We start from the raw sequence: 72,089 nt of genomic DNA on the forward strand, positions 1-72,089 counted from the left end.
AGATCGATGGCCTGGTCAAAAGGCACAACTGCCAAAGGCGGCGCGGCGTCGAATACCCTAGCCGCCACACCGAGATCGATGGCCTGGTCAAAAGACACAACTGCCAAAGGCGGCGCGGCGTCCATCGGTCGAATGACGTCGTCATGCGCTTCCAGTGTGGCCATCGGCCAGCGCAGCCAAGCGACGGTGGCTCACCTTCGGATGGTGGCGTGCGGTGGCAGCTCGACTTCGAGAGGCACAAAGGCATGGCGTGGTCGGGCACATGACGAGCAGCAGCCTGGCAGTGTCGCTTCGGACGACGTGTGCGGTCCAACAGCACACACTTCGGGCGGCGGGGTGGTTCGGCGGTGCCGCTTTCGGGTGGTGCGTATGCATAAGAGGCCGACAGTTGGTGAGCTACACGAGATCAACAAAGAGGAGGTGGTTGCCGCTCGTGTGGCGTAGCAGGAAGGCCGTTTGACTTCTATGTCGACGTGCATCCTCTTTTTTTTTCTTTTTCTTTCAATTTATGGCGGTAGCCATCAAACCACCGTGTACAGGGATAGCCGCCGGCTTCCAGTTGGCGGCATGGTGGTGGTGCGGCGAGCATCGGTGGGGAGGTCGTCGGCTTTCGTGTCATGGTCGACGACGAGGTGGCGGCTGCGGCCCCCATAATTCGTGTTCACACCGACGATGCTATTGCTAGTGTTCGTTGCGATTCAAGAGATTGTATGATATTGATCATACATAGTTGTCGTGTTTGTTGCTATTCAAGAGATTGTACCATGTTGCTCGTACATACACTAATGTTCATGCACTACAGTTTCAGATCTATTTTGATGCAAAATAGTAGTGGCTAGGATAAGTACCGAATTGATCGTATCTTTCAATTCTTACGAACAATTCGTACCGCGTAAGGCATATAGGCTAAGCCATGACCTGCCTAATTGACGACGATGTCGATGTAATGTAGATCGGTCACACGCAGATTAGTTCTGCCAGCTTAGTCTTCGCCAGAGCTTCATACTGATAACGTATTGAGAAACTGCTGCTATCGGATGTAGTCCAGTGATCTCTTAAGAGAATAATTGCAAACGAGACATAATATAGAGCAAAAGCTGCTTATTATTTATTAATTTGTGTTTATAATGAGAGATTATATCTTGTATATATAGTATAAAAACTCTTAAAAGATAAAACGAATCTTTCGAAAAATCAAAATAGTCTTATATTCGATTGTAAAACTCTATATTTTAAATAACACATAGAATCCGGCAGACCAGAGGGGGTAGGGGGAGGCCGCGATGTATGGGAACGAACGGCGGGCGTGCTTTCATGAGTGTGAGCAAATCAAGGGGACGTGCAACAGCTAGGTCCGAAACGGCAGGCGGCGCCGAGACCCCGATCAGCTCTGGCAGGCGGCTCGATCAGTGCGGAAGCTTTGGCCGTCGATCGGCTGGCCCTACGATCCGATGGCCGAGAACACTCTCGCGCAAGGGGACAACAGCAACACATGCTGCGCTGTCCTCATTCGCAGCGCTAACAGAAAGGGACTTCGTCGGTTGTGATGACGGAGAGCAGACGATAAAGCGGAGAGGTCTACGTACGTCTCAGTCTCAGAGGCAACCCAAGAAAAAAAGTGGAATTTTTACCTTTCTGTCTTTTTGAAAACGTTTTTTTTTACAATAGTTCAAAAATTGTTATCTTGATTTGGCGTAGTATACTTGATACATAGGATATGCGGTATAAGCCCCACCTAATATACAATCATACAACACCATGTCTTTTAACCCCGTGGTTCAATAGCATGGTACCACTATATTTAGCGAGGTTGTCCACTAATAATACCATCCGCTCTGCCTTAGATTTCTGATGTGACGTAAGTTGTGTAGCCAGACAACAGTGAAAGAAACTGAATCACCATATCCAAACGGATATCAAAAGTCATGGTGCCAAGCTTATGCACAATACAAATAACTATGTGACAAGTTGTCTAATGTCTTATTCTTGCAAGGACCTAATTCTTGGAATTATATTTGGGGCAGCAGCACATACTCATCGATCAAAACACGCATGCAATTGATGGGACATCAGGAGGTCCAGCTAGCTTATAAATGGGTTTGAAAATCTTCTTGCCACTCTAAACAAAAAGTCTTCTTTTAGTTACTCTAGAAGATAGATTGAATACAAGAGGTCTTTTTCGCGGAAAGGACATGAAACTTTCATCGTATGAATGTGTCACTTGTGCTTCTCTAAACCAGGATGAAGAAACAAATGAACATCTCTTCTTGTTATGTGATTTTGCAAAATCTTGCTGGTCAACTTTCGACCTGATAATACCATAGCACCTACACCCTTTGCAAATTCTTATCTTCTTCAAGTAAAGATTGACGGTACCTTTCTTTATGAAATAATTATCTTGGCCAGTTTGAGTACCTAATTTTTAATCAAATAATGTCATTAGTTGAAGACTTCACCGCGAAATTCAAGTTTAAATTTGTCATAGTTATCCATAGGGCAAAACAGAAATACTTTCCAGAGATTGAAACATGGCTACAATCACACTAGTTTTTTTACCTTTTCTTTTGCCTTTTACTTTGTAATTTTCTTTGTAAGATGCTCGCTCCTCTTTTTAAATTATAAATATAATCCGTCAAAAAAAAACAAAAGTCATGGTGCCACCCAAAGGATTCATTTATGAATAATATTTTCTGAAGAATCCACTTGCAAAATTTCGGGAAGGGCCGGGGAGGCGGCGCCGGTAATCACGTACGGCCGTGTACTGCAGCCGGGCCGGCGCGCACCATCCTGCCGGCGTCACGCACCTCGAATAAGAACCACTTGCCACGGCACGGCGACACGTCTCGGCTTCTTCTCCCGGCGCCACTACGCCGCCACAGCGCTTTGATCTAGCTACGCCACTGCCCACGAAGTGACCACTACTCACATCGTGTGTACATGCCTTCCTCAGCTTCACAACGCAAGGGCAGAGTCTGCCACGCATTTCTACGTACTCCTACCTTACATGGAAAACGAAAATAAATTTGGAGTCATCAAACAGTAAGGTCAGAATATCTTGCGTCCATGCGAAGTAACAGCTAGAGACGCCGGTCAACATCCTGCGTGCCAACTGCCACGAGAGGTGCGTCCAGAATACCCTTGCTAGCTTTTGGGGGACTTGAGCTGTGTCTCGCCGAGCGAGCAAGGCACATTTGCATGCCCTGAGTGGCTTTGCTCCCTGCCTAGGAAGTTCCCTCATCCCCTACCTAGACTGCATTCCAACCCGTCCGATCCAAATCGAACATGAACGTAGCCAACTTTGCATCAATCCCTTAACCCTACGCCTCGAGCTCTTTTGAGCCTTTAGTCGACAGTTCGATCCAGTCGGGTCTCGAGCACGATTTCAAGCATCTGCACTGCACTGTATCGTCGTGATCACCAGTATGCTTGCTCCGATGGAACCGAGTCGAGTTTCGCGAATGTTCGCTGCCCGGGCGTTTCAGGAAACTGCCCGGCTTTCTTCGATCTTTGCTTCGGCGGATGGCTTGGCCAGTACGTGACGTGAGCAGCGTCTCGCTTCCTTTCGAGCGCCAAATGCAGCAATGATACTGTCTGCTAAAATTGAGACGGTCGATAGCGGGGCAATTAAATACTATTTGTCATCATTATCAGTAATGGGTTCTCAAAAGCTATCCTTCACAAAAAAAAAACTTTAAGAAATTGCTGCTGAGACTCACTATAAACTTTATAGTTTGCCACCTGCGTTACTAGAAGCCAACATGTGTTTCGTCAGCCTTGGCATGGTGAGAGATGCGAAATGACACTTTTGCCCATTGGCATGATGTTCTTCTCTAAGCTCAACTACAGAGCCAATGGCTGCCCTATTACGTCACTTAGATCAAACTTGAGCTCATCCAAGAAGAACCCGAGCTTCTTCTTCACGCTCTCATCAGCAACGAGCATCATCGTGGGCTACATCTTGAACACCATGAGCATCTAGCCCTTGGAGACCCCAAAGCTTCGGTGCAACGCCACCTTCCGTAGCCACGTATCCCTGTTGAGGCTGCACATGACGCGAATGCCATAGAGGAAGCCCGTGTCCATGACGCATAGGTTGAGCGCCTTGAGGTCCTTGAAGATCTCCCTGATGCGGTCGGGTGCGATCCTGAGGACACCCATGTGGATAAGGAGAAGCTTGGCGATGGCCTCCACAGAGAGGCCGTGGTGGCGGAAGGACTCCACGGTGGGGCGCATATGGTTGTTGAGGTTGGCCATGAGCACACGGGGCACATGGGAGACAGCGACCCAGAGGTTGCCGTCGGAGCTAAGGATGCCGTGGAGGAACTAGATGCAGGGGACGAGGTGGTTGTCGAGGTTGCAAGCCAGGATGTGTCAGGACCCCGATCCCGGGTTCCCCTGTGCCTCCTGTATCAGTCCCTGGATCAAGTAGCTGATACGCACAGAATTCAACAGAATGATATCAAATACATACTTCGAAGACAAATAAGTAAAATAAATACCTGAAAAGAGAAAAGATGGTCTGATGGACAAGAATCCACAGCAGACCAGCCAGGCAGAAGAGCCTACAGCGCAGCGGAGCGAAACGACGATGCAACCCAATGCCACAGGCAACTCGGGTGCGGACGCGACCTTAGACTTCTTCTCTTCGAATTCATCTGGGTTGAGGTTGATTTCCAACTCAACAATCTGAAAGCAACAAGACTGAGTACGGAAGGTACTCAACAAGTCCTATACTACTTCAAAGGGGTTGATAGATGCATAATGAATATTTCAAGGATAAGGCTTTACGGCATAGTTTTAAGCGTAAAGCAGGTTTTATGCAAATATCTAGTTATATTCTCCACTGTTAACCTTTTTGAAATAAATGTAACAAAGCTTTTGAAAACAAAGGCAGGCATCTTCTGTTGGTACTGAGTATCACCTCAAGTCCCCAACGTATTAGAAGGTGACCTGGTAACAAGTTGCATCTGGGGGTTTTCAGTCCTGGGAGGGGCTATACCTCACTCCGCAGTCCCTTTTATCACATCTGGTGTACCTCTAGTACCACACAGCTTCTGGCGGATCGAGCCAGGAACCACATCACACGGACATCTAGTCCACACACTCACACATCAAGATGCACGCACCCGGAGTCTATTCAAGTGAGGTCAATGCTTTGCATGTCCATGACCGTGGACACGGCTATTCGAATAGGTTTACACTCTGCAGAGGTTGTACAGCTTTACCCATACGATATGCTCAGCCTCCAACCGTTGCAAGCGGAGGAGCGAATCATACCGAGACTCTCCAAACACCTTTCTTGCCGGGCTTTTCCACGAGACACGCCAAGTTCCAGAGCTGCATGTTCCGAAGGCCAGCCTCCATTTTTAAGCCTAAGCCGGTCCCTGAACCTCCAAACAGCGGGACAGATAGACCCCTGGCTGCTCGTTGCTCTCAGCCTCCTGGTATGATGCCCAACTCAGTCTAGTGAAGGAAAATCAAGTCCTGCCCATACAGGACGCATGGTTGCACGGGGTGACTAAGCATGACGGCGCAAGACTCGGTCCTTAAGCGGCCGGGCTAGGCATCTTCATGGGCAATGAATACCATCATGTAACTCAAGCCCCCATGAGCATCCTCCCCGGAGGATCACTCTACCTGCCCGCGCCAAAACAGTTTTCACCCATTTTTACACATCACCTTCCATGTCCCACATGACATCAAGGATTTCTCGATCATCACGGAATTCACAACCATCAAGGAATCATGGTATATGAGTTATTGTTGATAATAGCAAATTGGTCTCTAAGAGAAGTGTTTTAAAAGCAATATCTCCGAGGAGACGTATTTTAAAAGCGACATCTCAGAGGAGATGTATTCAATCCTAAGCATGCTAGATATCAAGACGTCGTCCATCGTTAATATATTTAACAACAGGTATTCCTAGGGTGATATGTATTCTGGATGATGACATGTATGGCATGGCAGTGTTGATAGGGTTAACTACTACAAGTATTTTGAAGGAAATGCAATATATAGCACATGCGATAATAAGTCCGATTTTAGTTGATCATGTATATTATTCGAAAACATAGGTTCAATATGATCAAGGAAATAGGACTTGCCTCCTTGAAGGGTCAATTCAAGATTGGTCTTGTCTTTTGAGTTTCCTGGGGTTCTTCTTCATCGCTGGATCTTGCCTTCAGTTCCTTCCTCGCGTCCTTGCTTTGAACCTTGACTTCGAGCCTACGCAGATTAATGATAAAAAGCGCACAACGACTAAGCAATTGAACACCAGAATAAAACCAAATGAAATACCAAAGCAGAAGAAGAACGACGAAGAAAATGAGGAAAGCTAAACCCAATGAAAAGACAAACGACAACTCTAATCAATACGAAACTAATACACAGAGAATAACATAATAATCTAGCGAAGCTAGACTAAGCTATTAACCTAGTTGTTTTATCAACTTAAGAGAAAACCTGAACAAATCACGATTAACTAGGTAAACTCTTATTAGATTAACTGTCGAAGGACGACAGCTAGAGGTTCTATAAGTAGGTGGGTGCACGTATATCGACATAACGTATGTGTAATACTTACGTTTATATGTATATGAGCATGTATACATATATACGTAAGTATAACTCTAGACGATTATATATGCTTAAGTGTGGAGATTAAATATTCTAATCTATAGCACTAAAACATGGTTGTTTAGCAACTAACCTTAATTATCTAGTGTTGTTTAATTGCCACACTAATTAAGTTATACTCTAATGCTATCATAAAAGCATACAAGCAATTAATTAATTAGATTAATCTATCCTTTGAATCTAATTAATTAATTATCAGAAGGTTATTCAATTAATTAATTACCAATGTTAAATTATTCTATCACATTCTAATGACTAATATCTATTTATCTATCATTTACACGAGTTAATTTATTACCTTAATTGAGCTAAGATTAATTATATGCCAGCACATGAAATATCACATGAAATAACAATACATTGCAACATTGATTAAAAGATTAATCTAAAACCTAACCTTTAACTCATATGATGATTAACCTACACTTAAGCGAGATTAATATAAGCAACTTAAGTATGATTATATCTCAAACACATTTATGGAATTATCTAAACTCAACTTTATTTGTTAAAGGAGAAAATCTAAATCTAGATCAATGTCGCAATACAAATAATTACCAAACGAGAAAACTAAACGAACTCCAAAATTTACAAGATTTGGCATGGATGAAGATTATGATTTTAGAGGAACATTGGCGAAAGAATCGCCGAAATCGGAGTTGAATTGGAGGAGATATGGCTATCAGAAGATTTACCGAAAAGATAAATCTGGAAATTAAAAAGGACTACTGTTTCGCGAACTCGGTCTACGGGATTGGTGAACCGTGGTCGGCTCTGAGGGTGGTTCACGGTGCACCAGAGGCTAATGGACTCAGTTCATGTCCGTGGACTCGGCGGACCGGAGTTGGGCGCAGCTGTGTGGTCCACCATGGACCACGGCCGGTGGACCGGTCCGTGGGCCCACACGGCAGAGGGGCTGCTGAAGGGATAAGGCCAGCCGGGCCATTTTGCCTGTGCGGCTCAGAGAGAGGCGGAGGAGACCGGAGTGAGGGGCGGCGGCGGCGCTGGAGGGAGAAGGGAAGCGGCCGGGGAGAGAGTAGAAGCCGGCCGGGGAGGAGAGGGAGGCGGTGGCGGAACTCGCCGGTGACGGCACACGGCGGAGCTACGCGGCGGGATTCTCGGGATGGAAGAAGGCCGGGAGGCGGTGGCCAGAGGAAGAGAAGACCGGCGGCGGAGAGAGAGAGAAAGAGGGAGGGAGCCGGCCGGGAGTTGGAGGGAGAAGGCGCGCACTAGAAGGCGGCGCAGTGCGGGATGGTGGCCGGCCGAGAGAGAAGGAGTGGCGCCAGGAGAGGAGAGGGCTCGCCGGCCGGGGCGAGAAGCTCACCGGCAGCGACGGTCTCAAGCCGAGCGGGGCTCAGGCTGGTGGCGCAGGACGGTGTAGACCGGCATGGCGACCAGCGGCGCGGCGCGCGCGGGACGCAGAGGGCGGCGACGGTCGGGACGGCGCGTCGGCGCGGCGCACACTGGCGCGGAAGGGGGCACGCTGACCAGCTGCGGCGCGGCGCGCGGACGGTGGCCGAGCGGCGTGGCGTGAGTCGGCAGCCGGCGCGCACGGGCGAACAACGACGACGGTGCGGGAGACGCGCGGGCGGCTGCCCTGAACAGAGAGAGGGGGAAGGCGAACCGAGCAGGGAGCTCACCTGAACGGCGCACGGCGAGACGCGGTTGAGTGACGGCGGCGGTGCGGCATGACGAGGCGCACGGGCACGACGGGGCAGCACTGCTACACACGGGCGGCAGTGCGGATGATCACAACGGCGCAGGGTGGCTCGGCGTGACGGCAGAGAGGAACAGCGAAGGCTGGCGTGGAACGTCGAGCACGCGGGAACGGCAACACGGCGCGGAGAGGAAAGAACGGCACCGGAGGAGCTCGTGGCCGGCTGTGCTCGTGCTGTGATGCATATGCATTTGTGTGGAGAGGAGCTGAGGCTTGCAGGTGAAGGCAGAGGTTGGAGGGGAGGTGATGGCCGGTATGGGAGCACGGCATGGGTGTTGGCCGATTGGTCGGTGATCACAGAGAGAGGACAGAGGGATGGGCTGAGAGAGAAGGAGAGATGAGAGAAAGAGAGATATTTGTGTATGAATATTGATTCAAATAAATATATTGATTTGCAAAAGATGTACTTGAATTTGTAAATGAAATGTGTGATAATTCAAATAGATGTATTTGAATTGTATTTGTATTTGCAAAGATTCAAACGAATGCATTCGAATATAAAATCGGGGATGATTCAAAAGAATGACTTGGAATGGAAATGGGATTTGGATATATAGGATTAAACCCAAATAGGAGTATTCGAATCTGAGTTTGGGCATTAATTCAATAAGGGTATTTGAATTAGGAGAAATATTTGAACTGGAAACCTCGGTATTTGAGAGAGGCTTGAATTCAAGGGAATTGAATTCAATTTGTATTTGAGCTGATAAGAACAAATATTGAGATTCGAATTCAAGAGACATTCAGTTCGAGTCGAACAAAATTAAATGGGGATAACTCAATTGAATAATTGAATTATAGATTTGAGTTGGATTGGAAGATCGATCTTTACGAATTGATCTGGATTAGGAAATTATCGAGAAGAACTAGAATAGATTCGAACTGAGAAGCATACAACACTCGAATCGCCACACAAAGAACCATAAGAACAATAAACCAAAATGCATATGCTCAATTTATGCAACGATTAATTTAGAAATTAACTTAGTGATCTTTGGAATACTTAGCCAAAATAATATATTTGAATATATACATACAAGTATATACATCAAATATATATATCCTTGATTTTATACTAGTTTAATAATTAGAAAAAGTTTTAATTTGGAGCGAATTTTGCTATATTTTTATGTGCTAAAATTCAGGATGTTACAGGATGTGAGGCTCCGCTGTGAGCATGCGGGGCTGGAACCCAAGCGAGAGGAAGAATTTGAGCTTGGGGAGGATGATGCGGTCGGGATCGAAGTTGAGGATTAACTGGTCCTGGTGGACTCGCGCGGAGAATGCCCCGGACGGTGTCGGCTCTATACGTGTCCCGGATGCGGACTTTGCTAGCGGTGGCCAGGGAGGTTGCAGGAGACCAAGTAGGAGACAGTGGTTTTTTTGCAATTTCAACTCTGTGCTTTGTTTACTGTTTAGACCAAAATGTGGACATCACACACTAAACTAAGTATAAAATTCAAGTAAAAATAGAGACATTTAAAAAACCGAAAAAAGTGAATGAATTTAGAAGAAAAGTACTTTATCGGATTCGAACTGATGACTTCCGTCTTACTAGGGCAAGGCTCGGGGTTCGGCAGGACCGCCACAACAGCGGTCGAGGAGTAGCCGTGGGGGAGGATAACGACACCGAGGCTATACTGGATGGGGTTTGTGCTGGCAGCGAGAGGATTAGGGAGAGGGGAATGGTGAGCCACCACCGACATACGGAGGCGAACATGTGGGCTGGTGGATTACAACTATTGATGACTGTTGTGTTGAGTCGGCCTTATTTGAGCATAGGGGTGGAAGGGTCATTTTGCATCCCTCGCCACATCGGCTGTGGGACCAGTGAGACATGTGTTGGCTCCTTGGTGTGCGAGTGACAAACTATGAAGTGTGTAGTGGGTCCCAATGATAATATCTCAAAGTTTTTAGGAAGGATGGCTTTTGAGAATACACCACTGGTATCGATGGCAAATAGTTAATTGCCCCATCGATAGCCGACCACACGCACGACGCATGCACCTAGGCGTCAATCGAGTACGTTGCCATGCTCGATCCACTCCTCGGTCTCGTATCATCTCGTCTGGATAAGCGTGTGACACCATACGTGCGTACCTGAGAGGGAGCAAAGTTTGCCAAGAACGATAAAATCACTCTTTTTTTTCAAAAGGACGATAAGAGCATTGCCAACTTTTTTTTATATAAAAGTAGAGAATTGACCAAGTTCATAAAGACAACTAAGCCCAAAAACCTCACAACTGTATTATTTAAAAGAACCAGCATACAACCCCAAGACGACAATACGATCTCGGAACAAAACGACGCTCATACCAACAACACAACCATACAACACCCAAGACCAACCCAACTCAACTCGCGCACTAACTAACCCAACCACTGTCACTCTCACAACTTAGCCGGTGGAGCTCTACTCTCACGCTGCCACAACTCAGCCAGCGGAGCCCTGCTCTCATGTTGCCACAAACATAACTCTGTTGGCGGAGCCCTGCTCCCATGTCGCACCTCTTTGACACAGGAGTTGGCAATGTGTCACTTCGAAGGAGCGCGCATTGGAACAAAAAACTGTAGTGAAGTGCCAAACCAGTTGAAAGGCCACCGCGAAACGAGGGTCTAAGAGCAAAACCTACAGAAGAAATTTGTGGGTCAAACCGAACTCGACCGAATCACCACAAAGCCGACGACCACCACAGCACGATAACTAGATCTCTAGAGCGACGCCTCCAAGGAGGATGTGACATCAAGTAGCCATTCTCGTCCGTCCAGTTGCCCAAACAAGGTTTTCACCCATAGACTCCAGGGGAGGGGAGTGGGGAGTTACCATGAAAACACCTTCATGGAGGAGAACGTCGCCCGAGGGAATCGTTGTCATCGATGACAGCCAAAGACTAGGCCGCATGCAAGGACTGAGACCAAAGTAGCAGCATCACCGCCTTCACGCAGCCACACTGTCCCATGAGCAGCCCGACATCACGAAACTCCCCATAGGCCTAACCTGCATAAGAGGGGGAGGCTGGGCAAGGGGAGGAGCAATGCAAGCGCCAGGAGCTGGGACCGGCATGGCGCCGCCACCACCGGATGCAACGCCACCTTCATGCAGCGGCGTCGACCCACAACCATCCTAGCGTCACGAAGCACCCCACGGGCCTAGCCTGCAGAAGAGGAGGAGGCCGAGCAAGGGGAGGAGCAACACAAACCCCAAGAGCTGGGGAGGAGGGGTGGCCACCGCCGGAGGCACAACGTGGCCCCCGCAAAAGGCAACAAGATGGCAGGAGCGAGAGCCACGCAGGTCCGAGAAGACAGGGATGGAGATCCACCCCTTCTTTGAAAAGGTGGGTAGTAGAACGAGCTCGTGCACCCGCGCTCCATGAGCGATGGCAGCGCGAGCACCGCCACAAACAGAGCCACGGGCGACACCAACGATGCCAATCACCAGCCAGGTGTTGGGCCAGTGCATGCGCAACAGCACAAAAATGCCAGGATCCTGAGCAGCAAGTCGAAGCAACAATAACTCGGCAGTCATGAACACCAGGAGGCTCACGGAGGAGAGCAGAAGGTTGGAGGCGGAGAACAAGCCCCCCAGTGGTGTCCCGTGCCATAGCCGCTGCCACAAAGAAGGAGGAGCACACCCAAGCAAGGGACCAATCAGCAGTGTAGCCGATCTGGAAGTCCCCGAGCAGAACCCAACAGTGACACGACGGAGCCGGCCAACCCCGCACGGAGCCCGCTGGTGGTGACCCGTGCCGTAACCGCCGAACGACATGTCTAGCAGCCACTAGTAGCCATAGCCACCCGAAGATGGATGCGTCTGGCGTTACAACCAAGCGGGTGCAGGAGGCAAGCTTGACGTGGCTGACGAGGGGGAGGGAAACGTCGTGGCTAGGGAGGCCGAGGCCAGGGATGGGACCTCGCCGCTGCACCAGCCACGGCCACAGGACACAGCCACATGTGTCTAGATCCGGGCCAACTAGCCCCGGATCTACGGCCCCCTGGTGCCGACGGTCACCAAATGACAGTACAAGGGGCGAGAAGGGCCGGCAGGAGCAGTTTGTTATTCGGAGTGGACAAGGAAGGGGAGAAGAGGAGCAAAGAAGGCACAAGGCACCGCTAGACATAGCGGCCGGCCATAGCCACCTCCATCGGCCAGCGGCTGTGGCAACAACCACGCAGGGCTGCAAGGGAGGGGCCTTGGCGGCTGCGATGAGTCGCCCCTAAGTCACCTCTCAAAGACGATGCAGGGGAACAAAAAGTTTTAGTCTGCTGGTCAATCTATCCAACCGAGTAATCTTACTGGGACATTTTATCTATCTCTATCCGTATAAGCTTATCAACAGTTTCAAATTCTTGAAGGCCATCTTTCTCCGTTGAATTTTGGTATTCAAAATTATTCATGGATTTATATTTGGGGACGTGCTTTCTTCTCAACTAGTATAGTTTATAAATTTCATATAGGTCATAGACCTACTCATCCTATTTTCAGATAGAATTGAAAAACATGTTGTCAAATGAAGCATAAAGTTTTCTTCTGGTGCTCTTGAAAGATAGGCTTAATACAAGGAAGCTTTTTCATCATAAAAACATGACTCTTTCCTCCTACACTTGTGACCTTTGTATTTGGCAGCTTGAACAAAGTAGAAGCCATCTTTTCCTCTCCTGCAACTTTGCTAGGATCTCCTGGGTTTTGCTTAATCTCTGTTTTAATCGCAATGTAAGTCTGATTCAAAATTTTAGGGTCTGCAAGAAAAAGCTTGATGTTCCTTTTATAATGGAAATTATTACTCTTATATGCTGGAGCATCTAGGGGATAAGGAATGACGAGGTTTTCAATTATTCGCGTGCAACCATTCAAGCAGTCTGGTGCTTCTTCGAGAAAGAATTCCCTTGCATTATTAATCGAGCCAAAGTTTCAAGAGTAGATGCAATGTATCAATTACTTGTCTCTTTAGAATTACTTTTTTCATCTCTTTTTTGTTTTTGTTTTTGTTTTTTTATTTGTCTTTGTACTCTCTTTTTTTTTTTATAAAATTCTTATATAACCAATAGATGCGATCCTACTTGAATATCTAACTATAGGGTATATGCACATAAAAAATACATCGTATACTGACAGGGTACACTGTACACATGCCTACAACTTCGGGTATTATGAACCTAAATTTGCGGGATCTGATACTCCTGGAGTTCTCGGAGACATATATTAGGAAGGTCTCGATCGAGTTATCCGACTCGAGTACAACTAGTATTTAGGTTAGATTCATCTGCTTTTGCTTTTGTTGAAAAGATGAATAATTCCCTATTGACTACGGCTAGGACTAAGACGGTGCATCATCTCCCATATAAGACGGGGTCCCTGACCCTTAGAACTACTTCTGAACCACGGAACAATCTGCACCTACGTAACTTGATGTAAGCGACACCAATACTCTAGCAACTAGAGGTATACGATGACTTCAACACTAGATTAGTCTAGATCTAACCCTCTCTATTATAATAGGTCTAGCCATATTGCTTATACCTTAGACAATTAATATACATCAATATTCACACAGGATGTTGGGTATTACTCCAATCAGGGATCTGAATCTGTATACATCGCGTGTTTTTTTCAGGTACCCTATTTAATTACAGATATATTGTCGAGCACTAATCTTCGACACTACTGTTTATTAAAAAAATGTGGCATGGACCATGCACCGAACCAGTTGATCTGGTTCGGGAGCAAGGATCCAACCCAAGTGCAATTGCCCGCACGGAGTCTTATCCGTATGAATCGTATATGGAGGCTGAGCAGAGCAATAATTGTTAAAAAAAATATTTGATTAGTTATATCTGTCTGGACAGACTGAACTGAGTTTCTATTTGGTTGATTGAATCTAAAATTACATGAACAGATAACAGAGTTAAGATTATAATTGTTTACTTATATAATAATAATTTTTTAATTTTAATAAGTAAATTCATTTGCATAAACGTATATAAGAGCCTATATAAGAGCCTGTATTAGTTGGCTAGGCTGCGAAAACAAGCATCCCTCTCAGACAAAACTATGACTGTATCCATAGAATCAGAAACAGTGTATACGACCATCAAACACATTTTTAACTGAAACTATACGCATGAGCCGCCCGCCGGGCGAGGATCCTATGATGCGGGCAAACAATCAGCCCCTAACTGCTCGCTTTATTCGATGTAGCCGGGCCAGCCAGCCTACCCGCGTGCATAGGACCGGTCGCCAAATCGATTTGGCGGCCGGGAAATGCTTGCCCACATTTGTTCGTGGTCGTCTGCGTGCGAGCTTGCACGCCCAACTATACAAGCTACACAGGCAGGCTTAGTTTATTTGTAAGGACACTAGTAGCCATCGATCCCCTGTTTAGTAGTACTGCTAGCGCTAGCTATTGCAGTTTAATTTTGTAGTTTAGTAGTACTGCTAGCGCTAGCTATTGCAGTTTAATTTTGTAGGTCCAAGTCCCAAGAGCAACCACTGGTGGTGTTGTGTTAGTTTGCTTAATCGCTTCCGCTTTGAGAGTCCGAGGCTGCACGTGTGCACGGTCAAGTGGGGTTTATCTTAGTATCTTACTGCCCCAGGCGTGGTAGAACGCAGATTCTTCCTTATCCTGCTAGCAGCAGCTTGTTCGTCATCTACCTAATCTTATATGATCCGTGCATTAGATATTTGGCTCTTGATTCTTGGGTGATACGGTTGCTTATTGGAAAGCCATCTCGTTGTTATCTCAACAAACAAATTAAAGCGACATTGTTCTGTTATAAAAGTAATCTTCAACTGCACACTGAACCAATCGTGTTCTTTTTGCAACTTGTATATATAGACTCATTTGACAGAGCTATATCTATTTTTAATTTAGAATAAAAACAAAATATCTCAATCAAAGCTCTTCAAACTGTGCATAGCTTCAACTTAAAAATTTCTAAAGATAAGAATAACGGCTTTAAAAATTTTTAAAGACAGCTATATCAAACAACCATAGTTTTCAGGATATAGCCAACTTGCGTGCCTGCAGGCATAATGCGCCAATGTTTTTGTGTAGTTTATCAGTTACTATACGCGACGCACGCATAGTTCAGGCTCCTGGATTTCGCCCAATTGCGGCCTCCATTGTGGGCGCAATCATTTGGAGCCTGTCGTTGCGGGAGTTTTTAACTTTTTTCCCCTGTAGCCTTTGGCTGTTCTCCACTTCTGAGAGGCACCCACGGCGCTGTCACTAGTGGAGTAGCTGAAACTAAATTACGGAGCAAGTAACAGTGACATATACGCTGACATGGCAGCAATTAAGAATGTGTTAGGCAGTAACTAGTGGCTGTTCCCCGGAGACATGGTTATGCGGCGGCTAGGCCTGGTCGTTGCTGTGCAGGAAGCAGACAGACAGAACGTCAACTGTGATTGCTAGTCGTAAAACCCAGCCGCAAAGCCTGTCTAGAAAAGGAACGAAAATTCCACTGCCACTTGCAGATTTATGATTATAAAAAATTAATCAATACTAGATTGATATCAGATCAGGTGAAAAAGATAAATGGACGAGTTACACCTCTTTGCGGAGTTGTCTTTCCGGTCTAGAAAAGAACTTCATTGCCAAGATATGTAATACTACTCCAGCGCCTGCAAGTCAGCTACTGTTGTTCAACGGATAGGTCTATTTGGGCACAATAATTGGTCTCATAGCGTGCGTTTCAAACTCCTGTTGAAACGGACGTGCTCTAGCTATGGCCATGAGTGCAGAGATTAATGGTGAGTTTTTGCTCCATCTCTGAGCTCCTTTTCCAGTGCAACATTGCTGTATCATTTTACCCCTGCGCTAGACACACCCTAAGCAACGACGCAGACGCGAAAATTCTGCAAACGAATCGTGCCGGGATGCAGATAGGCTCAAACCTCCTATCCCATGTTCCCATGTGATGGCAAAGGATTTTTGTGATCCTCCTCTAGCTGAGGCATTTCCATCGTGGTGTTGTTGCAGGCGATAGTATCGGCATTCGACTTTTGACGGATCATCTTGCAAGGCCCACCATGTTATCGACCGTCCCATGGTAGTACTCGAACACGGCCATCCCAACTAATTAACACGCCGTCGATCTTATTCTATGTCGAAGGAATTAGCCTTGGCTGCCTTAATCCTCGTCAGCACCCTTATCTCCTCTCCCCTAACGATCTTTTCCGTCAGATCTTGTTTGGTGCCCAAGCCCAGCAGTCAATCCGTTCGTGTCTGACAAGGCCGATTCCACCTACTACACCGATGAGCAAGCACATGCAAGCCGACGTGGCATGGCATGCGTATGCACTGGGTGAGTACACTGCTACTAGAGAAAGATAAATATCAGTTATTAATCATGCACAACATAATTCTAAACATATGTAATATCTATGTCTACATATGTTAAAGTTTTCGCTCGGGTTGTCAGAGCTATAGCTTCGTGGCTAAGTATGTAAGCCGATAAGAACCACGGCCTACGTTGTTTATGTGGCCCTAATACTAAGCACGTGGAGAAGAGAAGTGGTAATGCGAATGCACGCGACAAAGCGTCATTATGGATTGTAATCCAAGCAAAGCTCACGAGATCGATGCACCCCCTCTGTCTTTAGACCAAAAAGGAAAAGGTTTTGATCAGGGAATCATAATGCAGCTGGATGGCATGGCATTTCGGCAGCTCGATCGATCCACAATTAGGATGCGTGATCGACGAGGCAGGGTAGCTGCAGATGGAATGTTGAGACCTTTTGGATCTCGCAGTCTACTGTATGGTATGGTTTTGCCGCCAAGACAAGTCTAGTGATCAATCCTGGTCTGGTGCAGCCACGCCCCTCTGCACGGTCGGTGGGGCTGCTGGATTACGACAGCTTTGATTACTGTTGGTCCAAAGATTCGAGGAGGTGGTTCGATGCCACGTAACGCGGTGAATCAGCAGCTCATCATAAAGCGGTCGCGTGCCGTACGTGCATGCTGCGGATGGGGGCTCATGTCATGTGCGAGGCAGGCGAGACGGAACACGTCGCGAGGGTACCGGAAGCCATGGAACTTCTGGGACGCGCTTGCGGCAGCCTGCCTGGGCTACGTGTCCGCGCGCGCGGGGTCGCGGCGGCACCGGCACCGGCACGCGGCCATGTGCGCGCGGTGGTCGTCGGCCGTGCATGCGCGGGCAAGCGGCACGTGAAGCGGCCGGGCGCGGCGTACGTACGCACTGCGATCCGCTGGCTAAAGACGTGGCTGTCGGTGACCGCGCTTTGAATGTACGAGCCAGCGGCACCGCACAGTTGGATGGATGGCAGCGGCAGCGGCGCGTTCCTGTTCGCTGCCGCTGTGGGGACGGCCGTGCCCGGCCTGCTTCCCGGCTGGCGACACGGAGACCGGCCGGCGTGGAGAAACGACGACTAGTAGCACGCACTGCTGTTACTGGCAGGAGCAACTAACTGCGCTCGATGACACGTGTACCGGGCCGCACGGTCGCATCGCACGCGGTGGCCTCTGCCAACACGTACGGGCACCGCAGCGACAGTGGCCATTGATGTCGCGCGCGGTGGCTTCGACCGTGCCCGGTGTGATTCTCGCCCTGGAACGTGACAGGAGCAAATATTAACCATCTCGTGCCGGCACTCGGTGCCACTAGAATCCGCGTTCACAACGGCGTCCGGGTTGTCTTTCCTTCGAAACAGAGGATGAAACCGTAGCATCCAGACATCTATGGTACAAGTGCGCTGACCAAAAGTTTGGTGACCATTTTTGGTGGGCGCTTGCCGGAGTTGTTCGTCGGCGCTGTGACCGACACCAGAGGTCACGGGGGAGGCGGCGGTGGTGTGCAGAAAGGCCGGCAAGATGGGGGCCCAACCAAAACGTCTTCACTGCTTCGCTAGCCAGGTTCTTTACTTGGTTTTTCGGCCCGGCTATTGATATGGGCCTGGCAGTCTTCTTATGTCATCTGGACACGACGTCTACATTGCTACCTTGTATATATGAGACAATGCAACAGCAAATTGACTTTGAGATATGTTTGTAACTGGCATTAGGACCTACTGCTGTTTTTAGGATTGATGGTCATGATCAATTTCCTGTTACCTTTTTGACCGTAATCTGCAATCAATTCTAGCATACCCAATCTTGACCACTTACCAGTCGTTCTAATATTTGTACTATCCACTATACAACCTTATGTTGCCCAGTCAACATTAACAATTACGTATGTGTTAAATATACGTGAAATTAATAATATTATAATAGAAGCTCTTCACTAACACCTTCTCCTCCACCTCTGTCTGAAGCCTCCTCCACCGCCACTAAAGTCTCCTCCACCTTGAGCCTGGGCAGCTGTCGCCAAGCGGCGGCTGTTGCGTTCCTCCTCCTTCTCCTTCCTCCTCCCTTCTTCCTCTTGCCTTTCTCTAGGTTTTTGCCATGCAATTTGAAGGTGGTGGACCAGAACAGTGTTGTGGCGGCAGAGGCTTGCGAGCTGGTAGTGGCGGCGGATCTGCTCGGTTCCTCTGTGTTACGAGCGTCGGTGGTCTGTTTTGTGCGACGTCGGCTGAAATCCGCATGTAGGTGCGAGTATGTGCCCTTTTGCTCGTCATCGGTGCACTACTGCTAGAGATTCAGCTGGATTTGCTCGGTTCGTCTGTGTTATGGGCTGACAGCGTACATGGGTTGTTGGATCTACGCTCTTCCACTCGGGTTCCACGCGTGGGTGGCCTTGTTGCGTTCCACTGTTGGGCGTGTGCCGCCGGCTGGCACGCCGCTGTCCTGGCACCCAGCGTGTCGCACCCCTTCATCAGGTGCGGTTGCATTCGGCAAGGTCATGGCGCTCACGGCATGGCATGCCGGTCTGGTATGCATGCCCAATGGTGCTGGGTGCGGTCCTGCTGCGCGACACATCCTGGTCCTCACGCCCGGTGGCACGTTGGCATGTTTTGGCGTGTCCCCGTGCCCGGATGTGGGGAACCGTCTAAATAGTATTCTAATTAATTATTGAGTCAATCATTTATATCATCACAATCACAATGATTAATTAGAATACCATCCTGGTAGTCTTGGCATACGTTTTATGTCCAAGATCGAAACACACGTCTTTCCAATATATGTTATCATAACAAAACTTAATAAAGAGCGAGTAATGAAATTATATTATAAGTCTTTAGTATCATTTACAATAATTTACAACACACGTACACTAAGAGGATAAAAGAACAGTCTCACTTTCTAGCCATCTAGAGATACTACACAACATAAAATAAAATCCATTAACAACAAAATATAAGTAGAGCCAACTATCCTAAGGCACCACCCCAAAACCTCATCAGTCAAGTAGTTTACACTACCTCTACCGGTCACCTGTATCGACGGGCGTGAATTAACCAAACATTAGCTCCAAACATTAGCTCATTCTTACCTGTAGCACCTGTAAAAACAGCGTGAGTACGAAGGTACTCGCAAGACTTAATCTATAATGTTACATATAATAATCCGACTCCAAATATTATGTATTTGCATGAGTTAGTAAGAAATCGGCCACAAAGTTAAGTAGATTCATATGCAAACGCAATTTTGACATAAAAGTATGAGCATCTACACTTAACCACATATAATCTTCTATCTTGAGATCCATAACCCAAACATATCTGTAACATAACTATCTTATCTCATCAATAGCCATCACCAACCATTTCCTAACATATCATACCATTATCCCAGATCGATACTCTACAACTGCTACAAATGGATAGAAGCAATCTCATGACCGAGAGCGCGGCAATTCGAATTGTTCTTACACCCTGCAGGGGTGTACATCTTTACCCGAGTGATGAGGTTACCTGACTCGAGGACCATTCAGCTTACGCGACCACACATGCCCACACAAGAGGTACTCTTGTCATCCTTTCCTAAGTAAGCTCCAAACTTTTGAACAAACGCCTCTAGGTGTGAGGGTTATCTAGAGTTACTCCTAGAGAAAACTAGATACTCTGCAAGCCTATTATGCCCACGACATCCGAGACGTGCAAACCAAAGGGTCACAGCTACACGTGGTATTTGGCTCATCCTTCCCAAAATCAGATATGTGGTTAGTACAAAAAGTGTTAGAGCCACGATATAAGCAGTCTATGGCATCCGGGTCCTCTCCCGACATACCTTTAGCACCACTCACATCTCGTCTCATCCTCACAACTCATACTTCCCAATAGCATCATTATCCTTATAAACAATAAATAAGCACGCAATGGTTGAACCACTGCTCGACTTGTACCGAGAACCTATGCATTGCTAAGAACATCGAAGAAAAAATTTATATTAGACAACAATATTGTTAACCCAGGTTACAGGGATACAGATCATCAACAATTCAAGGTAATGGTAACGCATCAATATAGGTTCTACCCATATAACCCGATATTGGAACTCTAACATAAGCAGTAACTTATCAATTTAGATTCCACATTATCTAAATTATGAGGTGAAATATGCTTAGATGATTGTCTTGCTTCTCCGACGCCTACTTGATACTTCCTATGCAACACGCAGAAAACTCCAGTGATTCGATGTCACCTTCGATCACTTGGATAGTCAGCATGCCACTCTCTAAATAAACCAAAAATGCATCGCATAAACAAATAAACAACAGAAAAGCGTGCATATGATGTAAGGTTGAATAACAATAAAACATCGTGTTTCAAAAATATTTGTAAAAGATCGACAAACGACTCTGGTTGGAAAAGATATGAACCTCGGGTAAAGCGTCCTAAGTTCATAAGGCTTCGAGCAGCTGGCAGTCAGACCGGCGGTATGGCGGTAGTCAGACTGTTGGCATGTAGAGAGTTTTATGTTCTGGCGGTCAGATTGAACCCCTAGGAGGTCAGACCGCGTGGTCTGACTGTCAGACCGGTCTTAGCGGCGGTCTGACTCCTCACTACAGAGTTTGACTGAGGTTTTAATCTTTAACTGGCGGTCAGACTGGCCTCAGCGGTGGTTAGACCGCGAGTCCATGCTGGTAGCACCTTTCGAGGCTGCCAGTGATGCCTTTGACCATGAAGGGTACCAAAGGGCTCTATGAGATAGTGGATTGCTTGTAGGGTGGTTTGGACAACATTCATTGAGCCACACTTGGAAAGCTCTATGAATGAGATCTAGGCTAGGGTGAACCTCGAGTCTAAACGGAATGGGGACCGATTAGGGCTCAGGAACGACGAGAAAATGGTAGGAGATGTCTCACCTTAGCGTAGGAAAACTTTGTATTCGAGGGGATCACTTTGGAGAAGCTCTAATTTGAAGACATGTCTCCGGGGTGGTGTACGGGCTCAGGTTGGATGAATCTATGTAGAAACGTCTCTAATGAAGAGGAAGAAGGGGGTGAGCTTAGGGAAGTCCTCGAGGAGCTTAGAGAAATTCTTCCCGTCGATCTTCGATCATCAAACACGTCGAGGTGGATTCTCCTTCTCTCTCTAGGTTGAGTGAAGAGTGTGAGTGAGAGTGAGAAGTGAGAGAGAGATCAAAGAGTTGGCCAATTCCTTAAGTGGGCGCTCTGCGTCCTGGCGGTACGACCGCGAGAGCTCCTGGTCAAACCGCGGGAACGATATCTTTCCCCTTTTTTTTTATTCTTCTTCTTCTCAAAAGTTTTGGGGTTTTTCTAAAGATCTCTAAACCATTTTTACTCACAAATGTACTCGCATTTAGGCGGGAAAAATGTGTAAAGGTTCCAAACGTAAAATCTTTGAAATCCGATTAAATGTTTAAAATAATAATTATACACATAAAACACAATACCATGATGATTATGCATACTTAATTATGTAATTAATGTCTTGGGATGTGACACTGGGAGGCCTTTGGATCCGTGTCAACGGCATTTTCTGTGTCGTCTGCTGGCTCCTATGCGGTGGTGGCCAATTCCGGTCCTGTGGCGAACGGTCCTGCGCGGTCGGCTGATTCGGTGGCCCAGTTTCCGTGTGCTCCCGCGTGTGACGCCCTCTGTGTCTGCTGGTAATGGCGGCTTGTGCACTTGGAAAATGTGCGACCGATGTGTGCTCCACCCTTGGTGTCTCGGTGGCCCCTCTTATTGCCTGATTTCCTCTTCTCAATTCCGGCCTGCGGTGTGCCTTGTGACGCGGGGTAGTGCGCTTGTCTGCCCCCATGTTGTGCTTGGTGCGTTGCCACAGCTTGGCTTCCTCTCACTGCTTCTTCGGTTGTTCTCAACCCCTCTGTGCCATGGAGGCTCATCCCCTTGCCGAATTCTCTTCTTTCTCCGGTCCAGCCCCTAGGGAGCGTCGTAGCGAGAGGGGGCTTTAGGGCATCTAGTGCTCATGGTGTGTTGTCATGCTGGTGGTGGGGCTCGCGCATGTGCCATGATACTATGGTGCCTCTGTTGCTGCTCATGCCCTCTCTCGGCATTTCTCCCGTGTTGGTCCTGGCCACTGTCGTTCTGTGATGCTCCTCCCCTTGCTTGGCCTCCTTCTCTTCTGCAAGTTGGGCTCGTGGCAAGTTTCATTACGCTGGGTTGGCCGTGGGATAGTGTGGCTGCATGTAGGTTGCATTGCTGCTACTTTGGTCTTGGCCTAGCGGAGGCTGCCTGTTCCACCTTTTGTGCAGGTTTCCGGGGGGAGGAGTTGTGAGTGAAAGCTCTGCCCGTCTTGATGGTGCAAATGTCATTGACGCCCTTGGGCGCCATTCCCTCCCTAGAGGCGACATTTCGCATCTCCTCTGCCCTAGATGCTTCTCCGGGTGAAAACCCTGTTCGGGTGTCCAGACGGGCGACGGTGCCTTTGATGTCTGTTCTTCCTAAAGGCATCACTTCAAGAAGCCCCTGTTCCCTTCGTTTGTCCCGCTGGCTTCTTCTGTAGGTCTACCCCTTCATCCTCGGTCCTTGATGGTTCTCATTCTAGATTGATGCTTCTCGACAGTGATTTGGTTCAATGCGCGCTTCTCCGAAGCATCGCGCTACCGGCTTGTGTGTCAGAGAGGTGCAGCGTGGGAGCAGGGCTTCACTGGCCGAGTTGTGAGAGAGGTGCGGCGTGGGAGTATGGGCTCCGCTGACCTGTGTTGTGAGGGTCTCAGTTGTTTGGCTGGTTAGTGCGCGAATTGAGTTGGGTTGGATTTGTTTGTTATCTGGCTGTGTCTTTTGGTGTGAACGCCTGTTTCGAGTGGATCATTTTATCGTCTCGGGGTTGTTTGCCGATTTTCTTTTATTTCGCGCACTTGTGAGATTTTCGGATCTGATTTTTCTTATAAACTGGACCAATTCTCTTCTTTTTATAAAAAAATTGATAATGCTCTTGCCATACTTTCATAAAAAAAAAATAATGGAAGCCAAATTTTTAAAAAAATAATAATTGGAAAACAAAAGGTTAAGAGTGTATTAGTATTGGATATAAAAGATATATATTGATTTTAGTTATTAGGTATAGGTTAAAGAAAATAATTGTGATTAATCATTTTTAATGTTTATAGTGTCAATTAATTACAGATTTTCCAAATTGATTGGATCAAATAATTGAGACGGAAGGATACGAAAGACTAACTTTGATTATGTTTTGTTTGATTATATAAGATATATAATGATAACTCATCTATTTGAGTTAGATATAAAAGTATAGATGAATCTCATAACGGATACGGATGCAAAGGAGGCCGCGGTTCATGAATTTCCCACCAACTGTCGCCTTCAACCTGTCTCTGATTGGTCTTCATGGCAGGCTTCTATCTTCGCCTTCAATCAGTCGTGTTTTGTAACGTCTGCGAGGGACCAAACAAATGGCCAACGCCTCCATTATTCGGTGCCGTGATTTGACGCCGCTCGCCACGTGTTCGGCCGGGCTGCGCTGCACGAGTCGCCGTCCGTGGCTACTCACTAGATAGAGAGATACATGCACCACAGGAGCTGGATCACCTGCAGCTGCAACTGCAATCGGCCTTTATTTATATGAACCATTTTTTAAAACTTAAGAAATTAAAGTAGCGCCAATATCTCAGGAACCGGAAATGTTTATGTAAATCTATGAATCATTTTTCTTCAGTGGCGGATAGTTTTTAGAGTGCCGGGTTTGAAAAGGAATAGTGCTACCTACTGTCATTCTCTACGAGTTGGAGTTGCTTTTCAAACTTTGAGGTCAGAAAAAGACCAGAAAAGGGCTTATCCTACCATATCCTCCACGGATCAAATGACCAAAGATAAGATCGCAGCACACTTCTCTTTCAATTTTCTCGTCGCGTCCCTCTTATCTTCCAACCCATTTCTCACGTTAATTCGCAGCACCTTTTTCACGGGCATTTGCAGGGGCCTATGTGCTCTCAAGTCCAATTTGCAATTCGCATCTCAGCATTGGTCTAATTTAGGTAGTGTGTGGTTGTGAGATAAAATAGACCGAACGCATCTATTTTATTTTTATCTGTTTGGATAGAGAGCAATAAGATGGAATAGTTAAAAATTAGAGAATATTTTTTAAAGATTTATAACAAAACTGTTCTTAAAAAATAGGACACAGTCGTTTCATTTCGAACATGACACTGACGATGAGTCCTACATACTAAAATAAACTCTTTTTATCACATCTAAAATAAACATCTATATATAAATAAAATCATCACATCCTTAAATATATTAATAAAATCATCTCATCCCACTTCGCTCTTCAGTCCAGCGCTACCTTGCACACCATATCCTAGTCCTCTCACTTTGTCTCAGACGATGCCTTTGTTAGGTAAATGGCTTCATCATTACCGAAGCGATTGCTTACCCTAGAGCAGAACAAACAGAATTGTCCGGGAAAGCGACGCATGTCGATCGCGAGCTGCAACCACCGCTTGCTCGATATCGCGAGACTTTACGCGGCCACCACCTGTCCGGCGTTTGGTTTGGGCGAGCGATCATCAGAGATAATTCGCTCAAAGATCATGTGGTTTCGATCCAGTATTCCATGACACTGGCCTGTTTGGTAAGCAGTAATTTGTTTCGTGGAATGACCGTGTTATTAGGGGTGAAAACATTTCGGATACAGATTGGATAGCTGTGAAAGTTGATAAGTGGAAGCGTTTATTCATACGAGCGAACATGGACTGCAGACAAAGTGATTATGATTATTTTTTCTTAAGATAACAGAATAATATCCCGATCTCTGCATCATGAAAAAATTGATTATAAGATGTGGTTGCAGATTTTATTCACGCGCATCCTGACCTCTTGTTGAAGTGACTTGATGTTAATCTCTGTTGACTTCTAATCTCTGTAATTAGGTAGTATAAGTTAGTTATATCAATACATCATTAAACGTCCTAAGGTTTCAGTGACATGAATCATGAGTGGTAACTGTAGGATATCTTTTGCCTCAGGGTAGGAACACCTTGAGATGATGCCGCCCATAGCAAAAGGAAACCATATCACGTACTGGTGAAAACAAAAACAAAGGGGATATGCAAATATTTTTGCACTAGCGATTGATTGCATATCCTTCTCAGTATCCACTGCTAAGCAAACTGAACAAGCTTTTTTTTATTTGAGGGAAACCAAACTGAACAAGTGAATGAATATGGCGAGCTCATCTTTCACCATCCCCAGCCCATAAAACAAAGGGTACCCTCTCTGCAGTGCCTTTGTGTCAACATAAAGAGCCCAAGTGGTCGATGCCAAAGAGGGAATGGCAACCGTTCTTTATTTGCACGACCAAATTAGGCCAGTAAAGTTTCATTTTCTGATGATACATGACGGACATCATCGTTTTGCCAAAAACACACACATACACCACTAGCAAAATCTCCTTTTTTTTCTTCAGATGAGCAAAAGCTCTTCTATGAACAAATCTTCCAATCATCCTTCTGATCATGTGACCCTGATGGTCCCCGAAAAAGGCGACGAGCCGGTCTGATCGGTCTGCCGGGCGGTTGCGATCTTCAGCTCCAAGTCCGGCGGCGCCTGGAGGCTCACCTGAGGTTTTGACATCGTCAGGGAAGGGTGTTTCGGTGCAAAGTTTGGCGACGTGCTGCTGCTCATTGCAGCTGAGCACCGTGGCGTCAGGGATAGACTTGGAGGCAAGACATGTTCAGGCTTTGGCCTGCTGATGCCGAGAGATAGAGCAGGGAATTCCACTTCAGACATTGAGCTAGTCTCGTCTCTCAGTTTCAAGCGTCCGGCCACACTCGTTGCCTTCTCCCCGTTTTCAACCTGAAAAAGGAAAAAGTTCAGACGTGGCAGGTTACTACTTGCAGTTACAGTACATGCATGAATTCATGGTGATGCCTCATGAATAGGTTGCAGAGAGAGGTTCCATGAGATGAACATGAACATACCACGTCGAAGAGGCTGGACCTTCTCTTCTTCTGTGTGAGGCTACTCTGCCTGAGGAAGTACTTCTGAGCATGGCTGGCGACCTGCGTCGGAGTTCGCGTCGTGACGAAGTGCCGGGAGATGCCTCGCCAGTCGCCTTTCCCGAGCTTCTCGAGGCCTGCTAGGAACCTCCGGTGTTCATCCTCGGTCCATGGAACCCCTGACGACAATTCATTCATGAGTTAACCATGACAACTCAAATGAACAAAGCACTTAATTCGATCGAACCAAAAATGTTTGATAGTATATATCATATAAGCAGCAAAATCTTATTAAGACCCTGAAAGTAAATGACTGAGACAGGCAGACAGCTAGGGCAAAGAAGGGTCTTGTTTGAGACAACAATCTGAATCTTTAGAAATTCAGTCAGTCATGCCTATCCATGCTGCACCAAGTTGGAAAACAAAAATAGAATTACATGCATGCCTTACAGAAATCACCGCGTCCTGAACTCACCCTTCCTCCTCTCTTGAGCCCTGCCCATGAGCCCATCCGAGAGGTAGCCGTTGGTCATCTTCTCGGCGGTCTCATCCACTGAAACAAGCGACGACGACGACGACACGGACGGTGAGGAGCTGGAGGCACCAGCAAGAGCAGCCGCGTAATACGCCGGTGCCGAGGACGACAAGCACTCCATGCTGAAGCACTTCTTCATAGGAGGAGAACCTACGTGCAGCTGCACCCCGAACAGCCTCACACCGCCTCCGCAGCCGCCGCTGTTCTCCAGGCTTCGGTGCCCGCTGCAAGTCCTAGAGTTGTGGCCATTGTTCCCACAGCTAGAGCACTTCCTAGCCATGGCTGCGGCACAGGAGAACAAGAAGGTGGAGGAGAGAAGAAACAAGGAATTCTAATTCTATGGACTTGAGATAAGACTACAAGAGGTTGTGAGGATGTTGCATCCGGGGGACTCTTCTTAATATTGAAGAAAGATGTAGCAGGGGACTTGTGAATTGTTAAGGAGTGCACACCTGTACCATTGAGGGGGACACATTGGCATCGTCTCCTTTTTATGGTATTAACAATTTAATCCCGATTCTGGGCATGCTGGCCTACTTAACTATACTTAGAATCCACAGGAATCTGCAAGGTCTTGGGTGCTGCTCCAATAATATTGGTGTCACTGTCATCCTGCACATATGTTATTGTGTGGTTCATATCAGGAATCTGGTACAGTCTTTTGCATGTTCGCCACTGATTTTTATTCCGACAGGGTCAACTACTTGCAAAAGGCTATGTTTTCTGATTAACCATTATGACATAAAGATTAGCCAGAGTAGCACAAGATATACTCTTTATTATGATGTAGCAAACGTGTACACCACAAACGGTAGACAATGATTTTTTGCTAGAGATTTTTCTCCATATCATCCAACTTTATATATTGAGATTGGACTGGATGCAGTAATTATCAGTGTCATTTAATTTGCTGGTGACTTCTTTTACTTATCATAGTTTAGAGCATGTGCTTGGGAGGTATCTCATTTTGGGATGATGTAGGTGTTCTACTTGAAGGTAAATTACAATATCTGAGCTGTTGCTGATGCTAACATCTATCTAGAAAAGTAAATTCAGTCCAGGATTTGTTTTTTTTTCTATGCTTTTACTATTCTAAGCCTATTTTGCTCCTGATAACATTATGCTCTCTTGTTTCCTCCCAGAAGCTTAGTGTAAGTTGTTTCCTCTAATATGAAGTGCCACCACATTAAAGTATCCCTAAAAGAAAATTCTACATTAAAGTAGAATTGGCAAGTCTAATTTGAAATGCCATGAAAATTAGTTATTATAAGCTAGTTCACTACCGAATACTCCATCTCACCTAATCCAACAACCCCCCCCCCCCCCCCCCCAAAAAAAGAACAAGAAAACAAGATTCAATTCGAACATAACAAAAACAAGAAAGGTACTACTTAGTTTGCTCAGTTTTGACTAGAATATTCTAGTTCAGGAGAAGAAGATTTATGATGAGATCAAATGTGATAGGATGCGATGGACAAAAATGAAAATGAACTAGTGCCATTGAATAATGACTGGTTCTATGATTCGCTATCAAATAGGTCCGATTTCCTTTCATGCCATTGAATAATGAGTTTTCTTCTTTTTATTTCATCGCCTATTTCAGTACAATATATATTTAATTTGTTTTTTAACTTTAAACTGAGTGTTGAAAGATAATTTCTTATAGCTTTTGTTTGTTGCATACTAGCAACAGAAATTTGGTTAGTAATTTGCAGTGGCATGAGGAAAAATACTCACATACTGAAATATGAGTAAAATGGTCTTTTTACGGCATCTAACAAAGGTCCACAGCCTGCTTAACGGAGATGATGGCATAAAGAAAAAAAACATGCTACTCGATGGCATGGAAGGAAATCGGATCTATTTGATGGCGAATTATAGAATTAGTCGTTATTCAATAGCAAATATTTATTTTCTCTACACAAAAGAAGAAGATTAAGTAGTCGGTGTTGGCGAAGATATCATATATAGTTTTTTTGGCTTCGGTTGTACCAAGGATCAACAGCATTGGACAAATAACACGGGAAGAATACAGAACTGAAGAGACCTTACTATGCAAGCAAGCATAGTTATCAAGGTTAGGTGGCAAGGTATAAGATGGACAAAAAGGTCTTCACCATAACAACCAGAAAAGGGAGATATGAAGTACTTTGTACCTTCTGGATTTATCATAACAATAGGAAAAAAATATTCATATTAGTTTTTCAACTATATCCGTTGCCCTATAACAGTGTTTGTTTCATGGATGACTTCAAGAAAGAAAAGATCAGACAACCTTTTGTTCTTCATGTCCTTTGTATTAAATCTTCAGATGACTTAAATATGAAATGGATAGAGTATTACTCCATAAGCACATATGTGCTGTGTGTGCACTAAACTCTATTTTTTGGTAGCGTGTAGGATCGTTTACTCGCTAATAAGGTAATCAGAGGGATGAATGATTGTGAAAGTGAAATTCAAATTTTAATTCACCCTAATGAAAAATCCAGCTTAATCTCATATTCTACTCTAGACATACTGCAAACACATTAGTACAAATAATGTAGATCTAAATCCGTATCTCTGATTGACCTCAAATATTAACAACAAAAACTAGACAAAGTTACAGAACTAACCTAACCATCAAGTCAATCAAATATCTAGATCAAAAGTTATGAACTCCTTATAGGCGTTGTCCATGAGTTCCTTCTCCATGTTTTTGGGTGGCTGACAGCTTGGGTATATATGGCATTGGTCTGTTATGTGGCGAGTTGACTATCTTAGGCATAATGTAGCTAGGTAGATGGTTAGGTGTTACGGTGCTCTAGGACTAGTTTAGCTACGAGTTGACTATCTTAGGAATAGTTTAGCTAGGTAAATGGTCAGATGTTACGGTGTTCTAGGACTAGTTTGGCTATAGTTTGCCTGTTGTGTTTGTGGTTTTGAGCTCAGTTTTTTCTAATTAACCAAGCAATATACAGTTTGTTAGTCCGTCCAATTTTTATTTTATTAATATAATAGGCAGCTTTCGTAACGGTTCGTTTAAAAAAATATCATGTCAAGAAAATAGTTCAGTGCCTTGTACGTCCATTGAACGAAGGGGAAAATCATAATCACTAAGGAAAAAATATATAATCATTCAAAACAACCCATCCATCCAAGGAATATCTTTAAGAGATAACAATGTTTCCTTCAGTGATTCTGCCCATGTTAGTGACCATACATGAAAAGTGAAGCTGTGACAAGGTACGAGGAGCATCTAAATCGAAATCGAAATCGGATGGGAGTGGGAGATGTTGTTCTTGGCGGATTGATTGCAAAGGAATCAAACTAGTACAGTTCAGATAGATATCCAGCAACAGACTGCATCTTTTGTTTCTTCGGCTCCAGGTACTACTTGTAGTTCTGAAGAATCTTTTGCTCCCTCCTATCCATTTTTTATGGGGAAGAGACGAATCCGATCCATTAGACTTTCAATAGCAGGAACATCAGTTTGGATAGCATGCATGTGCCATATCCACTTCTTTTGCCCCTCTTGTTATTCCTATCTTCCTTTCCTTCATCGACAGAATTCAGAAATGAAGAAAACCCTACAAAATGCACTAATTTTTTTTCTCCAAGCTGAGTTTGCACTATGTCCTACATTTTTCTATTTTTAGAATGCGATGTTTCAGCTACCATGAACAGCTCAAGTCATCACATTTGCTGTAACCAAAACACCGTTCGTTCTCGGCAATGCCGAGCGCATGCATGCAATTCGGTGGGGGGGGGGGGGGGTGCTGAAATAGGCAACTAGAAGGGGTAAATAGGTGACTTATAGTTTTCTTACAAAATAGATGATCTATTTCTTATTTACCTAACACTTTTAAAACACACACAAACGGAAGCATAAATTTTAGATAGACAAAGCGAGAAAGAAAGTTCTAAAGTAATATGACTCCATAGATGAAATATAAACCATATATTTTTTCAAGACTATTTCATATGTCTTTATATACAAAAACTTGAATCTTGAATAAAAAACAAAGCAAAAAGATAGTCACCGAAAAAAGCAACTCTCCAAATTGATGATTTATAGGCAAGAGATTCTACTCAAGACTATTTCATGTGTCTTTATACACAAAAACTTTAATCTTAAATAAAGAAAAAAGCAAAAAGATAGTCACCGAAAGAAGCAACTCTCCAAATTGATGATCTATAGGCAAGAAATTTAAGACCCTCTCAAATATATGAACATATGAACGTTTATGTCTTGAACAACAAGAAGAATTACTTCATAAAGGTGAAAAAACTGCAACTCAAAAGGAAAATAAAAATCACAACCGAAAAAAAAACTTGCAAACTTATAAGGGAACCAATATAGAGAGACCAGAAGGAGTAGAATTCAAGCATATGCAAAAACATAAACTTCATTACTCAAAGGCGTCAGTCCTATTTTAGATAGATTACAAAGTTGTTTCTCTCAGCAAAAAAAAAATTCTAGCTTATTACAAAGACTAAGCATATCCTCTCATGTCCTCTAAAACCTTTCACTAGGCTCTCAAATAGCTAGTTCAACCTCTCTCTATAGTCCTACCCCTCTATTTATAGGTCTAAAGAGTTGCATTGGCTCTTAAGTTCCCTTATTCCCAAAATACTCATCACCGATAATGCACTCGTGCATACTACCGAGCCATTTTGATCCATTTTTCTCTATCCATCGAACAGTTATGACTTCTTCACGACTTAACTTCGTCTCAACGCAAACTTCGCGATGATGCTATATGACCCTCTAGTCCTCTCGTGGTTTTATGGCCAAACCGTGAAATCCTAGTACATTTTTCAAAACGTGACTAGCCGCCACTTGCTTTGCCTCAAGCAGGTGCTCCGATGTCGACGTGTGTACTTTGTCTTATGATTTTGACCGCCGGCAAATCTCTCTCGCTCCCGATCCCTCAAGCCATATTGTCACTTGCACCAGCATCCCCTTCGCTTGACTTCGTCAACATGTCATATTTATCCTTCTCCATCTATACTTTACTGGACTTCCACGTGTACCGTTCGGATCACCCTAGACTTCGCCCGACCTCCTTTATCGTCCGACACCAAGCCTCCCGTTTGGCCCCGATCATCCTGTCGTCGACCGTCAAGTTGCATCCATCACCTGCACACCATGAAACAAGTAAACATTTTTCTCCCACTCCAAAACCATCTTCAGGTTAGCTCAAAATAAAAATCCTCAAAGAAAGCACATCATGCAGAAAGCATGAACACTGGATGTTCCGGTGTGTTCTGCTTCTGAACACTGGAGCATCCGATGAATTCAACTTCATTTGTACACAAAAATTTTGTTCTCTGCGAGAAAAGGTCCGGTCAGATGCTCTGATGAACTCATGTCCATCACCGAATCATTCGATCAGTTCACACGCATCAGACTCTTATTTGCAACCTCTATGCAAAAATTTGTCAAATAGTCCAGTGTGCACAAGGCATAAGCACTAGACCATCCGGTGCCTTCATCTCCACCTAACTCACTTCTACACCCGCTCTGTAAGAATTAGTCTGGTGATGTCGTTTGTCCTCATCGGACTATCCGATGCACCCGATGCACTACTCACACTTTTTTCTGCGTTGAAATGCTCTGGTGCTCTCTTCACCTTAACACCAGATAATCCGATGAATGTAAAATCTTAAGCACTAAATGATTTGGTGAGGCACTTTTCCCTGAACTCACATCAAATCTATTGTACTTTTCAACAATAGATAGTCATAAGCAAAATTATATATGAACACACGTATGGCACACACGAGAGATTCCTACGTGGAGTCCTCAAAGTCGCCTGTTTGCATGACAAGAAAGGCATCAGCGGACATGCGATTACATCAAAATGTCCTGTCCATTATCTAAAAATCAAACTGCCTCGTCATCCATGACATACCTTGCGATTGCCTCATGGCTCATACTGCACATTGGATGCCGGATTTGTCTGACCCTGAGAAATTGTCGTCTGCTAGACTGCTTGTACCAAACCAGTGTTGCGTTCAGGGTAGCGCGCGCGGACCGTGGAAACGATCGAGCAGGTCGGTGTCGCACGCAGAGAACGACGGCGCTGGATGATGTGGTACAGCGAGCTGCCTGATACAAACATGATGATAACTCAACCTAGACGACGGCCAAGCAAGACAACAGGTGGCAAGCGCTTGTGTGCAGCAACAAGTACACATGTATGGCATGCGATGAAATGGCGATCGTGAAGTCTGCAGTCACCAAACCACACCATGCAAGGGACAACAGGACAAAGCACACAGCTCATCCTTGGAAATTCTCGCTTGGAATGAATCTCAGAGGACGTTTGTTGCGTGCTCCTGATACCAAACCTTACAGGAATCGTCTTAAGAAAACAGAGGTCGGAACAGCCGGCAAAGACCGTATGACAATCACGGAGCCTGACCTGACTTACCTAACATTCCAAAACCGTTCAAAGTTGCCATCAACCTTGGACTCGGCTAGGAAATATGACAGAGTAGATCTGAACAGGAGAACAAAGACAACCGAAATATCTTGTTAGCTGAAGCAGACATGCATGCTGCCGGTTTAGTAGTTGCTTCTGCTGCTGCTGAGCGACTAACCGTCCAAATTCTGACAATCTCTCTTTTTTCTTGGAAACTTCCGTGGACACGGAAAGGGCAAGTAGTGTGCATGCATGGATCCATGCCGTGGAAGGCAAAGCGCGCGGTGCAGCTCCCATGGCAGAAACGCGGCCATCATTGTGTTCACCACCACACCACAGGCACATGGAACGCGTGGTCGCGCTCTGGAACACCAGAACCGATGGCCGCGGAAGCCCAAGTCTGAGACGGAAGCACTGGCCCTGCAGCTTGAATAGACAGACCGACGGGCATATGGAACATGTGCTGCTGCTGGCTGTTGCTCCGCAGCAGCACGCGGTCGAGCTCGAGCTGGATGAATGGATGCGAGGCGCATTTGAGTGTCGTCGGCAGTACGCGAGCGGGTGTTGCACCTGCGCAGCGCGGAACCCGTGGTGATGCTTGCCCAGTGGCTGGACGAAAGCGGTCGGTCGATTAGGAGTTGGAAGCGAGTGGGCCCAGCTGTGCAGGACCTAGTGTTTTTTTACCGTAAATAAAATTTAATGGAGATTACCAATAAACATTATTTATCGGATATATGGATGCATCGGACAAAATTCAAATAAATTTAAATAAAATTCAAATATATTTAAATAAAATTCAAACAAAATATCAATAAATACAATAATTTTTTTTCTATGATGATCTACCGGTAGACCTAGCAAAGCAGGTTTATCACCGGTTTTTGCTGCGTACGGCCCATGCGACGCCTGCGAAAACTACATAGGCCTCTGCCCTTTTCGCTCAAACAAAATGGGCCGAAAAGAGAACGAGGCCCAGAAGAAAAAGCATCTCAAATCACGACCCGAACAGGCCCACATATGAATTCTGTAAGCCAACGGGGCTCCAAGCCCATCACTCGGCTCCGCCCCGCCCCCTTCTCTATATGAGGCGCCCGTCACCACCACCTCTTCCACGCTCGCCCCCGCCGCCCCCGCCGCCGTATGGTGCAAAACCCTAGCTCCTCTCGCCCACCCCCCCCCCCCCCCACACCAAATCCATGGCCGCCAAGGCTCCAATACCAGCAGCGTCTTTTGCCATCTTTTCGTTCGCTCCGCGAGTTCTTTTTTTCTTGCGTCGTGAGTCTGTGTCGCCGTAGTTCATGGGGTTGAGGACGTGGTCGCCTTCGAGAGAACCGGATGGCTTGTCGTCCATGCCAATCTTGGTTCCGTTGCGGGCGTAGAAAGATCTCAGATCCTCTCTGCATTGTCCCAGCTTTCGCACCTTCTCGTGTCGTGAGATGGCAGGCGGGTTCTTGAACAATTCTTGCCTTTCGGTGGTCGTCTGTTTTCTCTTTGACAATCCCAGACGAGCTCTAATTTCATGTTGAAATTGCAAATGGACCTGTTTGGGTTTTCATTATGGCCTTCATAATCCCGGATTGACTACCTTAGCTGTTCTTCCGATTCATGGGAGGCCAAGATCGATGTTTTATGGGAGTTTCGCTGATAGCGCCTTCCCCATCTTTGGAGGTGCTTCATTAGTAACTCACCACACAAAACACATTTCAACCAATTCCTCTATGTTTCCTCTTTTTTTACATATTAGAAAATTTTGTTTGGATTGTGTGTGGTGCTTGTAATCTTTCGTATGTGCAAATAGCATTTTCAGTGGAAAAAAAAACCTTGAGTAGTGCGGAGTAATAACGGATGATGGTGTCGAACAAACAAACTCTGCAGTGCCGCGCTCAAGAACAAGAACGAACACATGAAACAGTAGGATTGTACTAAATCCATTCGAGAACATGGCCGTCGATTTTCAGACGATGGGCTAGTGTTAAACAAAAATAGAAAGAAACTCGTGTACCTCATCGCGATGCTTTAGTCACTAACAGTCCGATCATGCGGCTCATCACAAATATTTGCGGCATTGTCCTGGTAAATTTTCATCAACGCACTAGCATCTCGTTGGTTTTTTTTTTTATAAAAATAAAAAAAGAAGAAAAAACTTCAAACATCACGTCATGTCGCTCCTAGCATCAGATTGGATCGTGCAGAATCAACCAGCCCGCGCAGTGTTCTGTTCATCTCTGACCACAGAAAGAATATACAAGGTTCCAAGTATCTGGTTAGTCCTATGATAGGATTTCTGCAACGCCACGGTGAGACGAAAGCGATGGCGAGCCATCTTAATCTGACCGTCCACGCAAGGGATGCAGATGAGCAATTCCAGTTGCAACTTCACATGGCAATCCTAGCGTATTCTTCAAGAGACCTGGTAGAAGAGAAGATTGCACCCTCTGAATGATCTTCCCGCCTGTGTCATGGGCCTCCCACTCGGCTGCCGTTGAAAGGGATAAACGCATCGCCGCATCGTGGGCTTCGCCGCCGGCGGCGGATCAGACTGGTGGAGCAGCTGGCTACTGTTGGGAGACAGGTCGGTGGACACGTCCTGAGCTAAGGAGAGCTCCGTTGCCGGACAGCCGAGGAATGCCATCTCGGGTACGAACACGATCAGAGACGGCGGCTCCTCGATGGCCTCACAACTTTCAGAGATGGTGAAAGTTCCAGTTTTCTCGAGTCGTTGCGTCCCTTCCTACTGTGGTCTGTGGCGCCCTTGCTGCTCGATCTTTCAGGATTGTGCTGCCAACACATTCTACGTCCCGACGATCCTGAAGCACCACGTACGGCCTCCTCAGTGTCCATTGCGAGAGACGCTGAAGATCTCGCCTTGCTCTGACAGCCTCGGCTCCGTGCATATGTGGGAGGCGCTATACATGTTAAAAATCATGCAACCTGCAGTCGACGAAGGAGAGACTATTGCGCATCTCTGAAGCTCGCTGAAAGGGACCGTCAGTCTCACGTCCGGCAACCCTGAGGACTGTCAGGTCGATGTCCTTGTTCAACTGACGCGCCGGAGCTCAACGTCCGTTCTGCTACGCCTTACCGGCGTTTCAGCCATCTCTTCTGAAGATGCCACCAGCCAGACCCAAATTCATGATACATACAACGATACATGTTCATCAGATGCTCCAGATACACGCAGTGCACAAAGAGACCAGCAAAGTAGAGCACGACCAGTCATAGGCGAAATTTCAGTGATAAAGGTATCTGAGACTTCATCACAGGATTCTGCTTTACCATTTTCTTTTTCTGGAACGATGTCTTGTTGAGATATACATGTGTACTAACTACAAACATATGAACAAACAGCCATCCTCCTCCCCGCCAACACTTTTCCCTTGTCTACACCAGTGACTAGATTACAGTAACCCACAGCAAAAACTGCCTTCAGCTTGTAGAGTCTTCGCATGCCAGGTGTGCCAAAAGGCATCAAAACTTGTGTTGTTGCAACCCAGCCCAAGCAGTCTTCACTTTCATGAGCTGTATTGTCAGGCCATCCAATATCTGTCCATGTTAAACGTTAAGTGAGATCCGAGTCTTGATGGGCTTCAGCTTCACTCCCATGCTCTCGGGTGATAGAAGTTCAGGTGATATACAGAACGGGCTTAGTGTACTCCGGGGGCTACTTTCATGTTGGGAAGGTCTGTATAGCCCATATCCCATAAGGAAGTATTCCATCGGAATCAACATTGCTTGTGGCTGCTCTTCAGTGACTAGTGAACCACAAGCCTGCACCTGAAATTTGTCGACAAAGGACTCCTTAGAACCTGCCTTACTCTGTGTACAAATCAACTTGTAATGCAATTTGCTAAACTATACGTTACCTCAACAAGAGCACAGTATCTCCGGTCTAATTTTGTGGTCATGTGGACAGCATCGGCATGGAATTGTGAGTTTTCTCCAACGAAAATCAGTGTCCGGCACTGAAGCTTCTTCAGTGCTTCAGTTAAGTCATGCCGACTAATGGACAAATAGTTAAATTAGTGCATTGAGATCCCCCATGTCTTTGTCTATTCAGGTTATTTGCAGCAAAGATATACTCCACTTACTCGTTTATTGCTTGAAGGAACCGCCATACGTTACCTCCCTGCCTCTCGTGGAGTAACTGCACAAAAAGATACCATGGCCTTAATCTTCTGTTCAAAATAGATTTAGTTGGTCATCTCATTTAAATAGTACTAGAAAAAACAAGAGATAAATACTAACACTTCTACAGGCTTGCACAATCTCTGATTCAGGATCTTGTCCACTCCCACGAACTTCCTGCACAAAGTATAAAAAAGGAGCCCTCAGTGAAAACTGCATACCTATGTGGGTGAGAAGGGGAAAAATGATGGACCAAAAAATACCATGCTGAAATATCGCTGAAGCAAGCTTTCCTTGACTAACCCACATGTCCCATAATAATAAAGCAAGTTCAACAATACCTGGTACATGAGATTTTAATGTTAACATACATACACTCATAATACTGCACATAGGATGAATAATTGACAAAAGGACAAAAGGCTTTAGAAATAACTGAAACAAAGATGTAGGTTATAACTTATAACCTTATTATACAACCACTCACTCCATGAAGGGGCTTTGCATAGTGGTGAAACCAACATTAGGCCAAGAACCCTCTCCCGATACTTTGTCTGTGATAGTGAATACAAATGCCATTAGCAAGCACTCAATGGGCAAACTGTTGAAAACCTACGCACGGTAATACTTACTGCAAAGAGGGTAAGAACATATGCACCAGCGGTGACACCCAGGCACATAACAGGCCCTAACCTGCAAGAATAAAACCGAAATAACAACATCAGAGACCTCCTCTACGCGCCAAAATAATTAGACAGAGCTCAGGAAATGTCCTGATATGATACCTGAAGAAATCAAGGACATCAGCAACCTGATCTGCGAGGTCATCAACAGATGGCACGGGAACATCAGATGAATTTGGAGCCGCTCCTAACTGTAGTACTTAACATATACCATTAAAAACAACCATGTAAGAACCCGGGCTAACATGAGAAGAATGTTAAGTGGCTCATTGTGTAAATTAATCAATGCAAGAAAAAACCATCATAATTGACCTCGTGTCCTTGAGGAGTGATGTGGTAAACACAGAAATTGTGAAGCAACAGCGACGCAGCCTCTGGGCAGAAGAACAATCCTTGGAAGCAAGACATGTCTGCCAAACAGGAATTTCCCCAATGTGAGTTGCTTTTCTGTGGCAAAGCTTGCTATCTTTACCAAGAAACCTAAGGACAACGAAGGCACTCACAATTTAAAGCTACATCCGGGTAAGTTATGAGCGCAGGCTTGTCTTCATCTCCATATACAGAAACTGATATAGGACCGTATCTCGTTCTCACATGATGCTCCTGAGAATGCCCAAGTCACAGACACATGTTTAGTACCATCAGAACCCTACTGAACAATACTAGAATCAAGTTCATTTTGAATTAGAGCATACATTTCATTCCCCTATTGACCAAACAATTTCAATTTCCTTTCCAGGGACACCAAAATTCATTGCTGAATAAACAGATACCACATTAACATTTTTGTCCGCTTCTGCTGATTACTCCCAAATACCGCACACAAGAGCATAGACAGGGTAGGAGTTGCATTAATAATAAGCAAATTAAGTTTGTGCCTGCTCTTATTTGTTCCTGGTCTTGAGCAACCTTACAACCATAGGCAGGTGGGGATTTTGTACCTCGCAATTTACAATCCTAGCATAACTACGAATCGCAAGCAGCAACACACAAGAAAATGCTCCTATCACACAAGAGCTAATGTTCCCAATTCGTACTTTGGTACGGTAGTTCATACGATGCCCCCACCAATATCACATCACCCCCAATTTACAAGCATTGCAGGGTGCAGTTATTAAAGAACAGACGATAGGAGGAACATAAATTTCCAAGAACAAGCACCCTGCCTAACCACCCGCAAGAGCTAAGCCAAGAAAGAAGAAACAGAAACCCCACGACGACGAATCAAAGCCTCCGCCATGAATGCAAGGCAATCGAGGGAAGTGGAATCCGAGCACGGACCTTGCCGCCGAAGAAGATCCGCTCCACGTCGACCGACACCGACCCGCTCGAGTCCCCCATGGCGGACGCCTGCCGGAACCTTCTTGAGGTTTCTCCTCCGACACCAACCGCCGCCGTCCGAGCCTCTCTCTCTCTCTCTCTCTCTCTCTTCTCCGCTGGCTCCCCTCTAAATTCTTCGCGCATATTGCGTGTGTATATATACGCGGCGGAGGTGGCTTGCCCAGAATAAGCTCCCACCGACGGCGGTCAGCTCACCGCGGGGGGTGGGGGGACCCAACGGCGAAACCCCTTGTTTTTTGGACCCACCTGTCATTGGTCCATACGGGGTACGCGTTTGAATAACCCGTGGGCCTGGCGTTTTGCTTTGTTCGGCGAGGGTGACAGCTCGGACGGGGAGTCGCTTGCTAGGGGCACGCCGCGTTGCCTTGCCCTCGTGAAAGGTATTACTCCCGTGACAACCGAGGGAGAAATGCATTTTTTTCAGCATCTACAAATAAAACTGTTGAAGACAGTCACTTATATGTAAATTGTGAGCACACATTTTAATCCTAATAGTGGAGTCGTACGTTCACGTCTCCGTCACCGCAACACGAGATACTTTATTAATGTTTTAGAAAATAAAAGGTAGAATTCGGATGTAGAAATTTAAAAATAGTCAAGTAGCAGTGATACCGCCCGAAGGGCTCTAAAATGGGCGTTGCCACTAGTTTTACATACGTGACTTTATGAAAATTGGTGCTCAAACCCATTTTCATACTTGGTCAACAATTCATTTCCGAATATTTAGACATGTTTTGTTGAAAAATGTAATAAAATTGTAGTTGATAATTAATTCCACAATATAAATTCACAAAAAGATGCAAAACGTTATAAAGAATTCCGAATGACTAAAAATTTTTAGTGCGTGGTTGGGGACATAATTCCAAACAATTGCAAGAAATGGGCATAATAATGTGAAACTAAATTTATGGAATTTTTTTTGCTTTCTTTACTTTTTATAATACGAAACTATGTGTAGTAGTTTATTACTCCATCCAGTGCAACAGAGTTTGACAGTTAAATTTGCTGCTGCCAACTCACACTGGTGGTATGACCGCCACTAGGCTGAGCTGGACCGGGCCCTACAGTTCAGTGAGAGAGAAAAAGAGTTAAGGACTCGTGGGACCTCTGACGCGTCATGGGCTTCTCCTGATTGGCCGCGCGCGCGTGGGTCCCGGTGTCAGTGTCGAGTAATATGCCCCATGCTTAGCCTCGTGACTCATCACAGAATTAGTATCTGGTCTCCATGATGATTTTATTGTGAGTAAATTTCCTAAATCTATCATTATTTATATCTTTGTAACATAAAACTAAAATTTCTAAGATTTATTTAATAAAATTATAACTATTTATATTATTTATAATATAAAACTATAATTGTTTGTCTGATTCCATCCGTCATCCATACATTTTTAGTATAATGGAAAAACTAGTTACGTGTGGTTGGCGGCTGGAATAAGATTAAAACAAGTGTAGTTTTGCGTTACAAATGACATAAGTAATTATAGTTTTATAAAATAGGTCTAAGAAGTTATAGTTTTACGTTATAAAAATATAAATAGTTGTATGTTTGTAAAATTTACTCTTTTATTATGAATCTTTAAGATTTATTGTACTTAGAAATTGTTTTGTGAGCTTTACTACCTGGTGTCACTTTGATGCGTACAAATTCTGGCTTCTGGACAAGAATTTGTCTGTTGTCAGGCTTAGAGGAAGGCCGCAGAAGGTAGGCTGACCCGATGAAAGAGGCAGATCAACATGGCCACCGCCGATTGAGGGCGACAAAGGACCGTCGAATGGGCTAGTAATAGGGCAAGAGGGCAAGTAGAAGGTCCCGATGGAGCCGGGTTAGTGTGGCGGACACAGATCTGATGGCGGGGACACCGCTGGAGATGATCGGAGGTAGGTAGGGATGGGGCGAACACAGTTGCAGTGAGAAACAAAAGAGAAGGTGAGATGTTGGAGATGGAAGATGATCTCTAGTTCATTGGATCAGCATCCAACGGCCATGATCTGTCGACTAAAACTTCAGATAATTTCATATGCCCGAAATATAGCATATTTCATCATCCATATATTCTTGTTGGTAGACGGTGTATTTTGTTTTAAACGTTTTTCATTGACAGTAGGTAGTAGCGAACATGAATGTTATCTAGCATGTCCAAACGGCAGAAGCCGAATAAAACTAATCATAAGATGATTTTGTGTATTAGATATTACAACGATAGTATTACTCTACATGCATTCAACGTTGACCTTTATTATTATTGGGGAAATAAACAATGAGCGAACTCTTTCCTAAGCTTATTTTAGAGACGTGCAGTGCACTAGTGTCGGTCAGGTCCGGTCCAGCTGACTTGCCAACCAATGCAAAACAACGTCTCGCCTACTATTTTGTTGTTGTTGCCTGATGTTTTCTCACATATGCTGCAAAGCAATGCTAGATTCCTTGCTTCGTTTTGCATGGTTGTCTTTGCGAGCCTTCATTGAATGTAAATCATACGTGGTTCTGTCTGCTAGATCAAACCAATTGGAAGCTTTCTAAATTAGCCACTTCAATTCAAATGTTAGCGTGAAGTCGGGAGAAGAAAAAATTGTAAACTCTAGTTAGTTATGCGATCCACGTGAACCAAAATCCTCCCCTCTCCAGTCGTGGAGCCAGTGGGATTCAATAATGTATGTGAGCTATATCTTATAAGGTTTAGTACTCCAATACACTTATGCACATCTCTACTACTTAAAAATACCTACAGCATCGTTGTTTCGCCCCTTTTGACTCTCCGATTCCAGTTCTGCTCCCACCCGTCCCCGCCATACAATTCTCATTCCCAGCCATAACGTCGCATCACTCCCCTTCTCACCCTCCTCCGCTGCTCCAATCCCTCGCTCAACCGCCTCCTTCGTCCACCTCCGCTCTCCTTCCCTCGCCCGTTCCCCACTTAGATCTGGTGTAACCACGACGTGTGCCGCACCCCCTCCCCTTCCCTCCGTTGCTAGGTAGCCCCGTCGGATCCACACCGCAGTAGCATTGACTGCCACCGGGATCTGCTAAAGGGCAGCACAGGAGCTCACCTACCCCCTCCCCGACTGGAGCCTGCCGATGCGCCTTCTTCTTCCCCACGGTCGCTCGCCTCCGCCCGAGTTCAATCCACTCCGTTGACCCACCTCTCCAGCCACCCTTTGACCGAGCCGACCTCACCATGATGTCCCCCTCGACGAGATGAAGCTCCCCGACCTCTTCCCCCTTCCTCTCTCCCTCCGAATTGCGCTATCGCCGTTCTTCCCGACCCACTGCTACCACGGGCTTGTCGCCAATCTAACTCCGGCTAGTGCATGCCGTCGCCAACCCCCAAAACGGGTTCTCTGTCTCATGTTGGACCTCCTGGTACCATCCTATCGGCTGGACCTTGCTGTCGTTCGCCGTCGGTGAGCGGTCAACGGTCAGTCAGAGCCGATCCCCCTTCAGAGGCCACAATGTGGCTGTTGTTCGTGGCGTGCTAGGGGCACGCCGGCGGGGTGGAGGATCTGCTTAGGTCAGGAGTGGATGTCAACAGCATCCACCTCAACAGGACACACAACGCTGCACATCTAACTAGGTCATATGTTCATGGTACCTAATCCCCAAATCGTCTCTCTCCCCAGCAGCAGGCGTTGAACGGGGATTGGAGATCTGATCAGCGGTGTAGCAGGCGACGGTCCATCGTCATTCGGGATGCCACCGTATTATCATGCTGTTCGGTACCATTTTATAGCTCCGTAAGAATCTTTGCATATTGTGCTCCTGGTGAAATGCTTGTTTATCCTGTATTTCTCCTTACTATTTGAAAACAAGCTTGAAACATTGATCTACAATTACTGTCCTTTGTTAAACACCTTCTCTTTTGACGATTAGTTTCCAACATTCTGGAATTTATTCAAGTCCAATATTTTGGTTGATTTATTCAAGTCCAATATTTTGGCAATCTAAATTGAAACCGGTTGATAGCGATGTTTGCGACGTGCCTCTTGCACAGGGCTTTGTGTCATCAGGTCCTCCCCCTCTCATTTCCCTTGCTGACTATTAATTTGATCCCACTAGACTAGTGGTTTAAAAGTATGGCAAATTTAACTATTAATTTGACCATGGCACCACTGATCACACCAAGACTTGCCTTTTTTTAGTCCCACGGCTTGCTATGGCAAATCAAAAGTTGTTGTTATAATTGCCATTTTCTGATATGAATTTTTGACTTATGTTATGTTCTAGTGAAATTACTTGATTGGGGAGAGGATGGTCATAGATCAGAACATGACATTGTGGCACTAAGAGCAACTTTTTCACAAGAGGTCTCTGTTTGACATAAGGTACTACTTGGTTGAATAAGTTTATTTCTGTCAAATTTACTTGCTGCTATGCTTTGCTGTTTTAACATTAACATGCATCAACTCCATTAGTATTCAGGGATACATGAAGATACGATGGTAAACTAAAATGGATCTTCAATGTTAAAACTCATACATAACTGGTTGTACTTAGTTGTCTAGATTGCATATCGGGTGCTTTGGATGCAAACATTCAGTTTGCTATCTCTGTGTTGTAACATTAGCAGTCTTATTGTAGTCTTATTGCCTTCTCTCTGTTTGCTATATTCTTCCATGTACTTGTTATATGATTAATTGTTGTATCTAGAATCAGATAAGTAGATAACACATGCAATATTTTGTTTGATCCATTATTAATACTATGCCTATGTTGTGATTGTTAGCCTTTGCTTGCATTACTATTTTTTTAAAGAGCCATGAAGTGCAATGCCATGCCCTTCTACAATTTTACATGCAACTGACTGTTTTTGCATGCAGCTAATATGTTCCTGTGAAGCAAGCCTTACTCTGCTTTAATCTCTTCAATTGTTGCAGTTTGATTTTGTTTATTTATAACAATCTTGAATTTTTTAATGACTTTCTTTCTTCCTTTTTCCTTTTCTTTGTCAAAAAGAAAATTTAGCTGTTCCTCCGCAAGTTGATGAAGATATTTCAGATGCAACACACTTCAGTTAGCTTCAGACCTTGGATTTTGTTTATTAGATGCCTCATGGAGTATTCTTTTTATTTGCAGATATTTCAGACTGAAGGTCTGCTTAAGTATCAGTCTAAAAATCTAGAGTAGTCTAAGGTATCCATAAAAAATAATTCTAGATGCTTTTAAATTGTTATACACTTTTGGGTTCTCCTATGGATCACATATGACAACGTAGAGATGATACATTGTGCCGCCACTAGGGATACATAACCTGTCATGCTCTAAGAGTAAAAATAAAATGATTAATACATAGCCCAAATGATAGTGGTGCTCCGTCCCCTTCCAGATTTGCAGTGAACATAAGTTCCAATCTTTACGCAAAAGGAATTCCAATCACCTTGGTAGAGTCAAATTTAGATTCGCCAAATACAACACAACGTTTTCCTTACTATGGATTGAGCTTGCTTCTGCTATTAATTTTGTTTGGGCTTTTACTGCTGCAGTGAAGCAGAGAGGTAGTAGAAGTACCTGTGGGGGATGTGCCGAAATGGACACACAGATTGCAATTCACTTTGGGGTGATCTACACCACCCTAGTTGCTTCCCTTCCAACCTTTTGAATATTTAACTCCTTAATTTCAAGATTAGAAGGTCTTTTGCCATTTCTCCAAAAATTCCCAGCAAGTTGATATGTTACTGAATTACAATTGCTCTACATGTTCTATTGTTGCAAATTCGTATGCTCGGCACATATATGTATCCGAAATAATTATGAACATATAGAACATAAAACTGTTTCATGTAAAATATAATTTCCATTGTAATACACATGCACTTACACTTAACTAGTCTAATAAAAATTATCTAGATCCGGTACTGGTCTTATGCTCTCCTATCCTCTCGTGGATCTCACCCCCACATGCTCGATTACAGACGTCACGCTCCGGCGACGTACTTCTTGATCGAATACCTTGCGTGCGTGCCCAATATCTCCAAGACATAGAAATTTGTCATCCAGTAGTTTCATCTTTCACAGAGGTTTTATTTTACGAGGATCTTTCACAAAGTTTATTGCATGACTTGGCAGAAAATGAACGCAAGCAAGGGCAAGGTTCTTTCACAAATTAATTACTTAACATCTTGGACTCGTACGACACGCCAACCAACAAACAGTCTTCTTCTTCTTCAGTTTTCTGAAGTGCAAGTCTGCAACCGGCTCGTGCGCCTCGTGGCAGAGATGGAGACCCGGGCAAATGCATGTGCAAGCAGCAGTTCGGCGCGAGCTATCTGTGTTTTGTCGGCAACTAACCACAAGAACGAAGAATATCCACTTGGTGTTCAGACATGAATGCATGAGTACGTCGTCGATCGCTTGAACTAACTGCACAAATATAACTAAGTCTGACTGACACACTGCCTTAACTTGTACATGTTTCACATGCTTTCACATATCATAACGTAGTACCGATCGACCGAACATGCTTTTACCCGGCCGCGCTTTAATTTGCGTCGTCAAATATGCCAAAAACTGCTAGATATATAGTCCAATTCATCGTGGTCATGGTCACGATCGAGACACGACCGAGCAATCGGTCGAGCAACAGTCGCGTTGATTGGCTCTTTGTCGATCGATCGATCGACACGCGGAGAAAGTTTCGTCTCGGCCGGCATGCATGAGCAACTTCGCTTTCACGCCCCATCAACAAGTTCTGAAACCCTTTCACGCCCCTATGTTATAAAGCTTTACAAATATAAAACATTTATATGGACAAGTTACATAGATACATATAGCTAGCGTAGTTTGGATACTAAAATCATGTGATGTCGCTTGACATCACAGGTTGGGTGGCTTCGCCACTGCTGCGAATCTTTTACAATCAACACATGCAATGCAGATATAATGAGCTCATGGCTTATTCAGATACGATTAATATCGTCAATAATCTTTAAATCATACAAGTTCTAATTATAAGAGCACATGTATGATAATTAGACCATCAGGTGAACTCGTTTCTCGCTGTTCATATTTTCTTAATAGATTCCTACTAAATTCTTATAATGTTTTATTACTTAGGAATGTAAGAGATGTACCACAACTGTACATGTACGTCACCCTCGAAAGCCAAGTCTACTCGGACTCGAGGCTGAGCTTTTAGTCATGGTCGTGGTTGAAGTCGTGGTCGTCGTTGAGTCGCATGACAACACGTCAGTAAAACGAGCATAACTCTCTCATACGAAGTCCGTTTTAGGCAATCTTGGATATTTCGGAAAGCTTAGGATGAGCTATTTCCAATGGATATGAGCTTGACTAAATATTCCTTATAGTGTAGTCAGAGTCAAATAAATAAGATGATGCGATACTATTTTGGATCTAATTGGGTCTTATAATCGTGTCGAGGTCGGAGTCCAGGTTGTGCACGCCTTTTTCCATGGTTGTAAAACCCTAGGTCGACCTCCTCACGTCCCTCATATATATACACAGTAACTATCGTAGTTTAGGTTTGGATTTTACTTAGATTATTCTGTTTTATACAGTTTTGCCGTTTGTTCGGTTTGTGAAATCCCAACTCGAGCACTTCATTGATAATTAGCAATATTCAGATTGCATCTACCTGTTCTTACTTGTGTTATCGATTCGCTTGCAGGAAAAGACTTTTTGACGAGGTCAACCACGTCTTGGCACGGTTGATAACCACATAATAGTGGTGTGGTGGTTACGAGAGTTCTCGATCTGTTCTGTTCGGAGCTTTTGGATCATCAACATCGAAACTCTACCAATCAACTTATCATATTACCTTTCGAAAGATCGACAAACGCGCATCAAGATAGACGCACACAATTTATCTTGTAGGATCAAGATAGACGATTAGAAGATGGTGAATATGTGTCTTATAAATTTCTTGTGAAATAGATAGTTTACTCCTGGTTCACCCAACATAGCTCAAAAATGCATAAATGGAAACACAAACTTAAGAGAGATAAAGTGAGAAAGAAAGTTATAAGATAACATGACTCCACGGATGGAATATAAACTATAGGTTCTATTCAAGACCACTCCGTGTATCTTTGAGCATAAAGCTTTAAACTTGAACAAAGAATAAAACAAAAAGATAGTCACCGAAAGAATCAACTCTCCAAGTTGATGGTTTACAAGCAAGGGGATTCAAGACCCTCTCAAATACATGAATATATGAACGTTTATACCTTTAACAAGAAGAACAACTTTCTAAATGAAAATCAACAAGAATATTGAAAAACTTGCAACAAAGATAAGGAAACCAAAAGAAGGAGACAAGAAAGAGATGAATACAAGCTTATTTAAGGAAATACTCTTCATTAAGCACAGAAGTCATCCCTAGTTTTAGCGGATTACAAAGTTGTTTTTAAAAGCTCTAGCCTATTACAAAGACTAAGTCTACCCTCTTTTCTCCTCCAAAACCTATCACAAGGTTTTAAAATAGCTAGCTCAACACTCTTCCACAACTCTACCCTCGATTTATAGCCCTTAGGAGCTTTCTTGGCTCTTAAATTTCCTTGTTCCCAAAATACCCTTCATCGATAGTACACTCCTATGTATCACCGGGGAATTTTAGTCTAGATTTCACTCCTTTCATCGAACGGCCATGGTTTCTTCACGACTTAGCTTCACCTTGACGCAACCTTCGCGATAATGTGGCCAAACCGCGAAACCCTAACACACTTCTCAAAGTGTGAATAGCTGCCACTTGCTTTGCCTTAAGCAAGTGCTCCGATGTCAACATGTGTACTCTATCTTATGATCTTGATCGCCGGCAAGTCTCTCTCGCTCCTGACCTCTTGGGTTGCCTTGTTACTTGCACCGATATCCCCATCTCTTGACTTTGTCAACACACCGCCTTCATCCTTCTTCATACATGCTTTGCTTGACCTCCACATGTACCACTAGGATCACCCTTGACTCCACCTGGCCTCCTTGATCATCTGGCACCAAGCTTTCCGCTTGGCCACGATCATCTCGCCATTTACTGCCAAGTCGCATCCATCACCTGCACACCATAAAATAAGCAAGCATGTTTCTCCCACTCTAAACCATCTCCAGGTTAGCTCAAAATAGAAATCCTCAAATTAAAGCACATACTGTAGAAATCATGAACACGATGTTCCAGTGTGTTTTGCCTCTGAACACCGGACCATCTGGTGAGTCCAACTTCTTTTGTGCACTAAAGTCACCGGAACATCCGGTACCTTCATCTCTATCAAAACACACTATTCTAATCCATTTACAAGAAATGGTCCAGTGATTAGTCCAGTGTTCAACCCTACACACACCAGACCTTTCGGTGAATACCACCGCACTAGACTTCACAATTTCATCCTCTCTACAAGAAAAGCTCTGGTATACTCTCTGGTGCTCACACAGCTCATTACCGGACTGTCCGGTGAGTACCACTCACCAAAACCCAGTTTGCATCCTTCTCTGTTGGAAATAGTCCGGTGCACACAAGTAGCCAACACCGGACCATCCTATGCCCATTTCAAATTTTGCTGTCAAATTGAAAACCTCCGGCGTCAGCATCAGCACTCCACCATATCATCCGGTGAAGTCAATTTACTAGGCACCGGATAATCCAATGAGAACAAATCACCTGGACTTAGAGAAAATCATTCCAATTCCATTATCCCTCAACTCAAGTTAGTTATGAACAAGAACAAGCATCAACAAATACATGCTAACCAAGTCCAACTCAACTCAAGCATTGTCAATGACTCATCACACATATCAACCGAAACACTTATCCAATTGGTTTTTCAATCTCCTCCTTGATGAGTCCATTGACAACACACAAGAAGATTAAAGAAAGAGTTCAAACACGATAACCAATAAGCACATCTAAGTGATCCAAAGATCAAAGAAAAGCAAGAACAAGATCACTTAGCATAACATGGAATTGGAAAAGCCCAAAGCCAAAAAGAAGCAATCAAAGCTCACGACATAGGATTTTCTCCCTCTCGAATCATTTTCAGTCCTCCTTGTTGACAATGGATTCATCATGAATGCAAAAAGGGTACACATGAATGCAAAAGCTCCCCTTTCTTATGCAATTTCGCCCATTTTACTCCCCCTTGGGTAAATAAAAAGATGTGCAATATGCGATTTTAAACCTACCAAGCTTCACATACAGATCACAAAGCAATTGGAAGGATTAGAGATGTCAAAGCACTATGAGAAAGAAATAATATAACTCAAAGGCGCACAAAGTCTCAAAGTGATTCCATGTCACAAGCACTGAACTATAGCAAGTTTTGTTCGTGTTGTTCAATTATCAAAAAAGACATCTCCTTAAAAGCATCCACAATTTCATGATCAGTACAAAGATTAGGAACACTAGTTTTATGTTAATTTGAAACTAGGCAATAAGTTCAACCCGACAGGCTATGCAAGTACACATATATCAATCCAAGCCTTAGTTTGATAAGATGAAAAAGAACATTCTTAGTACATTACAAAACACAATTTAACTTAGACATTTGATCATTTAAATATCCTCATGTGAACTTAAGCAACCACGGGTTCACTTCTTTGGCAAACCACATAAAGCCTTAAGCCACCGTATTGGATTCAATTTTTAGCTCATTTATTTGATTAACTTAACGTAGGAGTCAGGATATGCAATATTTCATAAAGTCAAAGCAATTTGTGCCTTTGCGACACAAAAGAGCACATGCTCTCCCAAGGATTAATCATGGGCTAAACATTTACATAGACAAAGGTCAAAGACCTCCAATCTGGTGAACTAAACAAAGTGGTCTAGCACAAGCTTTTCGTAGAACTAGCCCTAATATAAGCACTGATCAAACTAAAGCAAATACTTAAGGGTGATAAGCGATTATTTTCATATTTCAAGTTCATTCTTAGAAAATGCAAGCTAGCTCAACAGATTTTATGGCATTTCTCAAAAAGAGTTTCAGCTTGCACAATTTGTCATATATTTACTACACCTAGCACAAATTCACAACTAGTACAAGAAAGTGCAATTAAACATATAAGTAAAGTTTAACTACTATGAATATCTTACAAAATACGATATAAATGCAAATGCAACAAGAGTAAGATTGAATATGTAAAAAAAATTCTCCCTCACACAATACCATAGGGATGACACACACTAATCTCTTCCCTCAAAAAGGTAAATCTAGTAGCATCTAGGGCTTGGTAAAGATGTCGACTAGCTGGTGTTAGGTATTAATATATTTCAAGTTAATGTACCCCTTTTTATTTTGATATCTCAAGAATTAAAATCTCACATCTATGTGTTTAGTTATGGAATGTTGAACTGGGTTATTGACTAGGTTTATGGCAACGATATTGTCACACAAAAGTAGCACACTCTTGAAATATAACCCAAAGTCACTTAAGGTAGCAACCATCTACAAAATCTATGAGGAACAACTAGCGGCAGCTACATAATCAACTTCAGCAGTAGACTGCGCAATGCTAGACTACTTGCGAGAAGACCAACATACAAGAGAAGTACCCAATAAATAACAAGTACTAGAGATACCCTTCCTATCAATTCTACAACCAACAAAATTCACACCCAAAAACCTTGAAGAGAAAGCGAAGAGTAAGCAAAAAATCAAAGTCCAAACTCGAGAGTGTGATTGGAATACCTCAGAATGTGTTTCACCACTTGGCGGTGAGACGTCTGTGGTGAAGCCTGAAAGTGAGCGCATAAGTAGACAGCGAAGTGAATGTCCGCTCTTGTAGCCATCAGATACATGAGGGAGCCAATCATACTCCTAAACTCCTGATGGTCCACCATCTCGCCATCTTTATTCAGATCAAGCACGGTCGAGGTACCCATCGGTGTAGCTAAGGACTTTGCATCGCTCATGTCAAACTTCTTCAGCAGCTCCTTAGTGTACTTCGTTTGGTGGATAAATGTACCTTGCTTGCATTGCTTGATCTGAAGTCCAAGGAAGAACTTGAGCTCGCCCATTATTGATATTTCAAACTCTCTGCTCATAGTTTCTGCAAACTTAGCTACAAGTGCATGAGAAGAGCCAAAAAAACGATATCATCTACGTGAATCTGAACAAGTAGGAAATCTTTGCCATGCCTGAGGGTGAACAAAGTTTTATCAACCGATCCCATCACATACACATGCTCTAGCAAGAAGGACCTAAGCCTATTATACCAAGCCCTAGGTACCTGCTTGAGCCCATATAAACCTTTCTGAAACTTGTATACTCTATGTGGGTATTTAGGGTGCTCAAAGCTCGGGGGTTGCTTGATATAGATCTCTTCCTAAATGAAACCATTTAGGAACGCACTCTTGACATCCATTTGATACAACTTAAAACTCTTGAATGTCGCAAATGCAAGAAGAATCGTAATGGCTTCTAACCTAGCTACGGGCGCAAAGGTTTCTCTAAAGTCTATCCCCTCTATTTGAGTGAAACCCTGGACCACTAGTCTAGCCTTATTTCTCACTACTAATCCATCCTCCCACTGTTTATTTTTTAAACTCATTTGATGCCTATGGTATGTACATTGAGAGGTGGTTCTACAAGGACTCAAACTTAATTTTTCTTAAAATTTTCTAACTCTTCGTGTGTGGCATTGACCTAATTTGAATCAGATAGGGCATGTCCAACATCATGGGGCTCAAAAGAAGCAAAAAATGCATAATCATTAAAGTGAGCATGAGATGTAGAATTTGACCTTGTTGATCTCCAATCATCGTGTGTGGAGGGTGTCACCGCTGAATGTGTTGAGGGGCCTCATACCGTGAGAGAATCTTCTTCTCAAACATAGCTGGTGCACGCTCGAGAGTAGCCGAAGTGGATGTAGAGGCCGCATGACCCTCTGCTGGAGTAGAAGAAGCAGGAGCTAGCTCCGAAACAGGTATAGTCGAGGGAGTAGTGGATCGTCCTCATCCTCACCGAGAGTTTGAAGGTCATCATTTATAAAGTTTCTCTCGCTCATCTCTTGATTACCTACACATTCAAAGACAGAACTATCATAGGGGGTTGACTCATCAAAAGTCACATAACAGGATTTCAGATGATGTTAGTGTCTAGATTGTAAACCCTGTAAACATGACTATGAAGATAACACCCTAAGAAAATGCCATCATAAGAGTATGACTCGAACTTGTCAAGATTGCCACGCTTTATGATGAAGCATCGACAACATAAAACTCTCAAATATGAAGCATTCGGCTTCCTCCCAAAACGCAACTCATAAGAAGTTAAATTCAAGATCGAGCGCAACAAAATCCGATTGGAGATAAAGCATATTGTGCTTATGACCTTAGCCAAAAACTTACTAGGAGTCATATGCTCATCGAGCATCGTCCTAGCCATCTCCACCAAAGTTCTATTCTTTTTCTCAACCACGTCATTCTGTTGAGGAAAGCGTGGGGCAAAAAATTGATGCTCAGTATCATGTTCAAGACAGAAAGTATAAAAAAGATAGTTGTTGAACTCGATGTTATTATCACTGTGAACTGCTTTCAATGCACTAGGGAGTTCCTTGAACAATCTCAAAGTCAAGCTTTGAAAGTGTAAGAACACTTTATCCTTGCTCACAAGAAAGAAAACCTAAGAGTAGCGAGAGAAATCATCCAAAATGACTAGTACATACCACTTCCTACCTACCGAACGAACCCGAGAAGAACCAATAGTGTCCATATGGAGAAGTTCTTCTGATCGTTCAGTCATCACTTGATTGACTGGTGGGTGAGGAGTGACAACCATCTTGCTATACTGACAAGGAGCACAAACAAAATTATTATCAAACTTGAGCTTAGGCAGTCCTCAGATCAAACCTAGGACACTCAATCGGTAAGCAAATCAAAGCTCATGTGCCCTAGTCTTCTATGCTACACCGAGAAGAACCAAAAGACTCAGAAAAATTAGATCCAAAAACTCTCCCAACTCTAGAAATCTTGCAAATCAAAGTACCAAAAGAATCAAGAACTGGAGAAGTATGAAGCACACTTCCAAATCCTCATCTAGCAACTGAGATATAGAAAGTAAGTCATATCCCAAATGTTCAACAAAAGCCACATCTTCGAAAGTGAAACTCTCATTTACCTTTACCGTTCCTTTGGCCTTCACTCTACCTTTCCTATCATCCGCGAATGTGATGTACTCGTGATGCTTCATCGGGGTGAGGCTGGAGAACCATGATGAGTCTTCGATCATGTGGCGTGAACAACCTGAGTCAATGAGCCACTTGTTCTCTAGGCCTCCACCTGCCACCTATATATGAGAAGAAATATAGGTGGATGACTCAGTCGTGGGGTTAGTCAAACACCTTCTAGGAATTCGGTACTGGGTCATCCACCCTGAAGCAGTAAAAGTAAGTGCAGGTAAATCGATACAAACCCGCTGAGGGCAAGTGCCATGATGGGGAAAACATGGTCTGCCAACGCGTTAGGATTCAAGGCCTCATACATGCGGATCAAAACCATATGAGCTATGGTATGATCCACGTTGGGCAACACCTCTAGGAAGAGATTGAAAAGTGCTGGAGACTCATGGATATGAGCGAGAAAAAGGCTCATGTATACTAACAGAGGTATATATCCTAGGTACTCCACTCCCACTCACACTACTCATCTCTCCTACGACGAAAGCAAAAACCAACCAAGTGATTCTCTCTCTGACAGTAGGTGCGATGGTAAAATCTCTCGGAAGCTCAGTTACCAGTCACTCTGGGCTCTCTCATCGGAGCTCTGGTAAAGTCTCTTGGAAGCTCAGTTACCGGTCACTCTGGGCTCTCTTATCGGAGCTCTCACATTAGGTTGTGGAGTTTTCTTGGGCTATGGTGTAGATTTCTTCTTGATAGGTTGTGGTATGAGTTCCTTCTTGAAGGGTGGTGGTGTGGTATTGATTTTGGACTTCTCTGCATCTAGGATAGTAGGTGTGGTGAACACAGTCTTACTCTTCCCAGTGTATGCCACCCTCTCTGTCGGAGAGTGAACTCCTGTCGCAGGGATCCCGAGAGACCCCTTTTTAGAGATTCGGCCGGGGGGATGATCCTGGAAAAACTTGTTTGGGAAATAAGCGGGAACGGAAATAAATGTGATGGCCGGCGGGAGACGATCACCCTAATGCAAGAAAAAGTGGGTACGCCGGGTTTTAGACAGGTTCGGGCCGCACGGAGGCGTAACACCCTACTCCTGTATGAACACTATATTTATCCTTGAAGGGAATTCTTCAAGGAGGTATCTGGTTCTAGGGGGAGGGCTGTTTACAAAGAGCTTGAGGCTCTTATGTTCTAGCTTAACTTGAGCTGGTTCGAGTGTCTGTCGATCTATCTTTGGCCTGGTTCGTCGGAGATTGTTGGTCGTCTGGTGGTCGAAGGCCTTTTTCTCCTCGCTTTTAGTGTTCTCCATCCTTTCCTTTTATAGGCGCGCCGACCCCAACATATCCTGAATGGGAAAGAGGGGACGCGAATGCCAAGGTGCCACGGAGAAAGGCGTAATCATTTCATTTTGGCGAAGTGACAGGGGCGGTGGAGAAATGCGGCGCGCATTCGACCACCAGCCGCTGCGGAAGCCTCGGGGCGCCCTAAAAGGGGCCCACCGGTCAGCCTCAGAGGTGCCCAGTGCGCCCACTCTGTCTTGTTCTTCTGCCAGGGCAGGGTGGCAGGTGGAGTGCTTCGATTCTGGCAACGTTATCCCGAGGCACCTGGATGAAACGGGACGGGACCCGTGCATTTAATGGACCCACGGCCCCCTGCTAGTGCATGGCAGGGTCTGACACTGGGGCGTGGGCAGCTGAGAATGTCAGGATGTCAGGATGTCAGACCGCGCGTGCCTATTAAATGCGGCATTGGGCCTTTGACTGGATGACACCCTGACGACGGGACCCTTCGGGTCGTTGAATGATCTTGCGCGAACCTTCGGGGCACCGAGTCCTCGGGGGCTGCCACGTGCAGCCCCGAACACTCTCTCCCGAGCACTTCGGTGGGACCTTCGGGGCACCGAGTCCTCGGGGGCTGCCACGTGCAGCCCCGAGCACTCTCTCCCGAGCACTTCGGTGGAACCTTCGGGGCACCGAGTCCTCGGGGGCTGCCACGTGCAGCCCCGAGCACTCTCTCCCGAGCACTTCGGTGGGACCTTCGGGGCACCGAGTCCTCGGGGGCTGCCACGTGCAGCCCCGAGCACTTCGGTGGGGCCTTCGGGGCACCGAGTCCTCGGGGGCTGCCACGTGCAGCCCCGAGCACTCTCTCCCGAGCACTTTGGTGGGGCCTTCGGGGCACCGGGTCCTCGGGGGCTGCCATGTGCAGCCCCGAGCACTCTCTCCCGAGTACTGCGGTGGGACCTTCGGGGCACCGAGTCCTCGGGGGCTGCCACGTGCAGCCCCGAGCACTCTCTTCCGAGCACTTTGGTGGGGCCTTCGGGGCACCGGGTCCTCGGGGGCTGCCACGTGCAGCCCCGAGCACTCTCTCCCGAGCACTTTGGTCTTAGTATTTGGACCCTGCAGATCATCGGGGAACTAGGGTGCTCGGGAACCAGAGGCGTCGGCCCCGAGCACCTTCTCCCGGGATTTAGCTTTTTCTTACCTCGCAGGGTGGTGACATGTGGTGGATAGCCGGCCTGGCCTCGGGACTTAGGGACCCCTGGTTCTGAATACACCGACACTCTCAAAACCCAACCTAAGAACCAAACCCGTCTTGTCAGCATATATCTTGGTTTTGACCAAGATCAGATTCATTTTCCCTTTGCCCTCTGAACACTTCTCCACTAGAGAGAGGAGGTACTCATTTTCAGTCAAAAGCTTTTGAAATTGCCCTCTAACCTAGTTGAGCTTATCCTGAAAGATAATACAGGTGGAACAGTTTGGCTACACATCCTTCGAACACCCAACACTCTCCAATATAGTTTCTAACTCTTTAAGACACTCGTCTTTCAGTTCAACATCCTTTGCAAGCAAATGACAATTCTTACAAACACCCAAGAGAATAGACCTAGACTCCTCCTCAAGGAGTTTCTTCTTGGCACTCTCAAGCCGACTGGTGACTTGAGCATGCATATTTTGAAGCTCAGTAAGTTCATCCATGACAATCAAATAACTCTCACACTCCATAACATCCAACCTAGACCTAAGCAATGCAAGTTCAGAAGACACAAATTCGTACTTAGGTCTAAGATCCTTCAACTCACGTATAACTTTCTTAAGCAATCTATCCTGGCTAACAAGAGCATCATTCAAGGTATCGACTTGGATGTAAAGCTGATCATAGGAAGGTAATACTTTGGAAGGATCAAACTTAGGATCGCTATCATAGTCATTATCATCCGTCATGAAACAGAGACCAGTGAAATCCTTGGTCTTCTTCTTGTTCTTCACTTGTAGTTCCTCCTCCTTCGAGCTCTCCTCTTCGCTTGATGAGGTGTCAATGCCGATGAGAGCCGCCACAAATGTCCTAGAAGTCGTCTTGGCTGTCTTTTTGTCTATCTTGTCACGGTTCTTCTTGAAGAAGGGTTTCTTATTTTTCTTCTTGTGCTTGTTGTAGTTGTGGTCGCTGTCCTCTCTCTTCTTGAGCTTAGGAAAGTTCGCCTTGAAGTGGGTGGTGTCATCACACTTAAAACAGGCTCAAGAGCCACCCTCCTTCGATCTCAGCGGTTGTTATAGAAGCGGGTAAATTTCTTCACAATAAGAGCAAGGTCCTCATCATCAAGTACCCCCACCTACTCTTATGTGATAGAGACAAGGGATGACAAAGCAAATCCACCAGATAAAGTGTTAGCACAAGAAACACCACTTCCAGACTGGTTGCCACCGCTAAGTCCGGAAAACCAACACCATATTATAAGACAGGGGATTTTTGAGACCAATTCGAGCCGCCTTAGCTATCTCGGTGGACTTGAGCTTACTGAAAAGTTCATCACAAGTTAACGTGTCGTAACTTGGTGACTCTTCAATACTCAAAATCTTCACTTCTCATATGCTATGATCAAGAGCATAGAGAAGCTTGATCACCATTTCATGGTAAGAGTAGGGCAAAACACCAGTAGATCTAAGGTTCCTTACAATTCTATCAAAACGAGCAAACATAGCATCCAGAGATTCACTACACTCTTACACAAATATTTGATATTCTTGGTTATATGTGCTTTGGCGTCTGGCCTTAATCTGATTAGTGCCTTCATAGAACATACTTAGAGTAGTCCAGATCTCCCGGGCAGTACGGAGGTGGTAGACTCTGTCTAACTCATTCTGGCTTAGGCTAGTGAAAAAAAATTGTAGCCTTATTGTTGGCCTCATACTGTTCGATATGAACCTGAGTTGTGCGAGCAACATGGATCTCGTAGTTAGAATCAACTACTTCCCATATTGCACTTCCTTGGCTTAGAAGATAAGCCTTCATATGCAACTTCTAGTATGAAAAGTCTCGTCCATCGAATAATGAAATCTTCCTACTTCTCTCCATATCGCCTATGGATCACAAAACCAGTTAAGGTCAACTAGTGATCAAACCGGTTCTAATACCAATTGTAGGACCGAGATAGGCGACTAGAGGAGGTGAATAGGCACCTTACAAATTTTTTATGAAATAGATGACCTACTTCTTGTTCACCTAATACTTAAAAAATATACAAATAGAAGCATAAACTTTATAGAGACAAAGCGAGAAAGAAAGTTTCCAGGCAACATGAATCTATGAATGGAATATGACCATATGCTCTATTCAAGACCATTCTATGTGTCTTTGAGCACAAAAGTTTGAAACTTGAACGAAGAAAAAAGCAAAAAGATTATCACCGAAAGAAGCAACTCTCGAAGTTGATGGTTTAGAGGCAAGGGGTTCAAGACCCTGTCAAATACATAAGTCTATGAATGTTTATATCTCTAGCAACAAGAAAAATAACTTTCCAAGGTTGAAAATCGCAATTTAAAGGCAAAAACAAAAATCAAAAAATCAAAAAACTTGCACCGACAGTAAGGAACCGAAAAGAAGGAGACTAGAAGGAGATGAATACAAGCTCATGTAAGAAAATAATATTCATTAAGCACATATGTCAGCCTTATTTTTGACATATTACAAAGTTATTTTTCTCACAAAAGCTCTAGCCTATTACAAAGACTAAGTCTACCCTCTTTTATCCTTCAAAACCTATCACAAGGCTCTCAAATGACTGGCTTAACACTCCCTCAAAGCTCTACCCCTCTATTTATAGCCATTGAGAGCTTTGTTAGCCCTTAAGTTTTCTTGCTCCCAAAATATCCTTCACCGGTAGTGCACTCCTATCTACCACTGAGACATTTTGGTCGAGATTTTGCTTCTTCCATCGAACGACCACAATTTATTCATGACTTAGTTTCACCTCGACGTAAGCTTCACGATGATGCCACGTGACCCTCTAGTCCTCACGCGGTTTTGTGTCCAAACTGTAAAACCCTAGCCCGCTTCTCAAAGCGTGATTAGCCACCACTAGCTTTACCTTAAGCAAGTGCTCCGATGTCGGCACATATACTCTATCTTGCGATCTTGATCACCGGCAAGTCTCTCCTGCTCCTGATCTCTCAGGCCACCTTGTCACTTGCACAGGCATCCTCTTCGTTTGACTTTGTAAACACGTCATCTTCATCTTTGCTTTGCTTTACCTCTATGTGTACCACTAGGATCACCCTTGACTCCGTCTAGCCTCCTTAATCGTCTAGCACCAAGCCTCCCGCTTAACCCCGATCATCTCATCGTCGACTGCCAAGTCGTATCCATCACCTGCACACCATGAAACAAGCAAACATGTTTCTCTCACTCCAAACCATCTCCAGGTTAGCTCAAAACAAAAATCCTTAAATGAAAACACATCTTGTAGAAATCGTGAACACTGGATATTCCGGTGTGTCTGCCTCTGAACACTAGACTATCCGGTGAGTTCAACTCCTTTGTGCACTAAAGAATCTCGCCTCTACAAGAAAAGATTCGGTGCATTGCTTCAGTGTTCACTGTCTAGTCACTGGAACATCCGTTGCCTTCATCTCTACCAGAACACACTATTCCAATCCTTCTGCATGAAGTGGTTCGGGATTAGTCCAGTGTTCAACCCTGCACACACCAGACCTTCCAGTGAGTACCGCTGCACTACTCTTCACAATTTCACCCTCTCTGCATGGAAAGCTCCGGTGTACTCTTGTGTGCTCACACAGCTCATCACCAAACTGTTCAGTGATTACCACTCACCAGAACTCAGTTTGTATCCTTCTCTGTTGGAAATAGTTCGGTGCATACAAGTAGCAACACTGGATCATCCGGAGCCCATTTCAAATTCTGCCACCAAACTGAAACCATCCGGCGTCAGCATCGGCACCCCACCGGATCATCCGGTAAAGCTAATTTCCCAGGCACTAGATAATTCAGTGAGAACAAATCACCTGGACTCAGAGAAATCGTTCCAATTCTATTCTACTTCAACTCAAGTTAGTCACGAATAAGAACAATCATCAACAAATACATGCTAAATAAGTTTAACTCAACTCAAGCATGATCAATAGCTCATCACACATATCAACTAAGACATTTATCCACTTAGTTTCTCACCTCTAAATTTCGATCCTATTAAACAGTCAAGGGAGACGCACGGTCCATGACGAACAACCAAATGCTGACAAGAAAAACCGAGCGCTTAAGTTGAGCTTAATATATTTCCACAATAAATTAAGCTTGATATACCTAGCTAGTTTCTTGAATAATGTTGGTAGTTATATATTCCCATGCATGCGTGGGCCAATTCAAGCGACTAATCAATTTAGTGGCCTTCTGCAGCCGCACCAGATTCCTGCTTAATTTATCTAATTTCGTTGGCTTCGATCGTTTTGTTGTATCATGCGACTAACTGTATCTGCCCATTTTAAAACCGATCGATCAAGCCGGCTGCTTGACCGAAGATCACCATTGTTTTAGTGGGAGCAACATTTATTTGTTTGTTTCCTTAAAATATTTGTGTCAATCTTTTTTCTATCAGCTTAGATTTTTTACTGATTGATACATATAACTTAATATGATATTAAATCTAAGATATCTTCAGTTTAAGTACCAACAGATGTAATTAAAAAAGAATTATATTCATTTTCTAATTCATACATGAGCTTTGAAGATGCCTCCACGTGAAGAGAAGCTTAAAATATAAATGAATTATTCATCTTTTTTTTCATCAACAGAGACTTTTAAGATCAGATACATGTAGCTTAAGTAGGTCCAAGCTCGGCCTGGCTACTACTTAACCAACTTCTTGATTATTACAAGTGTTACAACTAACGCTAGTTTAAGCCCCTTAAACTGTCGGTGGCTAGCTGCAACTGCAAACGCTGATCGAGTTTACCAGCACGTGCGCAAGCATATATGCTGGATGCTGCAGGTGCAGCAGGGGCGGTTGATAGGCGAAGTAGTACGACAGTACGTGTCGTTTTAAGCAGCCATGGCCCTCGAATTGAATGTGCAAGGGCTGCATGCATGATGCATGCATGCATGGATCAATCGACCAGCAAGCAGGTGAAGAATCACTGTGGCTGCAGGAAGAGACCATCGGCAGATTGCCTGTCCATTCTTCACCAAGAGGAATGGCTAACAGCATCTCCGTACTCCAATAATTGTGCATGTAAGTACTTATTATGATGATTCGCACGGATCGTTGTTCAACAGGGGTGCGTGCGTTTGTTTCGTGGCGTTCGAGCCGGCTACCTACTCCACCCCGGCGTCCAGCGTCCTCGTGGTCGCGGTCCGCGGCGACCGGCCTGCGGGGGAATCTGTTACATATATTAACGGGATCTACCATTCGAATGAGCCACTATACAAAATTTTTTAGTGAAATACTACTGTTTAAATGGTTACGGTGGAGCTACTTGTGCAACTATTATCACATATGGCTAGAAAAAGAATAGTCTATAATGATGACGAGATGCGTTCGTAAATGGTGGATGTTTTTATTATAGACGGTTCCAATTTAGAATCGTTTATAATATTAATACAGATGACTTTAAATACGAGCCGTTTGTAATAAAACGAATATCACAGCCGGCTAAAAAAGAAACCATCCATAAAATTAATATAGATAGCTTCAAATACGAGTTGTATATATAAATTATGGAGTAAAGATGGTTCTAATCTCGCACGATGTAGCGTCCCGCTTTGCACTTACACGCAACAACCCACGCTTGTGTGGCCCACTTCCCCGCATGCTCCACCTCCCAAAACCCTTCGCCCTCCCCGATCCGCGCTCCAGCTCCTCCACCAATAGCAGCCAAGTCCTCCTCATCCAACGGCTCACGCCACCCCGCCCGCCCCTCACGCAGATCGCTCCCCATCCAACGCATCCTAGCTCATCTCCCACCTCTACATGGACTCCTCCACCCATCCCCATCCACTCCATCCCATTCCAAGCTCCCCAAAAAAAATCCCCAACTTTCTCCAACTTTTCGTCTCGAAAATTCTGCCTGATCTTCAACGATTTCGTTAGATTGCGTCCGATTGCTACCCTAGCTCGGCGTGATCTGACAAGAGGATGGACGGCCTATGGGAGGACCTCAATGACGACAACACGACAACCGGTGACGACCTGTTCCTCGGCTCCCTCGATGTCTCACGCCGCTAGTCCATCGGCAGGTCAGACGTCGCCAAGAGGATGAGGAGGGCAGCCAAGGATCAGCGCGAGGCTGCGGTGCTCGACGCATCGAGGAGCTTGCGGCGGCGATGGCTGGAGCTGCTGGTAACACGCGCCCAAGAGGATGTTCATCGCGCACAAGGGCAAGAGCAAGGTGCACAAGGACGAGCAGAGCACCGTCTCTGCTTTTGCTTCTTCCTACAGTAATAATTCGTGCAAGAAAGGATGAGCTGCTGCAGCACAAATGAAAAGTGCAATTTTTGTGGGTGAAAAAATTCAGCTTAATACTCTAATATGTTCATGTTGATGTTGTTAGTTACATCTTGCGAGTTGATCTCTTGATTGGATAGTCTCCACAGGCGTTTAACATAGTTGCACCGCTGATGTTCATCAGAGTTCTATGATATGAATGTGTATCTTTGTGCATAGTTTTATCTCTCTTTTGTAAAAAGGAATGTTCTAGTTAGACTGTACATGTTGCATGGACAGTTGGAGATCAGCGATATTGTTCACTTGTGTCCTCTTCTCTTGTGGCGTGTTCTTGACTCTTCTCCGCCCATTCGGCCAGCTGATGAGAATCCACCGTTGCGCTGGTGCTAATTTTATTTTTTGGTATTTTTTTTGTTAGTACAGACAGTTCTAAATTACGAGTCATCTATACTCTTTCTATTTCACAGACAGCTGGATATCCCCTAGTACAGACGGCTTCAGTTGCGAACCGTCTGTATAAATCTTTTGTACAAACGATTTAAAATCCGATTTGTACAGACTCTTTTTCATAAACGGTCCGAAAAAACGTCCTACACGAAATTTCCGAACTATCTGTATAAATGTTTTCTCTAGTAGTGAGTCAAGTTAATGTAGTTATTGTTCATGTGAGTTTCATGTATATACGTATATATATTGATGTGCATATGTATATGTACATATATATATACACACATATGTATATATTTACTTTTTTTGATAATTTAGAAAATAGTGAAAGTAATAATAGTTACATTAATAAATTGACTAAAATAATCTAAAATGCATAGGAAAATATCTAAAACTAAAAAAAATATGAAACAAATTTAGTTAGGTTCGTATTACTGTCATCTACATGTTAAAATTACGTGCATGTATGAAAGTACCACTATTTTTTCATAATTAAATAAATAGATTAAATATTAATAAATTCATAAATAACTATTGAGATGCTCAAAATTGATGAACCTTATTTTTTCATCTTCTTTTGTCATGCTCTGTCAAAAAAAAATAAAATAGGCACAACGTAGGCCCACCAATCAATCTAGTTTACATTATGATTCAGCTCGGTCATTACGATTTTCACGTGCTATAGAAGCTGGATCGGAGGAGAGTCGCATGCGGCGAGAGAGATGCCACAACGAGCTAGGGCTCTTAGTTCTCCCTAGCGACTCGAGTTTATGGGCAGATTAATTTATTATATTATTGTTTAAGTATTATAATGAGTTACTATATTTACTCTTAAGGTCATAAAATTATCACGTTAATCAGAAAAAGAAAAAAATTAGATCACTCATGGTTACGAATATCTAACGGACTAGATTAAAAAAATCATATCAAAGACGATTAATAAATAGCTAAAATCAAAATTAAAAATTATAGAATTTTTAATTAAAGATTATTATAATAAAATAGTGTAACGAGGCTAATAGCGTGATCACCTTGCTAGTTAAGATTTATTCGATTATGCTTTTATCGAAAGCAAACGTACGAACGTACAGTGGTTACCATGTTTAATTGTTTCAAGCAACGAAACGGTACCAAGAATTTTCTAGTGCGCCCTAGCTAGTATCTCACCCACCAGACAGCTTAAGACGATAAACCTAGCAGCCGGCCACGAGATTGACTTCTCTCTTTGTTAAGAAACAGACGCACGCAAACACTTATATCACCGTATACTCTATTCACATAGAGTCTCTCTTTATGATCACTGTATCCAATATTTTTATTAATTTGATGGATCGTTTAGCTGCATGCGGTGCGACATGAAAGATTCATGAGATCCATGACTGCATGATTGAAACAACATACTCGGTTTTAGCATGTGGGTACTGTAGTAGACTACACCTGGCGCGCTAGAGATACAGATACCGGGGTTCAAACTGCCAGGCGTTGCAACACCAAGCATCTATCTTGAATATATTCTTGCAACCTTGCTAGCTAGCCATACAATTGCTGGGCACATAGAAGACAATCGTGATATTTCAGATTTTGGGTGTTATGATTAGAACTAGCGAGGTGGCTTGCACAAATTGCCTTTGCTAGAGTTGATATATATAACTTCGATGTAACTAAAAATCATCTCAACAATCTTCATATAACATATGCTGATCCACAACTTCAATGGTGTCCCTCATCACCATAGGTTGTGGCTCGACGGCTCTACCACCTGCAACATGCGAGCTATGCCTTGCCACGCCACATGCATGATGCCATGACCTCAAACCTCGTAACAACAATTCTATAGTCTGATTTATAAATTTACTAACAAATTCAGTATATATAGCTCTTTCCCAACTTGTTACGGCGGTGCACGGTTGAACCCAATCATGTGTCCCGGCCTGTTGATCCATAGCTTCTTCAGTGTCCCTTGTTGCCAGCGGAGGTTGTGGCTCGATCATCTATAGTCTACATGTTATGCCTTGACTCGTCGCCTACTTGACACCATAATCTCATGCTGTGCAACAACAAATCTTTTGTCCATTTTTTAATTTTCTTAATGAATTAAGTTAAACACAGCTGCTCGCAATACTATCATCGTGACCGTGAGGTATGTGGCCCATGCCCACCTCCTGTGTCCTCTTTTGCTAATCCACGGCATTATAAGTGACTTTTGTCTCTGCTAGAGATCGTTGCTCCACCATATGTGTTTATGCCTTGCTTCACTTCCCACCTAACACCCTGACCTTGAGGTGCATAGTTCAAGCTAGGTGCAGTGGCACCTGCATTCTTTCCTACTGATCCGCTCCCTTATCATGTTCGGCTGATTCAAGACTTTGTCCCTTGTCGATTCAAATCTCATGGCTCCACAAGCTATGGTCTACGAGTTTTTTTTATCCGTCTGGTTGATGCTATGACCTTGAGATGTGCGGTCCTATAGCTTGATGTAGCAGCACACGTATCCTCCCTACCAATCCACAACCTGCCTATGGTTGCACCTACCCTTGTCACACCCTGGCGCACTGATTACGTCCTCATGACACCTGCAACTTAAGGGCTCACCATGTCTGTCCAACAATGCAAGGAAACAACCCAACCCTAAGCTGCTACTCATTGCTCTATGTTCCTAGTGTTTGACCATTCACAAGATCTCATCGATGCACTTGTGTTTTCCTTTATGCCACCACAAGTCCATGGGCGGACCCAGCATAGGCCCAATGAGGGCACATGCCCCTGTTCAAATTCTTGTTTTTCAGTGGACGTGGGCATTTTTTTCGTGAAGGTTCAAAGACCCGGTCACTGGTACACCACCCCTGCGCAAGACCACTAGCTCATGGAATCTGAAGTCTAGCCCGTTGTACCTACCCTCGCAAATAGGATTCTAATACAGTCTTTTTACATCTTTTTTTCTATTCGAGCACACACAATCTTCCAATAGATCTATTTTTTGTGGGGGATAAGTGAGCTTTATTACTCTGAAACAAGGTTACAATCTACAGGAATTACAGAAGAGATACGTGGTGGTGATCGATTCAACAGAACATCTGATCCTTGATTCACCCGAGAGAAGTTTGCTAACACATTTGTAGCCTTGTTTTTTGAACGACTAATCTTCTTGAGTAAAAGCTTACGGTCTCCATTGGTCATCATGCGTAGATCTTGTAGAAGGTAGCCAACACTTGATATGTTCATCGTAGTGCTTGATAGTGCCTGCAGGATCACCTCACAATCCAACTGAAAAATGATACGTTGTTCAGTATGCTAGAGCGCCAAAGTCAACCCTTCCATAGCAGCTAGGACCTTTGCCTCAAGCGTATCATCGCAGTGGGGAAGGAAGCGCCATGCTGACAGTAGAACAATGCCCTCTGAATTCCTGATGACCATTCCCAGCCCAACCAAATCATTAAGATAGGAGCCATTTGTCGAAACTGCAACCCAACCAGCATCAGGTGGTGGCCAAGGCTACAATGGAACCAATGAAGGCTGTTTAGGTTGCTTCATCTTTCTTCCATCGGCATAAACAATTTGCTTACCATTAAGTATATCTCGCTTGTCATTTTGTCGGATGGTGAACAGTGTATCTACATAGCTACACAGGTAACATTTAGTCACTTAAATTGGAGGATTCACCTTTCCATGAGTTGTATCATTTCGAAGCTGCTAAGCTCTAGATATCAACAGCAACACTTTAGCTCTCTCCTCAGCATCAATTCCATGCAGTGCATCAAAGAGCCACTTTGGGCCTGTATACAATATGTCATCAATTGCTGGCAAAGGTCAAACATCACTCATGGCCTACCATAATGTATACATGTTTGGGCGGATGATGGCCATATGAAAGGAGTCCTCATCACACATCCCGCATCTAGGGCAAGTACTAATAGATTCAACATGATGTTTCATCTTATTCTCCATTGTCGGCAAGCCATTTATAATCAGACGCCAAACACATATCTTTATTTTATGAGGTATAGGGGTATGCAGATAAACTTCCAATTTAGTCTGTCTCTAGTCGGCCTCAAACTAGATGCTCCAACAGATCGACTTTGAATTAACTCATCCACAACCAAATGGTACTCACTTCTAATCATGAACATACTAGTATTTTTAGGGTGCCATGCCAGAAAATCATCCTCTTGCCTCTGGGACGGTCTGATTTTCAAGATAAGCTCCACACCTTCAGGTATACAAAATTCCCTTAGTGTATCTTCCTTCCAACACCTGTTCTCTTCAATGAAACTGGCTACTCTTGTGTATCTGCATCGACCCTAATCAGATATAAGTCGGCGAGAGGCACCTCTAGGAATCCATGGATCTCTCCACGTCGTCACTATTCTTCCATTGCCAATCCTCCAAATTATCCCTTTTTTCAGTAGCTCCAGCCCATGTTCAATGCCCTTTCGCACAGTAGATGGAGAGCTTCAAAATACAGTGTCAACCAAATTATCATTCCTATCATACTTGGCTTTAATCAGTCTCGCACACAAGCTATCTGGTTTGTCAATTAGCCACCATGCTTGATGAGCTAAAAGAGCTTGATTGAAAAGACACATATCATGGAAACCCAAGCCATTACAGTTCTTTGGGAGGATCATTTTATCCTATGCAACCTAGTGCATCTTGTGTTTGCCATTCTCTACACCCCACCAGTAGTTCCTCATCAACTTCGTCAGATCATCACAAAAATTACTATAAGCTTAAAGACACTCATCACATACATTGGCAAAGCTTGAGCCACTGACTTTATTAAGACTTCTTTAGCATAATTAGACATATATTTCTCTCCCCAATTGACTAATCTCTTACTCATCTTCACTTGCAGGGTCTGGAATTTACCCTTGTTCATCCTACCTTTAGGTACAGGCAAGCCTAAATATTTTGCTTCAAAGCCACCTTGCGTAACATGTAGGATATTCTTCACCTTCTCCTGAGTTTTGCTCAGGCATGCATCACCGAATATCATTGAGCATTTCTCAGGATTTATAAGCTGCCCTATACCCAATGCATATCGGTGGATCACATCTTGAATAATTATTGCCTGGTCAGCTGCTGCTCGGAAGAACAACAACGTGTCACCCGCAAAAAGCAAGTGAGACACTGGCAGTGCAGTTAGACAAATGGTCAACAATTCAAAACCCCTCGACGCCACCACTTCATGAATCAAAGAAGACAACGAGTCAGCAACAAATAGAAACAAAAAGGTTGACATAGGGTCACCATGATGCAATCCTCTCGTTGGCAAGAATGAGTGCAATCGCCTCCCATTAAACTTGACATAGTACTTCATAGTTTTAACACATTGCATCACCCAACCAATCCAAACTTCCGAGAACCCCAATCTTCTCATAGCTCCTTCCAAAAACTCCCTATCCACATGATCATAAGCTTTTGATAAATCCAACTTATAAGCACAATATGACTCCTCTTCATTATCATCTTGCTAGATAAAGTGCAGGCATTCAAAGGCGACAACAACATTATCTAAAATCAAACAGCTCGGGACATGCGCACTTTGATTTTCAGAGATAATTTTCTCCAATAAAGGCCGCAACCGATTAACCATGCACTTTGAAACAATTTTATAATGCACGTTGCACAAGCTGATTGGTCTAAAGTCCTTAAAGCTCTCTAGTTGTGCTATTTTTAGAATCATCACAATTGCAATTTCATTGACATTAGGTGGCATTATTCCTTCTCTGAAAAAGGACAAGACAACTTCAGTTACTTCCTTCTTCAGTACCATCCAATTCCTTTGATAAAATCTCCCTGGAAACCCATCAGGCCTGGGAGCTTTAATAGGGCCTATCTGGAACAAGGCATCCACAACTTCCTGCTCTGAGAACTCCTTACGAAGTAACCAATTCATCTCTTCTGATACCTTTACTCCCAACGAAGCAAGAACCAACTCAGGCTGTAGTGTCGGGTCCTTTGTGTACACTTCCTAGAAGTAAGAGTTTGCCATTCTCTCCATGTCCGTCAGAACATCACACCATACCCCATCCGGCAATTTTATGTTTTTGATATGATTCTTTTTTTGCACGCCAAACTGCTTTCTGATGAAAGTATCTTGTATTCCTATCCTCCTCTTTCAACTAGCTAATACGAGGTCGCTGCAACCATAACATTTCCTCTCGGTATAACAATTCGTCCATTCAATCAGTTTTCTATTTAAGTTCACTTCTCTCTACCCCCGAAGCTTCCAGGGTTTGGAGTTCATGACACAACTTCTCTAGCTCCTTCAGTACATGACTAAACTTCTTCGTACTCCACACCTTCAAGTCTTTCATGATAGACTTAAGCGAGCTGGCCACCGAGGACAAGTTTCCCTCCGGTGATGCCTTATCCTAGGCATTACTAATGACTTTCAGCAAAGAAGCCTCTCTCTCCCACATAATTTCGTACCTCTATACCCGACCATGTGGGTGTGCAACATCCTCCCCCCTTGGACGAAGGAGGAAAGGACAATGGTCTGACCGCAGGGACGTGAGGTGATTTACTGATGCATCAGGAAACAACTCCTACCACTCTAAATCCGCACATGCTCTATCAACCCCAACCCGTACGTTTTGGTTTCCACCCTGATGGTTATCTTAAGTATAATGTGTTCCACTGAAGCCATGGTCTGTGTGAGGAACCGTCTAAATAGTATTCCAATTAATCATCAGGAGGATCATTTGCTTAATCACAACCTCAATAATTAACCGAAATACTATCACGGTAGTCCCGATATGTATTTTGTGCTCAAGATCGGAACACATGCCTTTCCAACATATAACATTACAACTAAGCTTAAGAAAGAGCGAGTAATTAACATTAGATCAAAAGTTCTTAAGCGTTCAATTTACAATAATTTACACAAAAGATTAGATCAACTACGCAGCGAAAATAAAACTATAGACAACAAAAAAAGAGTGGAGCCACATTCCCTTAGTCTCCACCCCAAAAGTTTCGTCACTCTAGAGTAGTTGCCTATTCAGACCCGCTACCAACATCAGCGGGCATGAAGTAGCTAAACACCATCTCTTCCTCACCAGTAAAACCTAAAAAAGTACTGCGAGTACAAAGGTATTCGTAAGACTTAATCCATATAGAAACATATAAATAGCCTAACTCTAAAGATTATGCATTGAGCTATTGGTAAGAAAATAGCACATGATTAAGTAGAACATATGCGACTGCATCCTAGACACATATGTGTGATCATCTAAACTTAACTGACAACCTCTCCAAACATGTAACAACCTGAACATAACTGTAAATAGAACCAACTCCCAACATATCATATACAAACCACCACGCACATTCGTGACTCTACGGCTGTTGCAAATGGACAAAAGCATGCTCATAACCGAGAGCGCGGTATTTCAAAATATTTTTACACCCTGTAGGAGGTACAACTTTATCTACATGATTTGATGACCATACGGGTTGCATGACCACATATGTCCATACAAGGGGTACTCATGTCAACCTTTTTTAATAAGCCCTGACCGTTTGATCATGCACCGGTAGGTGCGGGGGTTATCCAAAACTACTCCCGGAGCAAACTGGATACCCCAACCGACCTCTCATGCCCGACACCATCGACTCGTATACCAAAAAGACACAACTACAAAGGTAATCGGCTTATTGTTCCCATATGTGACATGTAGTAAGCATGAAAAGTACTAAAGCCAACAACAAGAACGATCGATGCTTAAACGATACAAGCGGTCTACAACGTCCAAGTTCCTCTCCCGATCTACCCCGGCAAACTCCACATCAGGGCAAGAGAAACACCCCTAACACCGTCCATATCTCACCTCATTCTCACTACTCAACTAACTCAACATCATCGTTGTATTTTGTGAACACTAATTAAGCCCTAAGCTCGCAAGCAATAATCAAATCATTGCTCGTTTTCTACCGATGACCTATGCATTGCTAAGCATATTAAATCGATCTTGTAACTTAGAAAACAACATTGTTAACCAAGCTACAAGAATATGGTTAATCAACAACTCAAGGTAGAAGTCATGTAACCAACATAGCTTCTACTCGAATAAGCCCAACACTTAATTTAATACATGCAAACATACATAAGGCATAATTTATCAAGTTTAGACTCCATTCAAATTGAACAAGAGAGTGCAATATGCTTAGATGCTTGCCTTACTGCTATGGAGTTTGTTTGATACTTCCCGCACAACACTCGCAAAACTCCAAGAGATTGACGTCGCCTTCACTCGCTTGAATTGTCGGTGCAACGCTCTCTAAATGGAATAAGAATGCATTGCATAAATAAGAAATGATGGAAAAGTATGCACATGATGTTTGCTTGAATAATACTAGAGTGTTGTGCTTTAAAAATATTTGCAAAAGATCGCTAAGTAATTAGGGTTTCGAAGTTTGAAACCCCGGATAAGCTAACCTAAGTCCATTTAGCTTTCAGAGGCTAACAGTCAGACCGACATTGAACTGGTGGTCAGACCGTCAGTGTGCAGAAGGTTTTGGCCTCTAGAGATCAGACCGATGTTGTGCTGGCGATCAGATCGGCCCTAATGGCGGTGTCACCCCTATATATGGTTTTCAACTCGGATTCTCCGGCCCTAACTGGTGGTCAGACCATGCCTATCGGCGGTCAGACCGTCAGACCTTGCCAGCAGCGCCTTTGCGGGGTCGCCGATAAGGACTCCGATGAAATCTTTGACGACAAAGGGTACCAAAATGCCCTATGAGAATAGTGAAGTACTTCTAAAGTGATTTGGATAATATTCACCGAGCTAAACTCAAAATACCCTATGGATTGGATCTAGGCTAGCTTGAACTTGGGTCTAAATGACATGAGGGTTGAATCAAGCTCAGAAACAACGGGAAAACAGTAGAGGATGCCTCACCTTAGTGTATGGTAGCTTCCTAATGGATTAATCCACTCCGGAGAAGTTCTGGTTTGGAGATCAGGCTCTGGGGTGTCGTGTGGGCTTGAGGTTGGACGAGCGTGCCTTCTGCGAGGGAGAAGAGGGGAGGAGCTCGGAAGTTCTCCGGAAGCTTGGGGAGGTTCCCACCATCAATCTCCGGTCATCGTAGACGTCGAGGTGGAGCTCTCCTT

The 72,089-nt window shown here is 44.3% G+C and overlaps 2 protein-coding genes, 1 non-coding gene and 1 pseudogene across 3 annotated transcripts; 1 reads left to right on the forward strand and 3 right to left on the reverse strand.

Annotated features, from left to right (window-relative positions):
- Window positions 1–3,768: 3,768 nt before the first annotated feature.
- On the reverse strand, window positions 3,769–9,729 carry LOC133930192 (uncharacterized; annotated as a pseudogene).
- A 16,224-nt stretch (window positions 9,730–25,953) lies between these two features.
- LOC133912136 (transcription factor MYBS3-like) lies at window positions 25,954–27,624 on the reverse strand. The gene is made up of 3 exons (XM_062354763.1): window positions 27,116–27,624; window positions 26,623–26,819; window positions 25,954–26,497 (listed from the first exon to the last, which is right to left on the reverse strand). Exons 1-3 carry the CDS (start codon window positions 27,453–27,455, stop codon window positions 26,156–26,158), a joined length of 879 nt encoding a protein of 292 aa, XP_062210747.1. The 5' UTR covers window positions 27,456–27,624; the 3' UTR covers window positions 25,954–26,155.
- Window positions 27,625–35,154: 7,530 nt separating this feature from the next.
- On the forward strand, window positions 35,155–35,282 carry LOC133891520 (small nucleolar RNA snoR83). Its single transcript, XR_009904238.1, has one exon. It is a non-coding gene; the product is annotated as a small nucleolar RNA snoR83 (small nucleolar RNA).
- A 1,550-nt stretch (window positions 35,283–36,832) lies between these two features.
- Window positions 36,833–39,848, reverse strand: LOC133912220 (protein NDL2-like). Its single transcript, XM_062354882.1, has 11 exons — window positions 39,675–39,848; window positions 38,897–38,996; window positions 38,706–38,803; window positions 38,496–38,584; window positions 38,343–38,403; window positions 38,178–38,264; window positions 37,974–38,051; window positions 37,831–37,887; window positions 37,674–37,729; window positions 37,449–37,584; window positions 36,833–37,359 (listed from the first exon to the last, which is right to left on the reverse strand). Exons 1-11 carry the CDS (start codon window positions 39,732–39,734, stop codon window positions 37,138–37,140), a joined length of 1,044 nt encoding a protein of 347 aa, XP_062210866.1. The 5' UTR covers window positions 39,735–39,848; the 3' UTR covers window positions 36,833–37,137.
- Window positions 39,849–72,089: the final 32,241 nt, after the last annotated feature.

The sequence above is a fragment of the Phragmites australis genome, chromosome 1 (genome assembly GCF_958298935.1).
Source record: "Phragmites australis chromosome 1, lpPhrAust1.1, whole genome shotgun sequence".
In the NCBI taxonomy this organism is placed as follows: domain Eukaryota; kingdom Viridiplantae; phylum Streptophyta; class Magnoliopsida; order Poales; family Poaceae; genus Phragmites; species Phragmites australis.

Coding starts and splice junctions, on each gene's coding strand:
- LOC133912136 (XM_062354763.1), bottom strand. CDS start 27,455: ATGGCTAGGAAGTGCTCTAGCTGTGGGAACAATGGCCACAACTCTAGG. Junction 26,820..27,115: donor GGCTCAAGAGAGGAGGAAGG/GTGAGTTCAGGA, acceptor AATTGTCGTCAG/GGGTTCCATGGACCGAGGAT. Junction 26,498..26,622: donor GGTCCAGCCTCTTCGACGTG/GTATGTTCATGT, acceptor TTCCTTTTTCAG/GTTGAAAACGGGGAGAAGGC.
- LOC133912220 (XM_062354882.1), bottom strand. CDS start 39,734: ATGGGGGACTCGAGCGGGTCGGTGTCGGTCGACGTGGAGCGGATCTTC. Junction 38,052..38,177: donor GTGAGTGGTTGTATAATAAG/GTTATAAGTTAT, acceptor CTCATGTACCAG/GTATTGTTGAACTTGCTTTA. Junction 37,888..37,973: donor TTCAGCGATATTTCAGCATG/GTATTTTTTGGT, acceptor TACTTTGTGCAG/GAAGTTCGTGGGAGTGGACA.